Source organism: Eptesicus fuscus, chromosome 1 (assembly GCF_027574615.1).
Source record: "Eptesicus fuscus isolate TK198812 chromosome 1, DD_ASM_mEF_20220401, whole genome shotgun sequence".
Classification (NCBI taxonomy): domain Eukaryota; kingdom Metazoa; phylum Chordata; class Mammalia; order Chiroptera; family Vespertilionidae; genus Eptesicus; species Eptesicus fuscus.
In genome coordinates this window covers 108786663-108851316 of record NC_072473.1, presented here as the reverse complement: position 1 = coordinate 108851316, position 64654 = coordinate 108786663, and the positions used below count along the sequence as shown (strand labels likewise).

Sequence of the window (64654 nt, the reverse complement as noted above, 5' to 3'; positions counted from 1 at the left end):
CAGGTAAAATAGGACAGTGGCCTGGGACATACCAAGTGTTTCATAAACATTAGTTGCTACTTCAAAATTGAATGTTTTGAGATGTTAGGTGCACAGCTAGTAAGAGGCAGAGATTTAAACCAAAATCTGTCTGATTCCTGCTACAGTATCATGAAGAAGCTGAACTGTTTCTCCTTCTGATTCACCTAAGCTCTTTAGTTTCTGGTTAAGTAATGTTTTAGCTGGTTGTCAAACTCAACAAGAAATCTAGCTAACAGCTAAAGCTCATGTACTTTTCTAATAAGAATGTTCCTGCCCTAACTGGTTTGGCTCAGTGGATAGATTGTCGGCCTGTGGACTGAAAGGTCCCAGGTTCGATTCCGGTCAAGGGCATGTACCTTGGTTGCAGGCACATCCCCAGTAAGGGATGTGTAGGAGGCAGCTGATCGATGTTTCTCTGTCATTGATGTTTCTAACTCTCTATCCCTCTCCCTTCATCTCTGTAAAAAAAACCCCAATTATATATATATATATATATATATATATATATATATATATATATATTTAAAGCATGTTCCTCAGACCTTCCTTAACCTGATTTTTGGGCATACAACTCTAATAATTTTATTTGTTTAACCAGTTTTCAACATAATATAGTCCCTTTATAAGACGGGGGAAGGGAGATGCTGACAAGAAAGCAGTAATTTTCAGAACTGTCTGTCAAAGGTAGAAAAAGATATTAAAATGAAAAAAGTTGTAGCCTCTTGGGGCCATTTTTTTCATTTAGTATAGGAGCAAATGGTCATAAATGTCACACCTCAGTAACCCCTAAGGGCTATACTTTCATTACAACCCTGTATACTAAGGGATGCTCATAAGGAAAGGAAAATGAAATTTGCTTGATTATAAGAGATAGGGAAGCTTGGGATCTGTCTTAGGAATGTTACTATACAAAGGAATGTTGGTGATTAAAGAAGAGGTAGTGACCTGGAAAATTCATATGTATTGAACCCATCATGTTTTCTTGTACTGTGAATGCTTAGAATATTATATGTGTACCATACCTATAAAGATAGGTAGGTACCCATTTTAATTCCATGTATAAAGGATTTGTAGATAATCTGGCTACTGCTCTAATTAATTAGCTTGGGAAGCTAATCATTTAATGTCCTTTCCTACATTTGAGATTCTAGAAACACACTGAGCATCCTTTGTGGGCCAGGTACTGGGGAAGACAGGAAAGGTGGTTTCATGAAGATTTCATTCTATTTGGGCAAAGGGATAGTAAACAAGATAATTTCAAATAGTGGCAGGCTGTGCAGAACCTAAAACAGCAATGTAACAGGATGGGGGTAGGAGGAGTAGGCACCATATGTTTGGTGGATAGGGAAGGTCTTGCTTGAGCTTCAACTGAATGGAAAAGAAAGCAGCCACATGAAGGGCTAGGTGTAGACAATTCCTTGTAGTAGGAATAGCAAATACAAAAGGTGCTGAGATGGTGACTGTTAACCTAAAAATAAAAGGCAGTTCAAAGTGAGAAACAACAAGTATTTATTTGAGATCAAAGAATAGCTATTTGGGAAGCACTGATGCAGGCAGAAACCCAAATAATGTTCCAATTAGGATACAAAGACAGTGGATGTTTATGAGAAAGGGAAGAGGAACAATTCTATCAAGAGACAACATTAACATAGTGATGTTAATTCTAAACAATGTTTCAAATTTTGAGTCTGGTAGCATTGGCCCGATAGTCATATCTGCTTTCTGCTTATTTTTGCAAACAGTTCTTTGGGACACAAGGTTGCTTTATGCCCAGTCCAAAGGTTATTTTTCCCTGTTTTAACATTCCAAAGGTTTGAGGATAAGACATGCAAGGCAGTTCCTCTGGGATGGCAGCTCCAGCTCCGTTTTAAAGTGGCTTCTTTTATTACTTTTTGACATGACAAGTCATCTGAGATGTTGGAAGGAGAGAAGGAAGGCCAATTTGTCTGCAGTTAAGGAAAGTGGTAGGACTTGAGATTGGAGAGGAAGGCCAGGGCCAGACCATGGTCAACCTGGTAGGCATTAACAAGGAGTATGGATTTTTTACATTCCACGATGGGAAGACACAGAGACTTTTAATGTAGGGAGTGAGGAGATTGAGCACGTTCAGGGTGATATGACCATAGACTCATGCTAAGTGAAATAAGCCAGATGGTAAAAGTCAAGAACCATATGATTTCACTCATATGTGGGGTATAAAACTGAAAGCAACAATGAACAAACACAAATAAAAACTCATAGACAACAGTATGGTGATTACCAGAGGGAAAGGCAGGGTAGTAAAGGGTAAAGGGGGCCAAATATATGATGACTGAAGGAGACTTCACTTTGGGTGGTGGGCACACAATGCAATGTACAGATGATATATATAATTTTACTAACCAATGTCACCCCAATAAATTCAATAAAAATTAAAAATAAACAATTTATGAAAATAAATTTAATAAAATTGAAATAAAAATAAAGTAAGGAGTGAAAAGATTTTCTTTGCATTTTTAAAGACATAAGTACCTCTAAGCCGTTCTGCAAGTAGGTGCAGGGGTTCAGGAATAAAATTGACAATACCAATAGTAACCACTATTTGAAATACTTTTAATGTGTGTCAGACACTGTGCTAAGTGCTTTATATACATTATTTTTATTCACAGCACGTTTCACAGAAGAGACCATTTTAGAGGTTCAGTGGTCAAATTAGTGGAGGGAAGGCTACCATGATAAATTGGCCAGCATTTCTTTGGATTATTGCGGTAGCCTCTCACCAGATCTCTAGTTCTGCCCCCCTTCTCCCTGACACACTCACAGTCTTAACACAGCAGCCAAAGTGATCCTAACTAAAACATTAGTCAGAATGAATCACTCTTTGGCTCAAATCCTTCCTGTGGCTCCCATATTTGGAATGAAAACCAAAGTCCTTACAATGGCAAATAATGTACTCTTTCCCACCTCAATGCCTCAAGCACCTTGGCTGCCACTGTACCGCAAGCATGCTGAGCAAGCTCCAGAATCACTCCCCTTCTGTGTGCCATCACCTTAGTGAGAGCACTGGGACTGCTTCTGGAGCCTCCCAACTGCTCTCCTGCTTCCCCTCTTGGCCCCACACTGCAGTTAAGGATTTTGTTGTTTTTGTTTTAAGTTTTGTATTGTTGACACTATAATCTTTTTCTTTTCTCTTTTTGCATGATTACCTTAGAAAAATATATTTCAGATTATATCACTTGCCTGCCTAACACTTGAAAACTCAATCTGTCCTTTGGCCCATTTGTAAACTAGCTCACCTGTCTAACTTCATTTATCCTTCTCTACCTTGCTCACTTCAAGCACACTGCTGTTCTTTCAGTGCCTCAAACCTGCCAACCATCTCACCTTTGCCTTAGGGTCTCTGTAATTGCTGTTCTGTCTGCCTATCACTCCATCCCCCCAGGTTCCCGTGGCTGGCTCACATATCACCCTGGTGAACCTTTCCCTGATCTCCCTCTCTTAACTGCCTCAAAGTCACTCCCCATTACATTACCTCTATTTTAGTTTCCTCATGGTTTTTAGCACTGTCAAGTGATCAAGCAGTCCCTAAATGACAACTACTACAGCTGCTAGGTTGGATTTGTCATAGATTATGCTGGGAAGGAAACAGCCCAAGTGAATACAGATAGTTTATTACTCCGTATAAGCAAGATCCTGATGTCAGCTTCCCTCATCCTCAGTCCCACAGGATGACCCCAAACCAGAAAGGACAGATGACACAAGTGGTGGGTTGTCCTGTTGGGAAGGAACTGGTTCCGTATTCCAGCTAAATGATTTTATATTTGAAGTGGGGAGGCAAGGTTGAAAGTCTTGTGCCTTACCGGCACCAGGGAGGCAGGTGAGAAACTGATCCATGGCAGCCCCTACAAGATTGGGAGGTGGATGGCAAATGGAAGTTCCTCACAAGGCTGCTTATCTTGCCATGTTCCTGGGAAGGTCACAGGGCATTCCTCTGAAACTTGGGTCAGACTGCAGTTGACCTTGTCTGTGTAGCCTGTGTGGAGATGTCCATGGCAGAGCTGTTCCCTTACAAGCACCTGACAAATTGGTCTTTTCCTTTATTTATCCCCTTATTGCCTTTTCCTTTATTTCTCCCCTAGTAAACCACCAGCTCCATGAGTGCAAGACCTTGCCAGTTTTGTTTACTGCTATATTCCCAGCACCTACAAGAGTGTCTGGCAAATTATAGTGCTCAATAACCATTTGTTGGATAGACGATAAAAAGTTAAAAAGCAAATAAAATATTTTGAAATTATATCTGAATTACTTACAATTAGAAGCAAAACGTATGTTTTTCAGGTTGAGCAAAGAAACCCTTATTAATAATAGCCAATATTTATTGCTTTATTACCATATATAATGTAACTACTAAGCACGTTCCAATTTTTATGATAACCCCAGTGAAGTTTATTTTTTTAATCATCCCAATTTTACACATGAGAGAAATCAGGGCAAGAGAGGCTGCATAATTTGCCCAGAATCACAGAAGTGGCAGGTGAAGAATTTGAACCCAGGAAATCTTATTCCAGAACCTGCCCTCTTATTTCATTGCCACTTAACCTTTAGTTCCCAGCTTTTGTGTGGAAACTAATACACTGATAGCATAGAGGAAAATATTAAGCTCTTTGAAGGTAATAATTCCAAATGACTTGTACATTAAACAACTTTTGAGGTCACAGATAATTGTTAAGAATGTAAACTGTCTTGCTCTGGCATTAGGAAGCATTTTCAAAGATAATTACAAAATTCCTTCAATGCGATGTTCAAATTTTTCTGCTGGCTTATTTTTATGATCCTGTGGGCAGCTGCAGACAAAATATCTTTCTGGCATGAAGGATTGTATGTGCTCTTTGCCATTTTAAAATGTGAATTTTATAGATACTTCAAACCACTTGAAAGAGTAATGATTTTTTAATGGTTTTTCATAATTATTTGTAACTTCAAGCACTAACTGATAAAAACTGCCAAATTAAGTTTCAAGTTTTCTCTTTACACAACATGGGTATACTTCATAATGAGCTTTCTCATTATGATTTATGACTGAAGTGACTTTCAAACATGGTAGTTTTTCAGTAGAACTTCTTTCCTAACATTTTTTCTATTTTCCATTATGACAATAGTTGAGGGCTCTGAACATAGATTAGAGGCTCAGTTATATTGTGCATGGCTTTCTCTGGAACACTTTCCTCACATCTTCCCATAACTCCTGTGTCATGCCTCCACCCTTTTTCAAGTGCTTCCCTATTTCCTGACACCACAAGATATTACAGGTTCACCTTGTATTTGCCCTGCTCTGGTCTATAAACAACCATGACTCCAAGAAGCCCTGGTTCCTGTACTTAAGAATGGAATTAGAAACCAGGATCTAGGAGCTATGTGTGCTTATTATTGGGGTATTTGCTGCTATGTCCTTCCAGTGGATAGAGCAGTGATGGCAACCTTTTGAGCTTGGTGTGTCAAACTTCGCCAAAAAACAGCATAACTCGGGTAGTGTGTCACTTTGAGGAAAAAACATTATTTCGCAAATGTTTCATCCTCAGGAGCAGCACATGTTTCATCCTCGGCATGCGGCCGCCTCAGCGGCTGCGTGTCATCAGAAATGGCTACGCGTGTCAGTGCTGACACGCGTGTCATAGGTTCACCATCACTGGGATAGAGCGAGGAAATATAATCAACCCATGTTCATACACACCTATATCTATTTCTGTATCTGTCTATCTGCATACATATGAAAATGAACATACTGATTTTCCACTTTATACCACAAGATTCTTACTAGCCGTCCCCTTTCCTTTATTTTAAAACCTTTTTGTTGGATAGCAAGAATGTGGCTCTATTATTTTTTCACCCTAGTATCATAAAGTAGTTACATATGCCTATAACAGATTTACTAACTAGAGTCTAGTATTTGCTGACAGATCTTTTTGTCATAAGCCTTATTAGTTATTTTCATATCCATCCCTTTCAGAGTGATTGTGTTATTCATCTGTAATGCAGTTTGAATTATTTGTTAGTTTGTATTCCATTTAGACTCCTGGCTTCCATTTCCTGGTTGGAATTAATTAGTTATGCTGAAACATACTAAGAGTCAGAGCTATATAAAAAAGTCTGCTCTAAGATATTTTGTTCCCTCTAAACTGTTTCCACTACCCCTACTTTATACTCCTTTTCCCACCTAGCTTATGAATGTCATCTTCCATTTTAGTTAATTAGTTTTAACAGTAATTTTATTTATTTTCCATTTAAAATATATTTTCATTGTTGACTAGAGGCCCAGTGCACGAAATTTGTGCACTTGGTGTGTGTGTAGGGGGTGTTCCCTCAGGCCGGCCTGCACCCTCTTGCAGTCTGGGAACCCTCAGGGGATGTCCAACTGATGGACATCCTTAGCGCTGCTGCGGAGGCTGGAGAGGCTCCCGCCACCGCTGCTGCACTCGCCAGCTGTGAGCCCCGCTTCTGGCGCACTGACCACCAGGGGGCAGCTCCTGCATTGAGCGTCTGCCCCCTGGTGGTCAGTGCGCATCATAGCGACCGGTCGTGCTGCTGTTCGGTTGATTTGCATATTAGCCTTTTATTACATAGGATAGTATTACAGATATCTCCCATTTTCCTCCTTCTCCCCCTCTTCCTCATCTTCCTTGTTTCTTTTAAAATATATTTTTATTGATTTCAGAGAGGAAGAGGGAGAGAGCAATAGAAACATCAATGATGAGAGAGAATCATTGATCGGCTGCCTCCTGCACACCCCCTACTGGGGATCTAGCCCAAAATCCAGGCATGTGCCCTGACTGGGAATTGAACCTGGGACCCTTCGGTCCCCAGGCTTCCTTGTTTTTAATGGCAGCTACATCTTTATTGAGTGCATACTATAGATAGGCACTGTGCACACATTGCTTTATTCCTAGTTCACAACAACCCCTTGAGGTAGGTACTATGACTGCCTCCATTTCCTTAGATGAGGGAGCTGAGCCCCAGAAAGTATAGAGAACTTGTCCAAGGTGACAATCTGGAACATAACCAGTATTCAAACCGGGATTTGATGACAGGGTCAGTGTTCAAACCACCCCTTTCTTAAAATTGTTTGGTTCCTCCTCAGTCTGGCTGTTCCTGAAGCCCGGCCCTTCCAAGTCACCTTTCTGAATACATTCTGTTGGCTGTTGGAACCCTTATTCTAGGTATTCAGATGCCATTAAACAAACTCAACAAGGGGCCACCTGGCCTTTGGTTGGAGCCCAGGGAAAGATGTCACCTTCAGTTGATTTTGCCCTTCCCAGTATAAAAATATATTTACATGTGATACTTGTAAATTCGGAGACATAAATTTTTTTTAGAATATATTTTTATTGATTTTTACAAGAGAGGATAAAAGAGGGATAGAGAGTTAGAAACATCGATGAAAGAGAAACATCAATCAGCTGCCTCCTGCACGACCCCTACTAGGGATCGAGCCCGCAAACAAGGTACATACCCTTGACTGGAATCGAACCCAGGACCCTTCATTCCACAGGCCGACGCTCTACCCACTGAGCCAAACTAATTAGGGCGAGACATAAATTCTTTAGAAGGTCACAGAGCCATCAAGAAAACAATTGTCTGGGATCACATAGATTGAAAGGAGCAACCACATTCATCATTGTTGCTGTTCAATTCAGGAGACAATTATAGGACCTCTCTGGGACTCAGACTCTGTGCTAGGTGCTTGGGGGATAAAATGAATGAAAATTGTCCTTGCCCTCCAGGCCTTAAGATCTAGTAAGGGAGAGTGGTCTAGTATACAAATGATTCTAATGCAAGGCAAGGCTTCCCTCAGTGCTAGAAGAGGAAGGCACAACTAATGCAATGGGAATTCAGTGAAGAAACTCAGAAAAGGGAGGAGAAGGTAGGGTACATTCTAGGAGAAGCTTCAAAGAGAATCATCATTTAAAATGGGACTTTGGATAATAGAAAGGTTGAACAGGTAGATATAGAGGAAGGAAGGCTAGGGGGAAAGTTTCAGCTGAAAGGTCAGCTTAAGAAAAGGCATAGGTAAAGAAAAAATTGCAGGCAGTTTGGGAAATGGTGAGTAGTCTATTTTGGGTGTGGCAGAGAAGATGTAGAGGGGAGTGATTATAGAAAAGCCAGACAGGTAGATAGGGGTCATTTTAAGGGTCTTTGTATCAGTTAAGATGTTCTAGGCTTCCAATCAGTTTTCCCAGTTCAAACTGGCTTAAACAATGAGGAGGTTTATCAACTATGTAATAGGAAAGTCTAGAGGTAGCACAGGCCTGACCAGTTTGATCCTCTGCTCCATTATGATGCTAAGGACCCACATGGTTCTATCTCACTACTATGTTGTTTGTAGTGACAGTTTCATCCTAAGGCCGGTCTTCCTTGTGGTCAGGTGAGGGTTGCCAATAGTCATCCGGTTTCCTTGAGAAAGGCTTTCTGTGTAAACTCTCTCTTAAACGTGGTGAAAATCTCTCTAAGTCTTTTTTTTTTAATTTCTTTATTGATTAAGGTGTCACATATTTGTCCTCATCCCCCCATTCCCATCCCACACCCCTCCCCACGGATGCCCCCACCCCCCTGTTGTCCTTAACCATTGGTTAGGCTTGTATGCATGCACACAAGTCCTTTGGTTGATCTCTCCCTCCTACCCCCACCTTCCCCTACCCTCCTTCTGAGGCCTGACAGTCCGATTGATGCCTCCTTGTTTCTGGGTCTGTTCTTGTTCATCAGTCTATGTTGTTCATCATTTCCCCTAGATGAGTGAGATCATGTGTTACTAGAAATATACTTATAAGAACCGAATGTGAGACAAGCAATAATAGTTATGCTGACAGGCAAATGAATCAGTCTGTAGTGAGTTTGTTTCTGGACCAACAGTTCTTTTGAGACCCAATTTCAATGTCCACCAGTTCCTTATATGTACATGTTGGCACTGACTTTTCAGCTCTGGATGGTGGACAAATGGTGGTAATGCAGGTCTGACTCCCTCTGGTTTGGTCTCGCCCAGACCCAGGGGCACGGCTTCACCCGGACTCAAGGGCATGTGGCCTCACCCAGACCCAGGTGCGCGCGGCCTCACCTGGACCCAGGACCCAGCCTCACCTGGATCCTGGGGCGCACGGCCTCACCCGGACCCGGGATCCAACTTCACCTGGACCCAGGAGCGCACGGCCTCACCCGGACCCGGGATCCAGCTTCACCCGGACCCAGGGGCGCGTGGCCTCACCCGGACCCAGTGGCGCGCGGCCTCTCCTGGACCCAGGGGCGTGCGGCCTCTCCCAGACCCAGGGGGGGCGGCCTCACCCGGACCCGGGACCCAGCCTCACCTGGATCCCGGGGCGCACGGCCTCACCCGGACCCGGGATCCAGCTTCACCCAGACCCAGGGGCGCGTGGCCTCTCCAGGACCCAGGGGCGCACTGTCTCACCCGGGCCCGGGACCCAGCCTCACCCGGATCCAGGGGCACATGGAAAAAAATTTAGGTTTAATAAATAAAAAATATTCCTGTTTCATTGAATCGAAGATGCTATCAATTGTTTGTCTACAAGACAAACAACCTGTTTCTTCAACAAATAAATTACAAGGAAAAAAGACATGAAGGAGGAACCTATAGATTAAAAGAGACCTAAAGGAATATCAACCAGTAGTGATGTATGGACCTCATTTGTATCCCAATTCAAATAAACTTGAAAACGCACACATTTTTGACACCTCTGAGACAACTAGAAATTTGAACACTGGCTTGAATATATATTGATATCAAGGAATTATTGTGGTTTTTAAAATGTGGTATAATATTTTGTGGTCATGTTTTTTAAAGCCCTATATTTTAGTAATACATACTAAATTATTTACATATAAAAATGGCTGATTTTTGGGATTTGTTCCAAAATAATACAGGGATGGGTGGAATTAGGTAGGGATATGGTACAAAATTCGCTGTGCGAGCTGATAATTATTGAAGCCAAGTGGTATATTCTGCCTTTTATATGTTTTAAATTTCCCTTAATAAAAAGTTTTTTAAGAAAGATTGAAAAACAAGATCAGGATAAGTCTAATTGATAAGGTGACATTTGCTATGGAATGCTCAGCATGTAGAGGGTGCCACCACCATCTGTCATTCAAAATATTAAAAATCATATTGTCTAGGGGTTGTGATGGCCAAAAATTGCATTAAAAGGGGCCAAAATTCTTTTCTCTCTTTTTTTAAAAATATTTTTTATTGAGTTTTTACAGAGAGGAAGGGAGAGAGATAGAGAGCTAGAAACATCGATGAGAGAGAAATATCGATCAGCTGCCTCCTGCACACCCCCGACTGGGGATGTGCCCGCAACCAAGGTACATGCCCTTGACCGGAATCGAACCCGGGACCCTTCAGTCCGAAGGCTGACGCTCTATCCACTGAGCCAAACCGGCTTTGGCCAAAATTCTTTTCTAATCCTCCCATTAAGAGGTAGAGCAAATTCTCTTCCGCTTGAATCCAGTCTGGCTTTAGGGACTTGCTTGACCAATAGGCTGCAGCAGAAGGGACATTCCAAGACTTTCGAGGCTAATTCATAAGTCTTATAGCTTTGTTGGCTCTCTTGGAAGACTCTGGAAGTCCTAAGCTACGATATGAGAAGTTTGACCACCCAGAGTCCATCATTCTGGTGGCTCTGCTCCAATAAACAGGCCCAGTTAACTCATTCTTCTATCCATCCCCACCAAGGCTCCCAACTTGAATGTAGCCCACGTGGACCTTCCAGACCAGTCCATCTGCTAAATGAAATAGAAGAATCACCCAGATGAACCCTGCCTGAATCCCTGACCCACAAAATCATGAGCTACAATTAATGGTTGATACTTTAGGACACTACGTTTTTCAGGCAGCAATAGGAGGCCAGAACAGAGGTATATATACTACATGTGAGAACTTTTTAAAAAATCTTTATTGTTCAGATTATTACAGTTGTTCCTCTTTCCCCCCCCCCATAGCTCCCCTCCACCTAGTTCCCACCCCACCCCATGCCCTTACTCCCCCCCCCACTGTCCTCATCCATAGGTGTATGATTTTTGTCCAGTCTCTTCCCACACCCCCACACCCCCTTCCCCCCAAAGCAGGAGGTACAGGGCACGCCAAGGCCAGATGATGCTTATTTGAAAGATTTTAGGAAAGTCTGAAGCATGAGCCAAGACAGGCCATTCCTATGGAAAGCCACTGGAATCACCTTAGGTGGGCCCTCAGTTTGGTGGGGTATGGTCTTAGGGAATCACCAGGATGAGACAAACAGTGGTAGCCAGTTTGATAGAGACTCAGGTATGTTTCACACCTGCTGGTTCTGTGGGGGAGGACTCAACAAAGGGCTCTGCCAGCACTTCTGGGAGAAAGCTGCCCCCTTAGCTCTCATGTTGGTGCCAGATACTTCAGTTCCTCCCCATATGTCCCTGGTGTCTTTTGAGCTGCTATCACAGCTTTGGAACTCAGAAAGAGTAAGTCCATATGTAGGAACTTTGAGAGGAACTGCCTGGGACTCCAGCAGCCTCTGAGTCATTCAGCCTCAATTCCCACTGGTTTTTACAACCAGAAGTTATGGGGATTTCTCTTCCTGGCACTGGAACCCTGAACAGAGAGGGGACACCTTCTATCCTCAGGGGATACCTTCACAGTCAAGATATCCCTCCTGATTTTTATCTGCCACATGTAGGTGTGGAATTAGCCCATTCTGTGTCTCTGACCCTCCTACCAGTCCCCATGCAGCTACTTCTTTAAATCTCTGGTTGTAGGACTTCTATTCAGCTAGATTTCAGATGGTTCTGAATGATGGTTGTTCTATAGTTAGGTTGTATTTATGATGTAGTTGTGGGAGGATGCAATTACAGCATTTACCTATGCCACCATCTTGCCCAGAAGCCTTTTCTTGTTCTTTGAACGCTCCTTTTTTCCCCCTTGTTGATGAGTGTATGTTATCTTAAGTCTCTGAGAATATTGTTGGTTTATCTAAAGTTATTTTTGCTGTATGCATTATTTACCTTATCATTTAAGTTTCTTTTTTGTTTATCTATTTTTAAAAAATCATCTTTATTATTGAAAGTATTACAGATGTCCCCCTTCCCCCCTCTCATTGATCCCCTCTATGCCGCACACCCCCAGGCCTACCACATTATTGTCTGTGTCCATGGCTTATAGATATATGCATATAAAATCTTGGTTTAATCTATTCCTGCCCCCATCCCCCTGCTCCCCTTTTCTCTGAGATTTGTCAGTCTGTTCCATGCTTCCATGTCTCTGGATCATTTGTTGTAATCTTAGAGGCTTTTTACTAATGTCTTGGCCAGAGCCAGAACTAGGGTAAAGCAAAGAGGACACCCAAATGCTGACTGAAAGCTCTGTGGCATGGGTGGGGCCTGTCTACTGGCTTCACTCTAGAATGATTGGAGCAGGACAGAGACATTTCATTATGGCCTCTCCTCATGTAGAGTATCCTAATTTGGGTTCCCTCAAAAGTAGAAACTGAGAAAAGGATTTGAAAGCAGGTAGTTTATTCAGAAGTTGATCTCGGGAATTTGGAGTGAGGGAGCTGAGAGAGCAACACAGGAAAAGAAGAAAAGCCAATATAAAAGTGAATTATTGAAGTTACTCCTGTGGGTCTTCCTTAGAATCATGCAGAGAACACACAGAATTGACCAGTGAAGAACAGGAAGCTAGAGGATTGCAACACCAGTTCCCATCTCCCCATTGGTTCAGGGTTAACCCTAGGGTGTTAAAATTGACCATATGTACAGGCAGTTCTCAAAAGCAAGCCAGGTAGGCTCTTACAGTGTCTTATTCCATTCAGGCTGATATAACAAAATACCACAGACTGAGTGGTTTTTCAACAGCAGAAATTTATTTCTCACAGTTCTGGAGGCTAGAAGTCCAAGATAATGGCGCCAGCAGATTTGGTATCTGGTGATGACTCATTTCCTGGCTTCATAAAGGCACTAGTCCTATTCATGATGGCCCTACCCTCTTTACTTAATTACCTCCATAAGGCCCCACTTTCTAATACTATCACCTTAGGGGTTAAGTTTCAACATATGAATTTGAAGTGAGGGTGACAGAAATGTTTAGACCATAGCATACAGCATCAGGTACGGCCTTGAAACTGAAAGCAGAAAGAGACCTAATGTTCCCTGAAGGACAAAAGCTGCCAGCATGAGGTCAGTCTGCTTTTGTACAAAAGGGTTCACTTATATAGCTGACATTAGAGGGGGCCCAAGGGGAACAGACAAGAGGCATCAGAGGTGTCTACTACATGGAGAAAAATTCAATCTCTTGCCTGGGAGATATAAACCAGGTTTCTGGGAGCTCAGAGTTATTCATTTAAACTTTCAGTTAATTGTTCTGGTTTTGAGTTTGGCAAATAACTCCCATCCTCAGCTGGGTTGTATTACCATCAACAGAGCTATAATTCATCCTACCCCATACTAATGCCTGCTTTAACCCTTTTGAGCCCAGACACTCCCATGCCGGGCAGCCTCTACACATGCATGTCCTCTCATGGCCAGCTGAAGTTTGCTGAGGTTTGCATCTTGTGGGTGGCAGCAGAGGGTGGGCATCGAGAAGGCACCCTTTCGGCTTTTCCCTTCTTAATCCCCCCTGTCCAGGTATCCAGTGCATCAGAATGCAGAGGTTTAAAGACACTTGGGGTATATCACCCTTGGGTTGGGGTGGTTGAACCTTCTCCCCAACACTCAGCCTGGGCAAGCCCTGGCCTTTAACTCCCTGACTTGCCCTGTGCTATCTCCCCTGCCATCCATCATTTGGAGCTACCTAGAAGTCAAAGGTCACGGGGACATCTGCATTTTGGGGGGGGCAAGAAACGCTGGGCACCTGTGGGGTGTCCTGGCTCTCTTCCAAGGACCATGTAGATGCCCTGTGGTTAAACCTTAGTCTGTTTTAATCTCTTATTCGCTGTGATGTGCCAGGAGGCTCCTCCTCTGTGCCCCTCCCCCTCTCCCAATAAAACTCAGAAGATTCTTAGCAGCATATCACAATGCTGGCGGGTGGTTGAAGAATGCAGCTAGCTTCCAGAATTAATGTACAACTATTTGAATCTGGTGTACAAGTATCTATGTGAATCTGTGCTTTTAATTCTTTTTGTGTCCATACCCAGAAGTGGCATTGCTGGATCATATGGTAATTCTATGCTTAATTTTTTGAGGAACTGCATGTGGTTTTCCACAGCAGCTGTACCATTTTATAAGAAATGCACAAAGGCTCCAATTTCTCCATGTCCTTGCCAACACTTATTTTCTGTTGTGTGTTTTTTTTCAGAGTAGCCATCCTAATGGGTGTGACATAAATTTATTTTTAAGTATAATTTGATTACACTATGGTAAACACAAAACCATTTTTACTTGCCATAATTAAAGGAAACTAAAAATAAACACATAGTACTAAAGCTTTTTAAAGTTTTCCTCTGCGGTCTAACCATCCTCTCATATACCACCAGTAGTGCTCATACACTAATGCACTAGGAGTACAACAGTATCAGGTTCTCTGTTCCCTTCACCAGCTGTGTCCTTCCTCAGAGCTTAATAGCACATCAGACCTATGCTACAAGAAGTGATAAATTGCCTGACTGGTGGTGCTCAGTGGTTGAGCATCGACCTATGAACCAAGAGATCACTGTTCAATTCCCAGTCAGGGCACATGCCCCAGTTGTGTGCTCGGTCCCCAGTGGGGGGTGTACAGGAGGCAGCTGATCAATGACTCTTATCATTGATGTTCCTGTCTCTCTCTCTCTCTCTCTCTCTCTCTCTCTCTCTCTCTCTCTCTCTCCCTCTCTCCCTCCCTCCCTCCCTCTCCCTTCCTCTTGGAAGTCAATAAAAATATTTAGTTTTTAAAAGAAATGAAAAAAAAGAAGTGATAAATCAATACTGGCAAGAAGGAGTGCCCCACTTACTGATTGCTATATAACAGCCACCCCAATACTTAGTCTCTTAAAACAACAACAATTATTTATTGTGCTGAGGAATTTGTGATTTGGCAGGGATGACTTGTGATATATGGGGACTCAGCTGGGATGACCTCACCCACTGGAGACTGGAACAGTTAGAAGCTGCCTGACATCTTTCCTTAATGGAGTCTTAGGGCCTCTCCATGGAATCTCTCCATGGTTGTTCCAGCACAACTCTCTCAGAGTAGCTGGGCTCCTACTTGGAAGCTCAAGGCTCCAAGAGACCCAGGTAGAAGCTGCAAGGTCACTTCTGGCACATGGGGTAGCAAGTCACTTAGGCCAGTCCAGATCTGAAGGGAGAACACAGAGATCCCATAGGCCCGTGGGAGGAATGTCAAAAACTGTAGCTACCTTTAATCCACCAAAAGGGACTTACTTGTCTTTCAGGTGCTCCACTCTGAAGAATGTGAGTATCTTAGGTAAATAGAAAATCTTAATTTCAATTTGAGCAGCAGTGGCAGTATGAAGCCATGATTTTGGGGAGAGAGAGAGATAAATAGGAAAATGGGAGGGTGATGGGATGAGGAGAGGTAGATAGGAAAATGGGAGGGTTATGGGATGAAGGTGTGTGTGTGTGTTTCTTCTTCTGTTTACCCCTGTGAGTCTGACTTTCACAAGCTAAGGGCTGAAAACAATCATCAAGCAGCAGTTTGCCATACCTGTTGGACTTGTGGTTTATTTATGGCTGTCTTTGAATTCTTTCTGGTCCTGAACTGGGCCTATGTGCCTTTCTAGTCTTTGTGGGTGTAACAGTGCTATTTTACATATCCATGGTGTAAAATACATGGAGGCAATATCTGAATATGGTGACAAGCTGGACTGCGGCTTTGATGACTCATGCTACACAGCATGTGGGAGCCAGATGCAGTCAAGCAGGCAAGACTTTCCGGAACTCTAGAAGGTGCATGTTCAGTTCTAAATGATAGAGCATAGAATTGCAATATAGTGCTGTTTTGACTTTATAAATATTCTGTCCTATATTAGGAGCCACTTCAACTTGGCTGTGACAACAGCTCCTTTGGTGCTCTCTAGATGAGTAGGTGACAATATATTTTATCATGGGATACTTTTGAGAGTAAAAGAGGCTGCTACTGATAATTTACACAATAAAATAGACCTAAACTTTGGATTTGGATATCTTTATTCCTGAGCCATTTCCTCAATCAGCTCCATCAACAAACTTGTGTTGGGCATCCCCTATGCTGTGTGAGGCACTCAGGGGTAGGCTCCATGCAGGAGGTGGTGAAGGGGAGCCTAGTTCTTGCCCTCATGCAAAATTATATATTATAGGAGGCACACCTGAAAAAATTCACATCTATTATGATCAAGTGCATGGACATGGGTGTTGTAGGAGTTCAAAGGAGGTTCAGCGTGGTTGGAGGCTGTCCTCCATAGAAGGAAGCACTTGGAATGGGTCTTAAAGTTGCAGTGGGTTGGGGCAGGGAGAGGGCAGCTTAGGTAGGAGCTCTTACATGTCTTCACGTCAGCTAACATGTTCAGGTCAGTGACACATTCACTCTGTATGCAAGTAGATGTCTGGGCAGCACATAGGCAAAGAACAGAAAAATGAAGCAGGCCAGTGAAGGCTGAATCAACAAATCAAGAAGGGTGGGGGAGCACCAGAAGATCTGTGCCTGGAGCACTTCCCAGGAGTACTTTATTTTCCTTCAAAGTTGAGTTTTATCTCAGGGACCTTGATTTAGGTATGACATCCTCTTTATGAGAGTATTTAAAAAATGGAGCAAGTAAAATCCCAGCCATTCAAGCCTTACCATACTCACTTTTTCCAACCTAACCAGTCTCAAATCTAGATTTCTGGGAAAGATCATGTGATTCCTCTGCTCAAGAATTTCCAAAGACTCCTCCTTGTTTATAATATAAACTTTCTCTGGTACTTGGCCTAGAATATAAAGTCTTGCATGATCTAGCAGGGAGCCCTGCTTCAGTTGCAAATTACAAAAGCACAAATCAATCTAGAATGTAAACTCCTTGAAAGCCGGGTCATTGTCTCTTTTGTCCATAGTTCTATTTCCAGACCCTAAAATGGCGCCTGCCATCAGGACACTCAGTAAGTATTTGTTAAATGACTAAATGAAGCCAGCTTAAATAAAAAGGGACCATACATGCTCTGGTAACTGAGAGAGACAGGAATGTAACTGGCCTCAGAACCTCCTTGGTCCAGGGACTCAAACATCAGTCTTCTATACTAGTATATGTCTGTATTTCTATCTCTAGCTCTACTACTATCTCTATCTCTAGCTCTATGTCACCCTCCCTCCCTCCTATGTGTTACTGTGTGCATGCTGTTCTCATTCTCTCCTGCTGAAGCTGGTTTTCCCCCAGGTGAAGGACATGGTAGAGCAAGTGAGTGAGGGCAAAGCCACATATGGCTCCAGGCTTAAACTGCAGAGAAAGAAAGAGTGTCTCCATTAATGATTTTTAAAAATTCCCAGGGAAGTACTCTCATTGGTTAGGCTAGGGTCACATGAGCTTTCTCTATCACAATCAATGCGAGAAGGGGCTTGGGAGACCATTGCCCTGACCTGGGTCATGTGCCTGGTGGGAGGCTCAAGCAGTTTACTGTGACTGGGCTGAGGAGAAGCTGTTCACCAAAGGAAGGAGCTGTTATCAGAAGTTGAGGTCCCTAGTACAGGCAGGAAAAACAAATAAAAAACCAAATGTCTAGAGATGAGTACATAAATACTCCCTCAGAATGAGACAGGGGTGGGAGTCTTGGGACAGCCCATAGGGCCCTGCAACAAACTTGAAATTGTTTTGAGGTCTCAATTTTATTTTATTTTTTTGTATCTGTGCTTATCTATAATAATAAAAGCATAATATGCTAATTAGACCGGACAGCCAAACGACCTTCTGCATGTCATTCTGGACATCCTTCTGGAGGAAGCTGCAGCGGCAGGGGCCGAGGCAGACGAGGTTAGGGGCAATCAGGCAGGCAGGCAAGCAGTTAGGGGTGATCAGGCAGGCAGGCAGAGGTGGTTACGGGCAATCAGGCAGGCAGGTGAGAGGTTAGGGGCCAGTGGTCCCGGATTGTGAGAGGGATGTCCAACTGCCAGTTTAGGCCTGATCCCTGAGGGGTCCCGGATTGTGAGAGGGTGCAGGCTGGGCTGAGGGACCCCCGCCCCCCCCCCCCACAGATTTTGTGCACTGGGCCTTTGGTAGGATAATAAAAGGCTAATATGCAAATCGACCAAACTGCGGAACGACCAGTTGCTATTATGCGCACTGACCACCAGGGGGCAGATGCTCAATACAGGAGCTGCCTCCTGGTGGTCAGTGCACTCCCACAGTGGGAGCACTGCTCAGCCAGAAGCCAGGCTCACGGCAGTGGTGGGAGCCTCTCCTGCCTCTGTGGCAGCACTAAGGATGTCTGACTGCCAGCAGTCGGACATCCCCCAAGGGTTCCTAGACTGCAAGAGGGCACAGGCCGAGCTGAGGGACACCCCCCCACCCCCAGTGTACAAATTTTGTGTACCAGGCCTCTAGTTTTAATAGAAAAACAATGCTTTAAAGAACTCACTATTGAATCAAATCTGTACTCTAGGAAGTTGTGCTATTAACTCTTTGCACTCGCTTGCTTTTTTCTCGATTCCTTTATTCTATTCGGGATTTAATTTTTTAAATACCCTAGATTTTACAAAGCATGGCAGTAGAATAAAAAATTGGAGTTTCTTTTCATACAAACTTATTTATTTGGATTTTTTTATATTTCAAATTATTGATACATTCAAAGAGTATAAAAAGAGCTGCTACCGATGCTAACCGTGTCGAGTCACACTCGACATCTGAGTGCAAAAGGTTAAGTATTCTGTGATTTTTTGCACCTCTTGGAACACTGTCTTGTACCCTCAAGAGTCTGTATAGCCCACACTGAGAAGCCATACTTGACCTTAATGATTTCCTCCAGACCTATCTCCTGACTGCACTGGTGTCATGCCACATTTGTTTTCCCCTGACTGGAATATCCTTCCTTGCCCTCTCACCTTCTGGCCCTGCCCACTTCAAGGTGCTCATCAAATCCCACATTCTTTATAGCATCTTCCTGGGTTACTCCCTCTGTCCTTTACACACAGTGCATTATAGTGGAAAGGGCTCATAAGATCCAGGTTCTAGTTCTACCTTTGTCACCAATTCTCTGCACGAAAGTTATTTCCTCTCTCTGTAACTCAGTTTCCTCTTCTGTAAAATGAGGGGTTGCATTGACCCTGTTGATTAGCAAAGGACAGCTTTCAGCTCCTTCTGCCCCAGCCTGGGTGCTTCCCATCCCCTAATCCCATTTTAGCAATCTCCCAACTAGGAAGAGTGCTCTCTGTACTAGCCAAATTCTAGGACACTCTAATAGTTCAGAAATTCAGGGTCTGGAGCTTTTTTTTTTAATGGTAAATATAAAGAGTTTAAGGTCAGTGCTTATATTAAGGATCTCTCTCTCTCCCTCTCTCTTTCTGTGCCCCCCTTTCTCTCTTAGGAAGAGGACTTTTCTACACTCTTCCTCTTTCCCTATTCTTTGTCTAGCAGGGAGCAGAGTGAAGCCTAGGGGAAAGGAGGACACTAGATAATTCAACTGAGCCTAGGATATTCTCTTTGTAGTCCTATCTGGCTCAGAAGAAGGTCAAAACCCCAGCTGATCCCTAGTCTGTATCCAGTAGCAAAGGAAAAGATTCCTGTGTTCAAGGCTGCTCTGGCTTAGTATCACCTTAACCCTCCACCCCCTATTCTCTCCTGTCTTCACCTCTTCTTATTTTGTGCCCATAAGTGAGAAGCACAAAGCTAGGCACCCAGAAAATGTGTTCTGATTGATAGAATGTGGCAGAGAAAAATGCTTATGAATGACTTAAAGAGGAGCACACAACTCACAAAAGGACAAGTTTGGTTTTATGATTATTCTTTTGTTGTTGTTGTTAATACTCACCTGAGGATATTTTTCCATTGATTTTTAGAAAGAGTGGAAGGGAGGGTGAGAGTCACACAGAGAGAAACATCAATGTGAGAGAGACATATTGATTGGTTGCCTCCTGCATGTGCCCCAACTGGGGCAGGGATCCAGCCTGCAACCTGAGGTATGTACCCTTGACCAAAATTGAACCTGTGAGCCTTCAGAATTCGGGCCACTGCTCTATCCATTGAGCTAAACTGGCTAGGGATGATTATTCATTCTTAAGCAGAACAAGGAAGGGCATGGCATCAGGAAATTGGAAAAATGTTCTTAAAGTATATTTTTGCCTCAAAACATCAGCTTCTGCTTTCAGAAATAGGATGGACATATTTTGAAGCACTGTCAAGTGGTATGGAATTGCTACATAGTGCAAATAATTCTCTGGGGGGAAAAGTTTACCCAGAGTGCTTCTAAAAGGATGGGAAGGAACCTAGGTCTTTTTTTAAAAATCATTATTGTTGAAAGTATTATATAGGTCCCCCTCCCCATTAACCTCTTCCATCCTGATCCCGCCCCCCCCAACCAGGTCCTTACCACCCCATTGTCCATGACCACGGGTTATGCATATATGCATACAAGTTCATTGGTTCCTAGCTCTTCTTTTAATGTGGTGTCTGTTCAATTTAGTGCAACCAAGAAATGTTCAAAGCCTTGGTAGGTGTCTTGTCAGGCTGTGGGCCTGATATGCTTCCAAATGGTATGCCTTTCTTAACAGAACATGGAAAGCCTAAATTCTGGTGTCACATGTGTTCTCCATCACCAGGATAGTCATGAAGCTCAGTAGAATTGGTGGGAAAATGCAGTGGGTTTTATCTCCAACTTTAGAAAGTTAGCTAAGTGGAACTAGATTTTTGGTAAGTTGTTTTCCTGACTCAGGCATGTCCCAAACTGGCTACCTTGTCTTGAGGCCCTGGGCAAGCATCCAAATCCTGCTGCCCTGAATTGCTCCTAGAGGAAAAGGAGCCTGTTTCAACTCTCTGCACTTCTTAAAGTGTTACTTTGATTGGACAGCAGATAGCAAGCAGTCTGTTTAGAAATATTACTATTATTAACTCTGTCATGGTTATATTTTTAAATTATACTTTCTCTTTCCTTTGCCAAGAGCAAATGATAACACACATTTGCACTGCGGAGCCAACCAAAACTGTGTAGGGTTTGCCCAGACAGGTTTGAAAATGTATTCTATGCCCACTGCTGCCCAAACAGGAAGTCTTTCCATACCTCCCCATCTCCAGGTCAGGGGCCCATGCCTTTTTATTAAAAACAACTCTTTAAAAAAATAAAATAAGCTTTATTATCACTATAAAAGAAGTACATTTTGTTGTTTATACAAGTATTACTTGGAAAATACATAAAAAGTATAAGAAGAAAACCAGATATCATCTATAATACCAGAACACAGAAATAACTTCTATTAAATTTTGCTATATTTCTTCTTAGCCTTTTTAAAATATATTGATACAAAACTATGGATGCAAAATGTTCCCAATATACTTATATTACATATTCAGGAACATATTGCAAAAATAATTTTGTACCTTACTTTTATCACTTTATCATATCACAATCCACAAATAACCATTATAAGATTTTTGGTCTATTCCCTCCAGCCTTTTATCTGTATATTGATACAAAACCATGCATGCAAAATGCTCCCAATATATTTATACTGCATATTAGGAACACATCACAAAAATAGTTTAGCATCTTTCTTTGATAGACTTTTGGTATATTTCCTCCTAGCCGTCATTCCATATTATTGATACAAAACTATGAATGCAAAATGTTCCCAATACATTTATATTACATATTAGGAACACATCGCAAAAATAGTTTAGCATCTTTCTTTGATCACTTAATATTCCACAAGTCAGAGATAACCACTTTTGAAGTTTTGGTATATTTCCTCCCAGCCTTTCATCTCTACATTGAAAGAAAGCCACATACAGAATGTTCCCTATATACTTAGATTGCTTGATGGGAACATTTTGTGTAAAAATTTGTGCATTTTTTTATCACCAAATATTTCATCAGGAGCACATTCTCATGTCACTTATTAGAGGTACCATATTTTATTTACCCAATCCTTTGTTGTTGGTCATTCAGGATGTCCCTAATCTCCATCCTTTAAAAATACTGAAAAGAACATTTTTATGTATTCTTTTTCTGTGATTTTTTTTCATGTCATTTTTATGTTTTTTTCTTGACCACTTAAATGCCCTCAACATATTAAAGATGACCCTGTGTCTACAATACTTTTAGCTAATGTTTTTTCAGTTGTTGTTTGCTTGAGCACAAATTCTTTGTTTTAACATTCTAGCATGAATATAAAATCTTATGCCTTATATAAGTTTCAATTCATTAAAAGAAAATTTAAAACAATAGTGAAGAACACAAAGGCTGACCCCTCACCTCCCATTAAACTATTAAAATACAACTCATGTACCCCTCCTCTTCCCAAGGCAACCATTTTCTTCCTTCCTCAGGGCCTACTTTTCTTCTGATCTTGTCATTTGATTGGTCTTGTAATTACTTACCAGTTGTACTGCTATGAAGATAAGTAGCTCCCAGACCTTTCAGTTATCAATCTGTCACAAGTGCAGAGTGGTATCTCGTGACATGATGATCCCCGAGATGTCTGAGGTCTGTGCATCCTTGCCCCCTAATTTCCATGTCGTCTATGACCCCTAAACACTTTTTAGAGGATTATATTTAACAATGTTACAAAAAAAACATGGCAAAACAAAAACACATGGAAAAGTCAAGAAAAAGTTCAGCTTGAATCCCACCACCTTAAGCAACAAGTATGTTTGTTGCATGGTCTTTCCAGTTTCTGTTCCTATACAGACCCACTTTTTAAACATGGTGTCCATGTGATTTTATGTCCTTGATTTTTAAAATTTTATATATAAGCATTTTCTAGGTTTTTTATAAAGTCTTTATAAATATTATTTGTAATGGCTGAAAAAGGTTATATTGAATAAGTTAACCTCTATGGTTAAACATTCATTTGGTTGAAACTATATAAAGTACCAAATATGGGCCAGAGATTTAAAATGAACTTAAATCATACGTTTTTGGGAGAGGGCTTGTGCATATCTACTTGTGCACAGCTGGGTAATTTACAGTCACTATTTATTCATCCTGGGGCCAATCTTGGGCCTTGCCCATGAACTGTGTTCAGTGTGTAGGCCAAAGTTCATAAAACTAATCAGTTTCACCTCAAATTTTTATAACTAAACTAATTCACCTCCATTTCCTGCTCTAACCACTACTGTCCAGGCCCTCCAGCATGAGGTCTGAAGGAAAAGGCCTCAAACTAGCCTTGAACAAATCCTCTCTCTCCAGAAGCCCTAGTTATCTTGTCTGTAGTTGGGTGTGTTTTTTTGACTGCTTTATTCTATTTATCTTTTGAGGTTGTTGCCAGTAGAAAATATGAAAGCATTTGGAATAATATGTAAAAGGAATATGCAAAAACAACATATTGGAATTATTATGATTTTGATTATTGTGGTTTTTGTGGCCAGGCCTTTAAAAGGTCTGGTCTTGGGATAAGGGGAGGAGGTAGGAGTAGGGATGGGAACCAGGTGAGGAAGCTGCCTAGGGAGAATCACACTTCAAAACAATGAAGCCCTATGGATCAGTTGGTTGAGCATTGTCCTGTGCAAGGAAAGGTTGCCTGTTGATTCCAGGTCGGGTCACATATGATTGCAGACTGAAGGCAACCAATGATGTTTCTCTCTCTCCCCCTATCTCTAAGCATGTCCTTGGGTGAATATTAAAAAAAACAATTATCAGGCCTCTCAGTACTGTGGATCTCAGCTCCCAGTGCAACCTCCCAAACTCCCACCACTAGTCAGATTATAGAACTCACTGGTATAAGGGGAGTGCTCCAGTGCCTGAGCTACTAAGAGTAATGGAAGTCTTCTCAGAGCTCCTCCATAATGGCTCAATTTACAATCCCCACAGGGGTCTAAGCCTTTTTGAAGAAGCCAAGGAGATCAATTGTGGAGCGGGAGAAGAAGGCAAAGGTGGCAGATAGGTGAAATATTAGGAAAGACTAGCAGATTTTTGTTCATTTACTGAGTAGTAAGTAACTAATGGGTGGAGATGAGAGAGATGTAGGATGGCTGGGAGATACACATTTGCTATAACTGGTGTATATATACTCTGTTTTTCAGTTAAGAGCAATGTAATCATTCTAAATACAAATGCATATGTAATGTTCTAGGGTTGAGGCTGCTACACTGCAGGCCAGTGGGAAAATAGAGCTCTAAAAATGTATGCCAACTTGGATATATCCCCTGACTCAAGTCTTTATTTCCTATCAATAATCTTTCATTGATCTTCAAAAAGATCAATGGAACCTATTTTTATTTTCATGTTGCACAGTCTCTTGGGAAAGCTGCCTAGAAGTTAACGTCCACCTGTGTAGGATCAGGTACTCTCCAAGTGTTGCCCTGAGCTCTATAGTCCAGGATGGGGGTGGGAGGGTACGGACAGGACAAATCCAGCCCCCTGCTGCCCAGTCTGCCTTGATAAGTAAGGTGTTTTAAACAATCCGCAAAATAATTTGCACTGCAGAGTCCTTATTAGGTCTTTTTAATTGGACAGTTGCCCATATGAATGGAAATCAAAAGCAGCATACAATCATTCAATCTCCTAGCACTGGAGTATGTCCAACTGTTCTCCTGTTTTGTTTGGGTTCCACTTCAGTCCTTGTCTGTATGTGCACATACATTTTTACAGAGTTGCAACCACTGCCTTTTTTTGTGCCCTGGTTATTGGCATCTAGTTTCCCAAGTAACATTGACACACATCTGTTCCAATCAATTGCCGTTCCCATCATGACTGACTCATTTGGCGGGAAAAACAAGTTTATATGCCAATTGGAACAAAGAAGCAAGGGTATGGGAGAGCAGCAGGGAGAAAGAAGTGGTGGGAGAGGGTTATTTCAACTTACAGATCATAAAACATTTTCCAATAACATTTTTAAAGGATGTATAATATTACACTGAATGATTGATTATATTTTACCCCATGCTGTGGGACTCTTAGTTGGCTTTCAATGCCTAGTGAGTTAAAATGCATATAAATTACAGACTTTGAGAGATGATTATATTTTCTTGAAACAGGAGTCTTCTGTGTCCAGATCCGGTTCAAGAGTGTTGATATACTGTTCCTTTGTTGGGAAAAAAAGTCAGTACTGCTACCTGGAGATGCTGGATGCCTTAAAAATATTCCTGTGATTAATTAAAAAAAAAAAAAAAAACTACGTTCAGTTTTAACTTATAAAAGCAATCTGTATATCTTGTCCCATAATTTACAGAAATGTCATTTTAAATTTAGAGTTAGACTAAGCTCTTCCTAGTTTAAGGGCCACACCTGTCTAATAAACTTAACACAATGCCCTTAGCTTCCTCACTAACAAATAACATGTGTTGGGGGAAAAATGAGAAAACAATGGAAAGGTGCCTCCTTGCAGGTGGTAACAATGGATCAACTAATCAACTATGTAAATTGGCTCCCTTTATACAAGTCTCTCACACATTATGATGCACATTTAGCAATGTTGAAAAACAATTTTAAAGAATACCTTAGAGGGTTGTTAAGGAGAATTTATAGTCTGGAACGAATTGCCATCTTTTTAATTGACACAGAAATGTTTGGCTGAAATATTGCTTTATTCACATTTTTGTCCTTGGAGGAAAATCTAAGCACACTGCAACTTTGATCGTGTGAATAATGGTGCAAGCTGACTATTTTAAGTCAGGAAAGGGCTGCGCGCAAAGGGCTGTTTGGACGACCTCAAACTCAGTGCCTTTAGGGGGCCCTGGGTAAAGGGCCGCTGCGCTTCTGGGAGGCAACGCCCCCTAGTCAGGATCACTTACTCCTCGCCCTCTGCCCCTTGCGGTCCCCAACCCGCCTGGTCTCTCACCTGTGTCCTGCAGGCGCCCACTGGAGGGAGCCGGATGGCGCGGGCCTGGTCTTCTCGGAGGGCTGGGAGCCACCGAGCCTTCTTCTGGCTCAAGGGGACCGTACAGAGCGGGGAGAAAGGGAGAAGGGAAGTTGGTGAGAGGCAGAGGCTGGAGGGCAGCCTCGAGGTGCCGCCCACTCCCAAGTGCAGAGACCGGCGGGGGCGGGAACCTGTTTGCCTGCAAGGCCTGGGGATTGTGGGCCTGCGGGAACTTGGGGCTGCCCGCGCGGGCAGGAGCCCACTCTAGGGCTTCGCAGCCTAGGCATCGCGGCTGTGGCGGGGAAGGAGGGGCGGGGGGCGGGGGCGGAGGCTGCGGGGGGCGGGGGCGGAGGCTGAGGAAAGCCAGGCTCGGCCAAGGTCGCTGGGTCGCGCGCGGCCCCTGGGAGCCCGAGGGTCCTCGGCGGCCAGAAGGGCCCCAAACAGCCCTGCGACTGCCCCTGGCGCAAGGGAGTCTGGGAAAGCAGGCGTTTCAGGCGGCTGATCCCAACTTCCACCCAGCTGGCGGAGGGGGGGGGGGCGCGGGGGCTGCAACCCCCGCTTCTCCAGACCAGAACCCTTCTGCCCCACCCCCGCTCCCGGCCTCGGGGAGGATCGGTTCTAGGCAACCCATCCAGACCAGAGTGGGTTTCGTGTTTTGTTTATTTTAAGAGAACATAAAGCGTGGAAATGTTCCACACCTCCCTTTGTCTTTGCCAACAGTCCCTCACCTCTCGATTCGCCAGGTCAAAAATAAATATCTAAGTGATTTTCACAGGCAAAGGGAGCCTTCAGCCAGAGAATGAGCACTCTCTTTCCTAGGCCGGTTGTCAAGCTCCTAGCCTACTGAGAACCCCAGTGAGGAGCGGAGGTGGGAGGTCGACAGACGTGCAGCACTAATTAGCAACAATGCCCAGAGTTGTGCAGGTACCGAAGGGCCCCTGAATGGACAGCTGAGTTACTGCCACTTTCTCCAGAACTGTCAAGTCAGTGCCTTGCCAGTGGAGAATCCCTTCTGTGAGCCCCCCCCCCCCCCCGGGGGCGACCAAAGTGGCCTTGGAACACGCTTTCAGAGTGAAATTCCAGGACAAGTTTTGGGGGACAGGGCAAGGTGCAGCTAGAAATGCGAAGCCTTATTAAGGAGCCATCCCACGTGTCCCCGCTCTCCCTGCAGACCTCAGATCGGGCAGGTCGGCCACTTGCCACGCCGTCTGGGACTCACCAGGCCACCAAGGACCCGCGCCTCGAGCTGAAAGGCAACTCCCCGCAGCACAGCTAGGGAGGAGGAAGAGCATGGGGCCAGAAACTTTCATCTTTCCTGGACTCCAAAATCCTTTCCATGCGCACGACGTGAGGCCTTTTACCAGGAGCTGCAGAACGGGGACTGCTTGCAGTGGGTCACCCCCTCCTGTCCCCCCTTAATCTTTTTCTAACCCCCACCCCCATTTAGTTGTTGGGGTCTGAGGTAATCTCTTTTCGTTTTTGTCGTGTGGATGGCATTCTAAGTGATCAGGAAGGGAATTTTTTTCGACCGCTTAAATTTTCCTTGGGCAGGGTAAGGTGTGCTAAAACGAAGTACCTTTCATTTACACTCATTTGCATATTGAAAGGCAGGCAAACGTTTGATGGAGGACAAACTCCCTAACCCGCGCTGCACTAGGACTTACCTGGTGGGTGGGCTCTTGTGGGATTCCCAGCCTTACCCGGGCAGCAGAAACAATACTCCAGAATACGGATCACCCACTGCAGTACTGTTCCCGCTGCTAGGGCACAGCTGAGTGCTGGCACCACGTCCCTTCTGGGAACACCCCCCCACACACACCTCGCCCCAAATCCCCACAGAGTAGTGGCGTCCACCCCCAATCTGGTGTTGCCTCGTGGGAGGGGAAGGGCGAGGAGAAAAGACAGAGACATAAGCCACCGCCCCCCCCCCCCCCCATCTGCTGCAGAGCTGGCCTTGGGAGCTGATGCCTTGCAGGAGCACACGTCCAGCAGAACCCCACCTTCTAACTTTCCCTCGAGGGGGTATAGCAGCGCCTCACGTTTTGAACCATTGTAAAGAACTTCAAAACATGAATTGCTGCTGTATCCCCTAGGAGTCCACGAAGGGGGATCGCTCTGGGGTGCCTGCAGGCAGAGAAACACAGGGTGGTGATAGGGAAAAAGCCCCAACCCGCCCTGCCCACTGTCGAGGAATGCAGCAAAACTTGTGACAAAGACACTTCCTTCCAAATAGATGTATTTTTTAGAACTTCACCATTAGATTTCCAGGACTGGCAGGTGGAGTGAAGGGTGTGACTCTCAATTTATTTTCCCAGAGGATGAATCTTGGAAAAGTATATAGGTGAAAAGCCGAGGGGTAGGAAATAAGAATTAGGGTGGTAAAATAATCTTACCTCTGAAAGCAATAATAATAAAATAAATTGAGGCAGTTTGACAACATCTGGATTACTCTTTTCAGCTTCAAAGTCTTGGTGAAACTTCTTCCTGCTGCACATTAGAAATCCTAAGTCTCATTGAATGTCCCCATTTAAAAAAACAAACACAAAAACTTTTCATTTATTGACTTAAAGGAGATCACCAAAACGTCTCTGGCAGCTTCAGCTGATTCTAACATATATGATATCTGGGAAGTATATATCCCTCCATCCAAGCGTCAGAAGTCCTCTTTTATCTGCCATTGCTTCATTCTTACAGCAAACACCCTGCTTTGAATTGTTTTAAAAGGTGTAAAAGAATGAGAGATAACTCCTCAAATGAAATACCTGGCTCTTTACTTGTGAAACTAGTCACTCAAATTTACCTATAAGTAATTTGTATTTTCTAATGTCACCTATCAAAACATCAATCAAACCACTTAAATACTTCATGTCAAATCCCTTCTTTCTTTCTCAAGCAGCTCTACAGAAACTCTTTCCTGTCCTGAAATGGCCGCACTGTGCATATTCCTTAATGATTAACTCATTAGATACCACTTTTTCCTTTTTAAAATGGACACACATTAGCAATAAGTTACATGCATCCCCCCCCAATGTTTAAACAAAATAGTCAATTAAGCACAGAAGAAACTACCCTCAATCACAAACCTGAAAGTTAAAACAAGACCAGCACAAAACTCTAATGGTTTTGAAAGTTAAAAAACATTTCAGTACAAATCTGCTTAGTGTTTTGGTTCATTTAAAAATTATGTTGGTTTTTCAAAACCAATATAATGATGTTGTGTCCTATTTCTTAGTTAATATGATGTGCAGAGTATTTAATGAGGCTAAGTACAAAATTCATCACACCATACTGAGATCCAGTGTTGCCAAATACACTATTTATGCCATGGTAAACAAAGTTATTAATAATAATAACCCCACTCCCTAAATTGAGACATACAATTAAGTGTCTCTAAATTCCATCTTGTTTGGCTATGCTATTTACAACTTTTACATAGACTTTTGGGATTAACGGAGGAAAACGTCCTTGGTTGCCCTTAAAAAGAAAAAGAAAACATGTTTAGCAAATGTACAGTTATACTTTAAAACTCCACAACCTTCTCCCATTTAAATATTTAAGTTCCACACAAATATGTGAACCATTACATCAGATATTAAAGTCATCCCTAATTTAACATATCCTTGGATGACTACTTAGAAAAACAAAAGTTCATTAGAAATAGCAATGGTGTCAAAGGCGAAGTTCCCTTCCAGATTGCTCTGCAAACTGCTCTCTGGAATCGAATGCATTTGTACTCTTCACGTAACCCCTTTCTTCTCTCTCAGTGACAGTACAACGACTTACATTTGTAAAAAGCCACCTCACAATCCTATTCTACGGATTTCCCCTTTTACTTAAATTTACTTACGAAAAGAGATTACAAAGAGGCATCTTGTCACTTTAGGAGAGGGTCAACCACTGATACAATAGACAAAGAATCAATACTTTTGAGTTGCCCAAAGCCCCACCCTCCTTCTGAACTGAACTGTGTTTGGCCAAATCTTGTGAGCGCCAAAGAATACAGCTAGTCCTCCGTTCATACTTTACAACGTTTTATCTTAATTTTGCAGATGCTTTCTTCCCCACATCCCTAGGCGAATTCGTGCGAAACTTTCCCAATGTTAAGTTTCCTTTAGGGAAAACTAAACAAACTTGAAAGTTTTAATTGGGTAAAGACAATGCAAAATTAATCGCACATTCATTTCCAAGAGATATTTCATTGCTTGCAAAGAAGAGCAATAGAAAGTCCACTTAACAGTCTGTCATAACCAGTCTCACCCGACCCTGTCGAAGCTGAAAATCGGTCACTGCCCCTTACTCAATTTTCTCTCTCCACCCCTCAATGCTAGCTTTTTTCCCAGCCAATTTCCTAAGAATTTTCCTGGCCGCCCTCGTATGTGCTAAACACTTTCAGGGTCTGTTTCATCTGCACCCCGGTCCCCAAATGTGCTTTACAACCCCCAAGCAACACAAAACTTTTTCATCATTGTCACCAGATTTCCCCCTCCTCCCCCCATTCTACCGTAATCCACGTTACTGAGGGGGGTGGCGCAAACCAACAAGTCCTTTTTTTAAAAAAAAAAATCGCTTGTCACCTCTCCATCCACTCGAAAATGGCGCCGAAATCGAAGAACTTCTTAAATTTCATTGTCAGCTTTTTGCAAAGGTTTCTGGGATTTTCCTGCGAAGTTGTTTGCAGCTTCTGAGAGCTAGCGAACGAGCAAGCAAGAAAGCAAGGGAGGGGGAGGAAGGAAAGGGGAGGCACAGAGAGCGGGATCTTGGGCTCGAGAGGGGAGCAGGGCAGGGACATAGGAGGCGGCAAGGTCGCGGGCGCGAGGGGTCCGGCACCAGCAGCAGGGACCCAAAGCCCGGAGCGGACGGCCAGGAGTCGGGGTGGCGGCGCTGAGGGGCGCACTCTCGGGCTGGCTTCAGCAGAAGCTCGGAGAGCAGCTCGGCGGAGGCGGAACGGAGCGAGGGGCTGGAGCTGTGCGCAGGCTGGGAGGCGAGCGGGGCAGCCTGCGGAGAGGCTCTGGGAGCGGCCCTAGAAAAAGCCGGCTCCGGGGGCGTGGCCACGCTGTGCTGGCGCCCCCCCCCCCCGCCCGCCCCCGCCCCGTCCGCCTTGCAGAGGGGGAGACGGAAGAGGGGAGGAAGGGAAGAGAGGGAGCTGTAGGGAAAGGGGGTTGTGTAGGCGTTCGACGCCACCGCCTCGGCCTGCAGCCGGGAAGGACCCAGAAGGCGAGAAGGGTACTGGGCGCGCAAAATAGCCGATCCAGAGTCGAATAGCGGGGACTCAGGGAGAAAGAAGAGAGAATGGAAAATGGCAAAAGCAAGGGCACAAGGTAGCGCAGCGCTCACCCAGAAACCCACACGAGGCAAGCCACCTCGCGCCCACGGGTCGGCCACTTGAGCTGCCCGGAGGGCTTAAGGTGGCTGAGCAAAGACCCTAGCTCTGTGCTTCCCGGGGGGGTGTGCCTAAATGGTTTCGGGAGGACCCAGGGGCCCCCCGGACCGCGTGAGTGCAGCGCTCTCCCCAAGCTTTTGAGTTCAGACTTGTCGGGACTCCCCTATCCCCGCTGCTCTGCCAAGTCCTCAGGGACAGAGGCCCCTGGGACCACGGGGATCCCGGATCCTTGTACGTGCTTGCCGTCTGTCTGCTTTGGGGGTCACAGCACAAAGGCCGGGAACAATTGACTATACAAGTCCCAGTCCAAGAACGGAAACTGGTTTTAAGAATGAAGTGGGGAAACAGGAGGGAAAGGAGCCCTTAGTCTGGACGCTAGAGGCTGTTAGGGCCCTAGAATTCATTTTCTTAGGTGTGAGAATGCTTTTGATGGCAAGTAGAAGATTGTCCTTATATTTAGAAGATGCATACTGAAGTGTATAGAGGTGAAATGTCACGATGTCTCCAGTTTTCAAATGATGCAGCTAACACGCACACATTCTGAGGGGTGAGGGAAGCAAGTGTTGCAATACTTTACAGTTGCATCCAGCTTGGGGGCGGGGGTAAACGGACATTCCTTGTACTGTTCTTTCAACTTTCTTGTATATTTCCTGTATATTTGCAAAATGTCATCATAAAAATAGCGCCCGAACACTAAGGAAATGAGCATGGCTGCATTCTCTCTCCCTATCCCGGGTGGGACAAATCTTCAAGCAACTAGGGCTCAAATCCAGTGGGTGCTGGTCAGGAAGAGCAATGGGTAGTGCTGACCTGCAGCGGCCACAGTCCTGGGCATGGGATGCAGGCCAGGAGTGGCCCGGGGTCCCAGGTGCATAGCGCTGCCTAGGCATTGCCCAGTGGCCCTGGGAGGGGGTTGCCCTGGCGGTTCCCAGCTACCCAGGGCCTGACTTAGCTGGCTCAAGGGTGCTGGTCGCCTGCACCGTGGACCAGTGAGGACAGCGGTGGGCCACAGGGAGTTGAGCTGCGCGCCTGACTCAGCCACCACGACCAGTGTCCCCTGCTCTCCCTGTGGGAGGTCGAGGCTTTCTTGTCCTGCGCCCTGCGCAGGGGGTACTGGAGAATCATGCTCGGGCGCTGGGGGGGCGGGGGGGAGGGGAGAAATCAGGTGCCAAAAGAAAATAACCCCCCCCCTCTCTCTCTCAGTATAAAAAACAAAACCAAGTATTTCCCTTGCTCAGCGCTCCATTTTCTTGGACTACTTAACTTTTATTGTGCTATTTCTATAGACCTGATGTAAAAATCTTAATTTCTTTGCAAAGGGGATTTGCAGACCCTAGGCATTGCAACTGTTGTGTGGCCTTTCTCGGGCTTCCGCGTCATTTTTTTGTTTTTAGAGGTGGGTGATGGGGGGAGGGACAGTAGAGTCTTCCAGGATCTGCAAAGCTGGTTTTTAAAATTACCAAAAAGTTTACAGAACAAGAATCTGATTTTCAGGAAAGGTTTTTAAAACTTGCATGGCTTGGGTGGACGCTAAAACTTATTCGTAAACTACAGTTTCCCTATTAGTCTTCAAAACTCGTCATGGACAGGCTGAAAGTTTGCCGTGCTGTGAGTCGTGACTGAACAAGCTTCTAAATCCTCAGATAGATTATTTATAAAGCTCCAGTGTCCTAGGGGTGAAAGACTTTTCTGGGCTTTTAAGGCTCGGCTTCGTGAGTAAATTTGCTTGGTTTGATCTAACTGCATGTAAGCATTCATTTCCCTATCTGGATTAGCAGAAGGGCAGAAGATTCCAGCACTATAAGATAAAAGTCGGTTCTGTGGCACGTTCTCTAAAGAAAAATTGAAACAGCTTTCTTTATTAAACTCTTTTTGCTACATCAGCAAATTAGAGAGCCAGTTGAATATTGATGAATTCTTTGAGGATGAGTAATATGGCTACAGGCCTCAGAAAGTGAGGGAGGGCAGGCTTAAGTATTTACTCAAGTGAACAATCTTGAAATATTTTTCAACTACGATGTCTCAAGGATGTTTTTTTTTTTTTAGGTTTTCTTAGTATCTCTGAAACAAACTCTGATTCTGAAAATGGCTTCTTATTTTAATAAGGCCTTTCCCAACTTGACAAAGCTCTCGCAGGACTTAGATTGCCCTAAGTACTTAGAAAGTCATTCTAGAACAGGTCATAGCTCACCAGCAGGATATAAGAGAAGCACTCCAATTGGTAGTCAGGCAATTTCTCAGTGGGCAGTAAGGAACCCGAAAGCAAAGGAAATGGACACCATTTATTGTTTTTTTCTCATTTCTGAAGTACTGTTTCAAAGTGGGTATTTAAAGTAAAATAGCATATATTTTTCCCTGTTTTGCTCATGAAACATTAAAAAATTACCTTAATGAGAAATAATTATAGTCAGTCAACGAAGAAGAATAGCAATAGCTTTGAAGGATCTGAAGGCTCAGCTGGAAAAAAAAATAGCTCTAGATCTGAGAGTCAGCAAGGAAGTTATGCATAACAAGAAATAATTTTTTGAAAGTGTTTTTGGAAAAGCAATTGTGAATGAATCTCTGGAAACAGATACTAGGGAAATGAATTGAATTGAAGATTCTTTTTTAAATTGCAAAGGAAATTTCCAGAACTAAGCATTTTTCTTTTAAATTGAAATGCCTTTTATGATTATGTTTTTCATGAAGACCTTGAGTTAAGGAAACAAGACTTTCCTTATGTTGTAAATATCCAGAAGTCTTCAGAGAGATAAACTCAGGATAGAGTTACAGATTTAACAGAAAGAAAACAACTGGAATCATGTTATGAAGCTTCTACTGTTATTTGTAAAGGCTTTTTTTTTCAGGGTTCAAGAAAAGGCTAGTAGTGAGCAGTAATTCAACAGAAAAGATAGTGCCCTTTGATAATTTTTATTTTACTTTATGAAATTAGCTGTGATAAAAATAATTCTTTGAAAAACTTGAGACTTTGGGGAAAAGGTCAAATCTTAACTTTTCCCACCTCCCATGATCTCTCCAGGAAAAGCAGAATTAATTAGTAAATTTTTCCTTTCTGCCAATGAGGAGCTTAGTAAGTCCTTGATGGCTGTTGCTTTTGATTTTGAGGTCTCTTTTCTCTCCTGAAAGACGCAGATCACTGCCTTCAATGGTGCTTGGATTTCTTCTTTAAACATGACATGTTTTTCTTGTTTGGTGTGTGCTGTTATTGTCTTAATTATTTCTGGATTTTTGCCCATTAAATCAAAGACAGTGTCAGATGACAGAAATGATCAGATCTTTTCACAAAGGAAGGCCACTCTAAGCTGTGCTGGCCCTACAGTGTCACCGTCCTATAAGCAAGCATGACTCACTGTCCTTTGCAGAGTGTAAACTGACAGAACAGATGGTAATCATAGGGGCATGGAGACGGAAAAGCCATCTCCTGTGTACAAGAACAGGAGCTAAAGTGTAGTCCTAGGTTAGATTTGGTCACTTGCTTTTACCATAAACATTATGATTACCAGTTTCTAACCTTAATATTTTGAGCACTTTCCTGGAGCCTTACCTGAGAAGAGAGAAACCCAGTACAGATCAATGTCAACATGTCAAATATAATCATGTTCAGGAGTCTGAAGTGCATTTGGATAGTTGGTTGTTCCATTTATATCAAACATTTTTTAAAGCCCCAAAGTGACCCGCATCAAGGAGGTTCTGTAAAAAGCACAGAGCCCTGCCAAGTCTGAATTACATCACTTTTAGTATCTTGCTGCATAAAAAGAAAATGCTCCTGGGGGCAAATAATATCTTGCTGGGTAGCAAGAGGAGGAGAGAATAGGAAATTGAAGGACACTAAGGGTACTACCTTTGTTTAAAACCAAGATGTGTTTTTCAAACCATGAAACACTTTGTTGAAATAGGGAAGGAGGAAAAGTCAGTATGTATAAATGGAGCATTTACATTAACACTATTAACACTATTAACACTGAACTATCCAGATCTCACTCACAGCTTTCCTTCTTGTCCCCAAACACAACTGCATTTAAAAAAAAAAGACTTAATAGGTAGAGTTTCTAGGACTGGTGGAAAAATGTTTCTTTTACCTCTTGTCTCTTAAAATAATTCTTAGTCTTAAAATCAGGTGGGATTTTGCAATAGCTAAAGACCAGAACAGCCCCATCCATTGGCAGGAAATGGAGATCTGGACCCAGTTTTCAACATTTACATTTGCCCTAAATTCAGGGCTCAGCAGCTTCTTTAGTTAAAATCCTCAACTTGCCGAAACCGGTTTGGCTCAGTGGATAGAGCGTAGGCCTGCGGACTCAAGGGTCCCAGGTTCGATTCCGGTCAAGGGCATGTACCTTGGTTCGATTCCGGTCAAGGGCATGTACCTTGGTTGCGGGCACATCCCCAGTAGGGGAGTGTGCAAGAGGCAGCTGATTGATGTTTCTAACTCTCTATCCCTCTCTCTTCCTCTCTGTAAAAAATCAATAAAATATATTTAAAAAAAAAATCCTCAACTTGCCACCACTACGTCATCAAGGTAATTTTTTCAGGCTCCTCACTCATCTCCCAGATGAGTTTTACCCTTTTCCCAGTGGTCCCTGAGTTCTGTTCTCTAAACACAATTCTGATCATATTAATCCTTGTCACAAAAATCACAACTAAGAGGGGAGATGAGGACAAATATGTGATACCTTAATCAATAAAGAAATTTAAAAAAATAAAAAAATAAAATGATTATTCACCAATTTCTATACCATCTCATGAGATATGAATAGTGAAAACAATTTTTCAAAACCCTTATCATGGGGGCAGATTTTTAAAATATCAGTTTTTAGCAAAATATGAATAGAGCTGTATCTAGAAGAACATTCAGGATTGGAAGCAGCTCTTGAGTTTTCTTCCTCAAGTCACCATTTTTGGATGATATCTCGAAAGAGTTGAGAAATCCTAGACAAAGTTCCATGGTGAGTTTAGACCCCCTGAGAAAGTTTCTTATACTCTGTTACAATCACAGAAAAATTTATGGCATTATTATTTATTCGTTCACCCCCTTACCACTCATCCTAGATTTTAAAACAAAATAAAAAATCAACTACTAAAAAAAAAAATCACAAGAGCTGAAGTCTTGAATTTGGCCTTCAAGGCCTTCTCCAACCTGACTCTAATCTGCTTCTGCAGTTTTAAGTCCTTCCCTCCAGCCACACCTTCTTCATGGCTCTAGGCCAGTGATGGGCAACCTTTTGAGCTTGGTGTGTCAAACTTCGCCAAAAAACTGAGCATAACTCGGGTAGTGTGTCACTTTGAGGAAAAAACATTATTTCGAAATATTTCATCCTCAGGAGCAGCAAATGTTTCATTCTCGGCTTGCGGCCGCCTTAGTGGCCGCGTGTCATCAGAAATGGCTACGCGTGTCAGTACTGACACGCGTGTCATAGGTTCGCCATCACTGCTAGGCAGAGATGTTTGTTTCTCCTATTTCCTTAGTCATTCTCAGCACAAATCAACCTACTCCTCAAAGCCTTCTCAGATAACCTCAGAGTTGGAATTAATGACCTCTGTCCTGCCCTATCAGAGCACTTTGTTATAGCTCTTCCTAGCAGACAGTAAGATTCCAGAGGTAGGGACATGTATGCACAATAACTTGCATAGGTTGGTGACTAAATACATTTCTGTCAAATAAATGCATATCTGAGAAGGGAAAAGACCAAATAGGGGGAGTTAAAAGTTGTGTTGGTGAAAAGACTATGACCAAGATGCTCAACAGTTGACTTAGGTGCCCTCTGATACTCATGGTGACAAGGTTATCTAACCCAGAGTGACACAGTGGCTTAACAAGTTGGCATGGGACAGACATTTGCAACAACATCCCCTATAATAATATGGAATTAATTTACTTTTAACTTAGCTTCTCAGTGCTATAAACCCTCTCCTGAAAAACTATCAACACATTTTATACTTTTAAGTTTCAAGCCAGTCCTTGAAAGGAAGATGGAATTTGGATGGAACGGGGAAAACTGTGCTCAAAGGGCCTGAGATAAAGAGGAACTGAAAGGAGATAGAGTTAGCTGTAAAAAGGCTAGATGTTCAGGAATTAGTTGGAGATTGAGTTGAACAAAAACGTTCCACCCACTCCAGGACAAATAGATTATGGGAGGTATGGGAATAGGCAGAGGAGTTTTGACTTTAGTTGCAGGATGGTTTGGAGACTTTAAAGGTCCTTGAGTAGGGGCATGATGTAATGGAAATAATATTTGCAAGAGATTCTCTTGGCTTACATGGTAACTCTCTGAACTATGAGCTGCAGTAAACCTATGAAAAATCTGAATAATTAGAATATCCTATTCTCCATGCCACACAGGAATGAGTTTTCTTACTAGGGAAGAGAAAGGGTGGAAAAATACTACTTATTGTATGCCTAGATTGTGTCAGGTGATGTGCCAGATTTTTCCCCAGCAGCTATTTTCTCTCTCCCTCTCCCTCTTTCTCTCCCTTTCCCTCTTACTCTCCCTCCCTCCCTCTGGCTCTCACACTTATACCTACAAACACCAAAATACCCCCCCACCATTAGGACTTGATTGGACTTTAAAGTTAATCAATTTCATGTTAAATTGCACATTAAAATGTTTTAAAATACTAGTAAATATCAGGCAAAAAATTCATCAAAAGAATCCAGAAACATTATGTGCTGATTTGATGAATGAATCCACACCTTCTGGACTGAAGCTAATTGTTTTTTGGGTGGTGGCAGGGCTTCAAAATGGAGAATGTTATTTTTCATGGGCAACTTTAAAAAATTGTCATTAAATATTTTTGCAAAGTTAAAACAACATTGAAAATAACTTGGGCAACTTAAAAATTCCCCATAGTTGCTGTAATCCAAATATCATGACATATTTAGAGCTTAAGTGCATCTGAATATAAGCAGAAGAGTGTGATTTCTCCACCTTAGCAGAGCAAAAATTAAGCAGATGAAAAATGAAATGAAAAAGAGAATTAATTTGTAGTTTGGATCATAAAAAAGGCAGATTTTTGTAGATGTTATTTTATTTTGATTGCAGACTGTAAATTATTACAGGGAGTTGTGTAGAAATGACATTGAGGCTTACTTTTGGGTCAATTTGTTCCTAGCTTGACCCGCCCTTGGTAGTGGGAAGGGCTGGGATTTTTCTAACCTCAAAGAAACCAGTCTCCCTGCTGCTTTAGGACTTGTGTCTTCTCCCCCAACATTGACTTTTTTTTAGTACTTTGTCATGTCAATACAGCTTAGAAAACAGAATAAATATTCTATGGCATTAGATGGAAAATAAACTTTTCTTTTAAAGATGCGTCCACATTTAAGTTGCAGACTTACAACCCAAAGAATTCTTGATAGAAAGAAATAGGTATTTGGCTAAAAGTCAAAACTTCTGAAGTAACTTTAAAAGGTGAATAATTTACATTAGCATGGTGTTTATATAAAAGGGTGTGTGTGACAAAGTTAAAATAACACTGGAACTAACTTGGTCAATTTAAATATTCCTCTTAGTAACTGCAGAACATAAGTGCCTCCAACTGGTACATTTCTAGACAGCTGGTGGGGATTTTTAAAAGGTACCTTTACGTTTGAAAAACTGGTATTAGCCTTTACTTCCCTGATTGAGAGCAATTCTCTCTTGCCTCTCAGAGAACATCTACAAATGAATGCTGACAAAGCTATGTATGGAAGAACAAGACTGTCACCTCACTTCCATAAAGCTGTTTATGAACCCTCCTACAAATCCCACCACCCGCTCAGTCTCAGTTAGCCCCTCTGAGCTACTGTTGTATTATGAGTTGGATAGGAACAAAGCAAAAAATGAAAGTAGTAAGTGATGGGGAGCATTGTGTTAATATTCATATATAAATCAATAAGCAAAGCCCCCTGACTGCTTTCCTTAGAAGTTGGATAATAATGGCATATGTATAATATATATATATTCATATACATATATGTATGCACACACATATACATGACACAGATTCCCCTACCTTACACTCCCGCTTTGAATTACATTAGAATAGTGTTACTTGATCTGAATTACACTACATTAGAGGACTATTGAAAGAGTTTATATTGTCACTAATATGGGTAACATTAGAAACAAAATTAGAACCTCTACCCAGTATCATCATCTATACTATTTAACTTTTATACTTTCCCCTTTGGTTTTGAATGTCTGCATCAATGTTCTCTTATAAAAATAAATGGAAGCTTCTTCTGAAATGCTTTCCACCAATCATTTAGTCCTGTAACTTGCAGCTTATAGAACTTGTTTTCCCTGGAGAAGGAAAATAGAACTGAGGCAAAGGTATGGCAGTGACATATTATGTATTTTTCTACCTAGTATATGCCCTGTCATTAATTGTATTAACATAAATGAATTGAAAAAGGTTGTAGAGTTTGTAAAGTTTGACAGTATGATCAGGTTGAAGGTCCCCACTATGATGATCCTCATCTCCTAGTATTATTTATTTTCTTAAAAAATATATTTTCTCCGAAACTGGTTTGGCTCAGTGGATAGAACGTCGGCCTTCGGACTGAAAGGTCCCGGGTTTGATTCTGGTCAAGGGCATGTACATTGGTTGCGGGCACATCCCTGGTGGGGGGTGTGCAGGAGGCAGCTGGTTGATGTTTCTCTCTCATCGATGTTTCTAGCTCTCTATGCCTCTCTCTTCCTCTCTGTAAAAAATCAATAAAATATATATATTTTAAAAAATATATATTTTCATTGATTTCAGAGAGGAAGGGCGAGGGACAGAGAGATAGAAACATCAATGATGAGAATCATTGATCAGCTGCCTCCTGCACGCCTAACTGGGGCATGTGCCCTTGACCAGAATCAAACCTGGGACCCTCAAGTCCACAGGCTGGTGCTGTATCCACTGAGCCAAACCAGCCAGGGATCATCTCTTAATATTTCCATCCTTGTGTAATTCCTTCCCCTTGTTTGTGGTCCGGACCTAGTGACTCACTTCTTACAAATAGAATATAGCAGAAATGATGAGATGTCATTTCTGCGGTTGGGTTACAAAAAGCCTGTGGCTTCTAACTTGGATTCTGCCTTCCCTTCCCTTCCCTTCCCTTCCCTTCCCTTCCCTTCCCTTCCCTTCCCTTCCCTTCCCTTCCCTTCCTTCCCTTCCCTTCCCTTCCCTTCCCTTCCCTTCCCTTCCCTTCCTTCCCTTCCCTTCTCTTCCCTTCCCTTCCCTTCCCTTCCCCTCCTCCCTCCCCCTCTCTCTTTCTCTCTGTCATCATCATCATCATCATCATCATCATCTTTCGTGTCATGAAGATACTCAGACAACCTGTGAAGAGGCCTACAGAGAGGCTTTGAGGCCTCCTGCCAAGAGCCCCTTGAGTGAGTGTGGAAGTGGATTCTCCAACTTCAGTTGAGTGTTGAGATGACTGCAGCCACACCCACAGCTTGACTGCACCTCCTGAGAGACCTTGAGGCACCCAGCTAAGTGGTACAGAAACTATGAGATAATAAATGGTTGTTACTTTAGGGCAGTGGTTGGTAAACCACGGCTCGAGAGCCACATGCGGCTCTTTGGCCCCTTGAGTGTGGCTCTTCCACAAAATACCACATACCCTAATTAAGTTAATAACAATGTACCTACCTATATAGTTTAAGTTTAAAAAATTTGGCTCTCAAAAGAAATTTCAATCGTTGTACTGTTGATATTTGGCTCTGTTGACTAATGAGTTTGCCGACCACTGCTTTAGGGTAATTAGTTTTCAGCAGTAGATAACTAATACAGAAGGTCTTACCCTATATAATAAAGAGGTAATATGCAAATGGACCATCACACCCTTGCACAAAATGGCTGCCCCCATGTGGTCACAAGATGGCTGCCACAAGATGGCCGGCAGGGGAGGGCAGTTGTGGGTGATCAGGCCAGCAGGGGAGGGCAGTTGGGGGTGACCAGGCCGTCAGGGGAAGGCAGTTGGGGGTGACCGGGCCTGCAGGGGAAAGAGGGCAGTTGGGGGGGGGGGACCAGACCTGCAGGGGAGGGCAGTTGGGGAGGACCAGGCCTGCAGGGGAGGGCAGTTGGGGGTGATTAGGCTGGCAGGGGAGGGCAGTTTAGGGCGACCAGGTGGCACGGGAATGGTTAGGGGGTGATCAGACTGGCAGGCAGAAGCGGTTAGGGGCAATCAGGCAGCCAGGCATGCGAGTAGTTAGGAGCCAGCAGTCCTGGATTGTGAGAGGGATCAGGCCTAAACCAGCAGTTGGACATCCCCCAAGGGGTCCCATATTGGAGAGGGTGCAGGCTGTGCTGAAGGACACCCCACCCAGTGCACGAATTTCATGCACCAGGCCTCTAGTAATTGTATAACCAACATAAGTTTATAAGCTGAAATCTGACTCAATCATTAATTTTCTCCTGAAAACATTGTAGAATATCACAAGATTGAAAGCCCCCCCACCCCGCCTTTCTCTCTCTCTCTCTCTCTCTCCCCTCTCCTCTTTCACTCTCTCTCTTTTTGGAATAAACAACTATAATTACAATTTAAACAGGATATCATTGAGATCAATCATAAGGATTAACACTAATTTGTATTAAAGAAAAAAGAATAAAAATAAAGGATGTGTCTGAGAAAGTTAGCCTTCCCTTTATAATAAACACTTATCCTTTGATAATGTATTTTTTATAAACATGGTGATGTGTCTGTGTATGCGAGTGCATGCCTGTATATGTGTGTGTGTGTACAGTACTGTGTTTAGTTTAATGTGTGACTAGTCTTTCCTTATTGGTAGAGGAATGGAGGAATGAGGATAGTTACATACATCTCCAAAATGGTCTACTGTTTAAAATTGGGAATAAAAGACTTGTGCCCTGAATGTTTACATATATTCTTCACATAGTTTTTTTTCTTTTTAAAAATTTTATTTTTTCAGCTACAGTTAACATTTAATATTATCTTATACTATTAGTTTCAGATGTATAGCATAGTGGTTAGATAATTATATAATTTATAAAGTGACTTCCTCCCCAATATTTCCAGCACCCACCTGGCACCATACATATTTATTACAATATTATTAACTATATTCCCTTTGCTGAACTTTAGGCTTTATATTTTACTGGGAGGAATACTAAAGAATTTGTGGACATATATTTTAAAACTAAATGAGATATAAAGAAAATTGGTTTCTTTTTTCTAATAATTGGCATTTAAAAGCATTTTGAGTCCTTCCATTGTAAGGTATTATGGATTTGTATAGGTAAAAGACTCTGCTCTCTAGAATATTCTAATCCTAGTTGGGAAAGTTAGGCATATATGTAAATATGATATATTCCCAGAGTACTTGTGATTTGCTTTTTCAAATGAACATTGCCTCAATATTGTTCCAATTTATTAACCCTAATTAGAAAATGTTAAAAATCTTGTCTCTTCATTAAAAAAAAAAAAAAAGCTATGACATTCCTGAATATTTATTAGTTGAACTGCTTGGGGTAAACTCAGAAATTCTATAATTTAAGTAATTAATATCTGTATTATGCAAAATGTATAAAGTATAGAAGAGAAACAAAGCATTTTAAATATACCTTATGAACTCTTTGAGTCTTAGAAGAAATAACCATTTTTAAAAAATTATCCTAGTTAGCCAAAACCGGTTTGGCTCAGTGGATAAAGCGTCGGCCTGCGGACTGAAAGGTCCCAGGTTCGGTTCCAGTCAAGGGCATGTACCTTGGTTGTGGGCACATCCCCAGTAGGGGGTGTGCAGGAAGCAACTGATCCGTGTTTCTGGCTCTTTGTCCCTCTCCCTTCCTCTCTGTAAAAATCAATAAAATATATTTTTTTAAAAAAGTATCCTAGTTAGCTAATAGCTAATGTAAAAGAAATACACATTTTGCTTTAAACATTCACTTGTACTTTAAAGACATTAAAGAAAAAAATGTCTTAAAAAAAAAAAGAAATACAGATGCCAAGTGAGAGTTCTGAATACAGAGTTAATTATCCAGACTGCCAGTTTATAGATCTTTATGTAAACTGCTGTCCTTTTTGTAGCTCTGAACTTAATTAAGATTTCCTCCTAATAAGCATTAATAAACTTAATTAGCATTTCCTCCTAATAAGACCCTTCCTTTTTAAATAGAGAGGAAATATAATGTAGCAGAAAGATGGTGGGTTTGGGATTAAATTTGGGCTCAAATCTTTGTTATATATTGCCTATGTGGCCTTGGGCCAGCTATTTAATCTCTGAATCTATTTCTTCATCTATCTCTGATGTTTATTGTGAAGATTAAATGGAAATCATAGGAAGGGCTGCCCAGTGCCTTTTAGATATTCAGTAAATGTTAGTTACCTTAAATTTACTCATTTCCCTTCAGGAATGAAGAGAAAGGCAGTCAGAAAATGTTTCCTTGAGATTTATTTAAACCAGGGGTGGGGAACGTCCTGCCCAAGGGCCCTATAAGGCCCGAGAAATCATTTGTTCTGGTCCTGCCAAGGCATTAGGAGTTAATTAAATGTTTGACCAAATGTAGTAGGCTAATTTCTAAGTTGACAATTTTGTATGGCCCAAAAATGATGTTATAAATATCCAAATGGCCCTTGGTAGAAAAAAAAGGTTTCCTATCCCTGATTTAAACTGAGAACCAATAAAGATCAGCTGTATCTAGTGGGAATAATGTGCAAAGGTATATAGTGAAGACAAGCTTGACAGTTAAGAACAAATCAAAGGCTTTGTGTTTGGCGCAAAGTGGGGATAACATTGGAGAAGTAGGTTGGAGCCAGATCTTAAGGCCCCTCAAGGTTATGGCAAGCATTTATTTCTATTTAATTCTGAATGTAGTGGAAACCATTAGAGAGTTTAAATTTGTGAAGGCTGTAACTCTGATTTTCCAAATTTTGAGACAATACGCTGTAGTTAATCCTCGAGGAGGGATTTATTTTTCCTTACTTTTTCTTCAAATTTTAAATTCTTATTGTTTAAAGTATTACGTGTCTCCTTTCCCCCCTATTGAGCTCTCCCCAGCCACCCACCCCTCAGCACATGCCCTCATCCCCCTAGTGTCTGTATCCATTTGTTATGCTTATATGCATGCATACAAGTCCTTTGGTTGATCTCTCACCACCTCCCTTCACCCTCCCCTACCTTCCCTCTGAAGTTTGACGGTCTGTTCAATGCTTCTCTGTCTTTGGATCTATTTTTTAAAATAAATCTTTATTGTTCAGATTATTACAATTGCTTCTCCTTTTTTCCCCCCATATCTCCCCACCTCCCGGTTCTTACCCCACCTCTGCCCTTACCTCCCTACCGCTGTCCATATCCATAGGTGTATGATTTTTATCCAGTCTCTTCCCGTACTCCCCACACAGACACCTCTTTCCCCCTGAGAATTATCAATCCACTCCCAATCTATGACTCTGATTCTATTATGTTCACCAGTTTATTATGTTCCTCAGATTTTAATTCACTTGACTTTTAGATTCATTTGTTGATAGATATGTATTTGTTGTTCATAATTTTTATCTTTACTTTTTTCTTATTTTTCCTCTTTTTAAAGAATACCTTTCAGCATTTCATATAATACTGGTTTGGTGTTGATGAACTCCTTTAGCTTTTTCTTATCTGTGAAGCTCTTTATCTGACCTTCAATTCTGAATGATAACTTTGCTGGGTAGAGTAGTCTTGGTTGTAGGTTCTTGTTATTCATCACTTTGAATATTTCTCGCCACTCCCATCTGGCCTGCATAGTTTCTGTTGAGAAATCAGCTGATAATCTTATGGGTGCTCCCTTTTAGGTAACTAACTGTTTTTCTCTTGCTGCTTGTAAAATTCTCTCTTTGTCTTTTGCCCTTGGCATTTTAATTATGATGTGTCTTGGTGTGGTCCTCTTTGGATTCCTTTTGTTTGGGGTTCTGTGTGCTTCCTGGACTTGTAAGTCTATTTCTTTCACCAGGTGGGGGAAGTTTTCAGTCATTATTTCTTCAAATAGGTTTTCAGTATCTTGTTCTCTCTCTTCTTCTGGCACCCCCATAATTCTGATGTTGGTACGCTTGAAATTGTCCCAGAGGCTTCTTACACTATCTTCAACTTTCTGAATTCTCTTCTCTTCTTGCTTCTCTGGAGGAGTGTCCTTTGCCTCTTTGTATTCCAAATCTTTGAGTTGATTCTTGCATTCCTCTAGTCTGCTATTGGGTCTCTGTATAATATTTTTTATTTCAGTCAGTGTATGTTTAATTTCTAGGTCCTTTTTCATATCCTCGAGGGTCTCATTAAATTTATCGGCCTTTTCTATGAAATTCTTGAAAAACCTTATAACCGTGGTTTTGAACTCTATGTCCATTCATTTGTTCTCCTCCATTTCTTTCATTTGGGATCTGTTTCTTTGCCTCCTCATTTCGCTGCTTCCCTTAGTTGGTTGGGTAGCTTTGTGTACTAGGTGTCCTATTGGTTCAACGGGTCAGCCTCCCAGTTACCTGAGGTGGACACTCTTGGTGCACCCCTTTGTGGACTGTGTGTACAGCCTTGTTGTAGTTAAGTCTTGATTGTTGTTGGTGTCACTGGGAGGAATTGACCACCAGGCCAATTGGCTGTGAGGATCTGCTGTGTCTATAATGGAAGAATTGCTGTGCTGGAGACATGTTTATGGGGCAGGACTTGTTCCAGTAGGGCTTTGGTGCTCACTGAGTCTGCCTCTTGAATGTGTCCCTTATGAGAGTGGTTGAAATCTGGTGTCGTCTCACATTGACCACTAGATACACTAGTGTCTGGATCTCCAATGGGGTGCAGGTCAGCTACTGTCTGAGGCCCCCCAGCAGGAGCTACAGCAAGAACTACAGTTTTCTCCTCTTTGCTTGGGCGGTTTTGGAGCAGTCAGACTGGAGTTGCAGTTTATTTGGTTAAGCTGCCACAGAACAGGCCATTTATATGCAAAAGCCCCTGTGTGGAGCCTGGGTGGGTTTGTAGAATGTACGGGGCAGGGTCTCAGGGCGGGGCAGGGTCTCAGGGCAGGGCGGGGTCTCAGGGCGTCACTAGGCTAGGGCGTGGCAAGCGGCGATGGCTGCCGTCAGCCGTCTTCTGCCTTTCTTCGTTTCCAAGTCCCTGCATCCCGTGCTCCAGCACAGTAAACAATGATTGCTGGGCACACCTCTGCAAAAAAGTCACTCTCACTTTTCAACCTGATGGCCGAGAGTCCAGCTTCTCCCTGTAGGCGTCTGGGTCCCCTGCGTGTCCCCAGAAACTGGATTTCAGAGTGATTGGGAGCTTGTCTCCCTTCGGGTTGAAGAAAAGCCATGCGCCCAGTCGCCGGCCACCAACCCAATTTGCGCGCCTCCGTACCTCAGCTTTTCAGCGTTTGTGCTCCTTTCTCTTCTTAGTTGTAAATTTTCCACTCAGCCAGCTTTCCCGTGGTTCTGGGTGGTAGACGTTTTTATAGTTTTGAAATTGTTGTGCGAGGTGGCAGTTTAGTTGTTTAACTTTGCCACCATCTTGGTTCCTCCTCCTCTGGATCTATTTTTGTTCCTCAGTTTATGTTGTTCATTATATTCCACAAATGAGTGAGATCATGTGATATTTATCTTTCTCTGACTGGCTTATTTTGCTTAGCATAATGCTTTTCAGGTCCATCCATGCTATTGCAAATGTTAAGAGTTCCTTCATTTTTATAGCAGCGTAGTATCTCATTGTGTAAATGTACCACAGTTTTCTAATCCACTCATCTGCTGATGGGCACACAGGCTGTTTCTAAGTCTTAGCTATTGTAATTGTGCTGCAATGAACATAGGGGTGCATATATCCTTTCTGATTGGTGTTTCTGATTACTTGGGATATATTCCTAGAAGTGGGATTACTGGGTCAAATGGGAGTTCCATTTTGAATTTTTTGAGGAAACTCCATACTGTTTTCCACAGTGACTGCACCAATCTGCATTCCCACCAGCAGTGTACAAGGGTTCCTTTTTCTCCGCATCCTCTCCAGCATTTGTTGTTTGTTGATTTGTTGATGATAGCCATTCTGACAGGTGTGAGATGGTACCTCATTGTTGTTTTGATTTACAGCTCTCGGATGATTAGTGATTTTGAGCATTTTTTAATGTGTCTTTTGGCCTTCTGTATGTCCTATTTTGAAAAGTGTCTATTTAGGTCCTTTGCCCATTTTTTTTTTGATTGGATTGTTTATATTCCTTTTGTTAAGTTCTATGAGTTCCCTATACATTTTGGAGATTAAACCCTTATCAGAGATAACATTGGCAAATATGTTCTCCCATGCAGTGGGTTTTCTTGTTGTTCTGTTGATGGTTTCTTTTGCTGTGCAGAAACTTTTTATTTTGATGTAGTCCCATTTTTTTTTCTCCTTGGTTTCCATTGTCCTAGGAGCTGTATTGGTGAAGACATTGCTACAACATATATCTGATATTTTGCTCTCTATGGATTCTTCTCAGATTTTTATGGTTTACTGTCTTACATTTAAGTCATTTATCCATTTTGAGTTTACTTTTTATAGTTACATGCATCTCTAAAATGGTCTACTGGTTAAAATTGGGAATAAAAGATTTTTGCCCTGAACATTTACATATATTCTTTACAGTTTTTAAAAAATTCTTTATTGTTGAAAGTATTACATATGTCCCCTTCCCCCCCCCCATTGTCCTCTCTCAGCCCACCCTGTCCCCTAGCCCAGGCCTTCACCCCCCTATTGTCTGTGTCCATTTGTTATGCTTATATGCATACAAGTTCTTTGGTTGATCTCTTACCATCTCCCCCTCCCAACCTCTCCTGCCTTCCCTCTGAGGCTTGAAGGTCTGTTCAATGCTTGTTTGCTGTTTTTAGTTTACAGGAATAAAATTTAAGTGTTCCTTTGAGTCTCCTTTTATGAGTGACTCTTTTGATGGCAGGAAAGCACTTCTTATTGTTATCGCAAATATGATTAAAACTCTGTGGTAGGCTTTTATAAATCATGTCACCTTAAAATGGAATGAACATTACTATGACAACGGAGGAAAATACTCTTTTAGAGTGGCATTTCAAAGGTAAATAAATTAGCCAATTCAAAATGCCCTTTTTCTTAAGGCATTTTTATATTCCCATATTTTAAATGGTTCCTATGTTTATGAACTCCCAGGTCCTTTATCAGTAACAGTCAGTCAGTCAAATGGTTTGAGCACCTACTGAGTACCTTTACCAAGTTCTATGTAAGAGAAAGGCAAAACAATGAAACAAACAAGCAAATGAAGAAGAGAGGGTTTCCAGTGATCAAGAGGCATACAATCAAGTGGAAAAGATCAAATATGCAACTGAAATGGTTGAAGTACACTGATACTAAGTGATAATTTTTCCAAATTAATAAGTGCAGAGTGCTCCTGAAATTTATAAAAGTATGTCCAATCATACTGAGATGTATTCCCAAGAAAAATATGATTCTTGATCATAGTATTGCTTTGCATCTTTGTTCTTGCTGATTTCATTGCCTAGAATGCTCTTGCCGTCTATTTTCACCTGATGAAAATTTATCTCTCATTTATGGTCTAGTTTAAAGTCTTCCAATTCTATGATACCTAGGTTTACTCTATCTTGACTTATTGGTTGCAGTGGAAAATACAGTCCACCCAGCTCTCCATCCTAGAATTCCATGAGTCATATTTCTCCTTTCACCTCTTGGTCACTTCTTTTCTGTCTGTCCCCTTTGGTGTCTCTTTTTCTTTTCTTAACTGTGCCTTAAAGATTTAGCATCAGGGAATTCTGATTCTGTGGCCCTAATTGCCTTATTCATGTGATCTCAATGCTTTATTTCCCAGTAATTATCCATTACACCCCTTACTCAAGATCCAGCTCAAGTAAGCTCTATTTCTTGAGCTAATTCCTGGACATATCCACTTGGATGTCACTATCATCTCACACTCAACATGTCTAACATAAACTCATCTTCACCTCTACACTCTAATTTTCTTACTTACATACAGAGCTTATCATGTATTCTTAGCTTCTCGGGCTCTAAACAGTGATGTCTTTTTATTCAACCTCTTATTTTTCACATATATCCAGTTAGACAGATCAGGACTTAGCTCAAGTCCTGTCCTCTCTGCTCCTGGGCTTGGAGTTTTCTACACTCCAAATTTTCCTGCACTACTCAATTTATCTCTTAATCATTAAATGGGGCTTATGTAGATATTTAACTGTTTTCTGGGCTAAAATAAAGTCCTATTGTTCTTTACTTAAAATGGTTCTCATTTTCATCTCTTCCTACACTTCAACTCCTTCCCCTGTCTGCTCTCCTCATCTCCTCTCACATATTTTAGAGCAATAACCCCCTAGGTGTCTTCCCATCAACAGAGTACATTTCTCCACCCTGTCCTCAGTGTTTATGCTCACCAAGAATACTCCTCTTTTTTCTGTGAGACAAATCTTCTCTATCTTTTAAGAGTGGGGTCATTGCCCACTTCTACCAGGAAACCTTCCTGGATCTTCCAACCCAACTGGAAGTTTCTGTATGCTGGGAGGGAGTGTTTAATATAGGGGGAGGGAAAGTGAATTTTGAGGCTAGACAAACATGGGTTGGAATCCTAGTGATGGTATTAATTATCTGGCCTCAATTTCTCTGAGCCTTAGTTTCTTTATCTATAAAAGTGAATAAATAATTATAGAGTTGTTGTATTAAATGAGATTATGTATATAATGTATCTGGAACTTGATTAATACTATTACCACGTAGGTCTTGAGTCTCCTCCAAGCCTGATACATTATACAACTTCAGGGGGTATCTTCATAAATATTGCCCTTTGCAGTTATTAAGTGCATAACTTGCATATGGTACCCCAGGTCTAATGTGTCTAGTATTGTTTGCTAAGTTATTTATATGTATTCTAGTGTTTAGTAATCTGTAAGCTTCTGAAGACAGGATGGGGCAGGGAAGTGCTCGTTCTCTTGTACATAGTCTTGTATACAGCTACTTCCTTAGCCCCAACTCTCACCATCAACTTCCCCCTCCCACTGCAGTTTCTCTGATGGCCATAGCCCAGACCCTCATGTCTTTGTATAGTCCTATTCTCTGAGCTGGAGTAACCTCTAGGTCCATAGACTTCTTGTCTCCTCTTGATTAGACTGCATTAGTCTTGTTCCCCAATGCAAGCTCAACATTTAACATAATGCCTGGTACATAGGACAAATTCAATAAACATTTGTTGAATGAATACATTGTTTTCAGGGATTATTACCTGATTTTCCTCAAAAAGGAACAGAAAAAAATTAAATGAACAGCTATGTTTCTTCAATAACATGACTACAATGGACTGAATGTTTGTGTCCTCTCCAAAATTCATGTGTTGAAATCTTCACCCCCAATGGTATTAGTAAGTGGGGGGGCCTTTGGGAGGTGATTAGGTCATGAGGATGGGGCCCTCATGAATGGGATTAGTATCCTTATGGAAGGATCCCTAGTGAGTTCTCTAGATACCTTTCCACAATCAGAAGATAGCAGTCTGAAACCTGGAAGATGGCCTTTACTAGAACCTGACTGTACTGGTACCCTAATCTAGAATTTCCAACTCCCAGAGCCATAAGTAAATTTCTGTTTTTTATAAGCTACTCAGTCTATGGTACTTTGTTATAGCACCCCAAATGGACTAAGACAATGATTGAATTTCTAATGTCTACTCATCCACTGAAGCACTTTGTGTGTATATCATCATGTACATTGTGATAACATTGTCTGATTCTTTTTTTTAAATTGTTTAATTACAAATAGTAGTAGTATGTCTCCGTTTTCCCCCCCATTGATCTTTCCCTGGCCTCCCCTAACCCCTGGCACATGCCCTCACCCCACCCCTCCAGTGTCTTGCATCCATTGGTTATTCTTATATGCATGCATACAAGTCCTTCGGTTGATCTCTTACCCCCCCCCCCCCCAGCCTTCCTGCTGTAATTTGACAGTCTGTTCGATGCTTCTCTGCCTCTGTATCTCTTTTTGTTCATCAGGTTATAATGTTCTTTATTATCCATAAATGAGTGAGATCATGTGGTACTTTTCTTTCACTGATTTCACTTAGCATAATGCTCTCCAGTTCCATCCATGCTGCTGCAAATGGTAATAATTCCTTCTTTTTTATAGCAGCATAGTATCCCATTGTGCAGATGTACCATAGTTTTCTAATTCATTCATCTGCTGATGGGCATTTAGGCTGTTTCCAAATCTTAGCTATTGCAAATTGTGCTGCTATGAACATAGGGGTGCATATATCCTTTCTGATTGGTGTTTCTGTTTTGTTGGGATATATTCCTAGAAGTGGTATTACTGGGTAAAATGGGAGTTCCATTTTTAAATTTTTGAGGAAATGCCATACTGTTTTCCACAGTGGCTGCACCAGTCTGCATTCCCACCAACAGTGAAGGAGGGTTCCTTTTTCTCTGCATCCTCTCCAGCACTTGTTTGTTGATTTGTTGATGATAGCCATTCTGACAGGTGTGAGGTAGTACCTCATTGTTGTTTTGATTTGCATCTCTTGGATTATTAGTGACTTTGAGCATGTTTTCATGTCTCTTGGCTTTCTGAATGTCTTCTTTCAAAAAGTGTCTATTTAGATCCTTTGCCCATTTTTTGATTGGATTGTTTATCTTCCTTTTATTAAGTTGTATTAATTCCCTGTAAATGTTGGAGATTAAACCCTTATTGGAGATAACATTGGCAAATATGTTCTCCCATGCAGTGGGCTTTCTTGTTATTTTGTTGATGGTTTCTTTTGCTGTGCAGAAGCTTTTTATTTTGATGTAGTCCCATTTGTTTATTTTCTCCTTAGTCTCTCTTGCCCTAGTATCTGTTTCTGTAAAGATATTGCTACGGCATATGTCTGCAATTTTGCTGCCTATGGAGTCTTGTATGATTTTTATGGTTTCCCATCTTACATTTAAGTTCTTTATCCATTTTGAGTTTATTTTTGTGTATGGTGTAAGTTGGTGGTCTAGTTTCATTTTTTTTGCAAGTATCTGTACAGTTTTCCCAACACCATTTATTGAAGAGACTGTCTTGTCTCCATTATATGCTCTTGCCTCCTTTGTCAAATATTAATTGAGCATATTGGCTTGGGTCAATTTCTGGGTTCTCTGTTCTGTTCCATTGGTCTATATGTCTATTCTTGTGCCAGTATCAGGCAGTTTTGAGAACAGTGGCTTAGTGTTCTCAAAATGCCATACTGTTTTCCACAGTGGCTGCACCAGTCTGCATTCCCACCAACAGTGAAGGAGGGTTCCTTTTTCTCCGCATCCTCTCCAGCACTTGTTTGTTGATTTGTTGATGATAGCCATTCTGACAGGTGTGAGGTAGTATAGCTTGATGTCTGGTATTGTGATCCCTCCAACGTTGTTCTTCTTTCTCAGGATAGCTGTGGCTATTTGGGGTCTTTTTAAATTCCAGATGAATTTTTGTAGAGTTTGTTCTAGATCTTTGAAATATGCCATTGGTATTTTAAAAGGTATTGCATTGAATCTATAGATTGCTCTAGGTAGTATAGACATTTTAATGATGTTGATTCTACCAATCCATGAACATGGTATGTTCTTCCATTTGTTTATGTCTTCCTCTATCTCTTTTTTCAATGTCCTGTAATTTTCTGAGTACAGGTCTTTTATGTCCTTAGTTAAGTTTATTCCTAGGTATCTTAATTTTTTTGGTGCAATGGTAAATGGGATTGTTTTTTGTTTTTGTTTTTCATTTCTCTTTCTGTGAGTTCACTATTGGCATATAAAAAGGCCATAGATTTCTGGGTGTTAATTTTGTATCCTGCTAAATTGCCAAATTCATTTATTAGGTGGTAGTAGTTTTTTGATGGAGTCTTTCGGGTTTTCTATGTATAGTATCATGTCATCTGCAAATAAGGACAGTTTTACTTCTTTTCCAATTTGGATGCCTTTTATTTCTTCTTCTTGTCTGATCACTATGGCTAGTATTTCTAATACTAACTAGTATGTCGAACAGGAGTGGTGAAAGTGGGCATCCTTGTCTTGTTCCTGTTCTTAGGGGAAATGAGTTTAGTTTTTGCTCATTGAGTATGATGTTGGCTATAGGTTTGTCATATAGGGCTTTTATTATGTTGAGGTATGATCCCTCTATTCCCACTTTGCTGTGAGTTTTTATCAAGAAAGGGTGTTGGATTTTGTCAAGTGCTTTTTCTGCATAAATTGATATGATTATGTGATATTTGTCTCTTAGTTTGTTTATGTGATGTATCACACTTATTTTTATTTTATTTATTTTATTTTTTTAATTTCTTTATTGATTCTGGTATCACATAATTGTCCTCATCCCCCCATTCCCATATCAAACCCCTCCCCACGTATGCCCCCAACCCACTGTTGTATCACATTTATTGATTTGCGGATATTGTACCATCCTTGCATCCCCGGAATAAATCCCACTTGGTCATGGTGTATGATCTTTCTGATGTACTGCTGAATCCGATTAGCTAGAATTTTAGCATCTATGTTCATCAAGCATATTGGCCTGTAGTTCTCTTTTTTTGTGGTATCTTTATCTGGTTTTGGGCTTAAGGTAATGCTGGCTTCATAGAAAGAGCTTGGAAGTGTGCCTCCCTCTTGAATTTTTTGGAATAGTCTGAGGAGGATAGGTTTAAGTTCTTTGAATGCTTGGTGGTACTCCCCTGTAAAGCCGTCTGGACAAGGGCTTTTGTTTGCTGGAAGATTTTTGATCCCTGTTTCGATTTCTTTGGTAGTTATTGGCCTATTCAGGGTTTTTGATTCTTCTTGGTTGAGTTTTTGGAACTTGTATTTTTCTAAGAATATGTCCATTTCATCTAGGTTGTACATTTTGTTGGAATAGAGTTGTTCATAGTATTTTTTCATAATTGTTTGTATTTCTGTGGGTAGGTTGTTATTTCACCTGTCTGATTCTTAATAAGGGTGTTTGCCTTGGGCAAGTTTCTTAATCATTTTGTGCCTTAGTTCCTTATTTGTAAAATTGATATAATAAGAGTACTATCAGTGTTGTGAGGATCAAATGAGATGCTTCTACTATCTGGAATGTTTTCTCTCAGATCATCCCAGGCTGGCTCCTTCTTCACATTCAAGACTCATTTCAAATGACAGCACTTCAGAGGTCTTTCCTAACTGCTTCAACCTATTTTGTAGTTTCTCTCATATTACTGTGTTTTAAGCTCTTCATGACATTTGTTGGTCTCTAAATTTCTGTTTATTTGTTTACTTAATATCTCTGAGCCTTAGTTTATATTCACTGCCATATCCTCAGTGCCTAGTATGGCAAGTGGAATGTAATAACACTCAATGCATATTGTTGAAAGGTTTTATTTACCCTTTCCCCTCCCAGTCTTTGAAAAAAAACTAATGGATTGCCAAACTTGGGTGAAAATATCCTGATGACAAAAGTCAGGCACAAAACTCTTTTCAAAGTATTATCACTCTGTGACTAAAATATAAGATCCAGCCCTTGGCCTCAGGAGCTTACAATCTAGTTGGTGGGGTGTGACTTGAACGATTCTTAGAACCATTAGTGACTTATAAACCACTAGTGCAGCCTATGCCTTCCATGGATAAAAAGTGATACAGCCATAGATCTAAGAAGATATGTAGCTAAGAACTAATTTGTTTTTTCTTTATTGTTGAAAGTATTACAGATGTCCCCTTTGTTTGTTTTTCCCCCATTGACCCCTTCCCCCCGACACCTGCCCCTCCCAGGCCTTCATCACTCTATTGTCTGTGTCCATATATGTATATAAGTTACCCGATTAATCACTCCCCACCTCCTATCCTGCCTTCCATCTGAAATCTGAAATTTGTCAGTCTGTTCAATGCTTCTATGTCTCTGGATCTTTTTTATCAGTTAATTTTGTTCATTAGATTCCACTTATGAGTGAGATCATGTGATGCTTATCTTTCTCTGGCTGGGTTATTTCACTTAGCATAATAGTCTCCAGGTCCCTCCATGCTGTTGAAAATGATAAGAGCTCTTTCTTTTCTTTTTTTTTTTTACAGCTGCATAGTATTCCATTGTGTAAGTGTACCACAGTTTCCTAATCCACTCATTTGCTGATGGTCACTTGGGTTGTTTCCAAATCTTAGCTATTTACAATGAACATAGGAGTGCATATATTCTTTCTGATTGGTGTTTCTGGTTTCTAAGAACCAATTTGAATGCTGCAGAGTATGAGTGAAATGAAGATACAGAGGGAGGGATTCACCTTGGGGACCTTAAAGGAGAGATAAGATATCCTAGAAAAAAAAGAGACCAGGCACTAATATTTGAAAAGCACATAGAACAATGTCTCATCCGTAGTAAATATATCCTCCTATATAATAAAGAGGTAATATGCATATTGACCATCATGCCCTCACAAGATGGCTGCCTACGACCCAGGCCGGCAGGGGCGTTAGTGAGGGATGACCAAACGACTGAACATCAGGCTGCGTGGGGTGACCAAGCCTGTGGGAGGATGGGGGCATGAGGGGAGACAAGGCCAACAGGGGAGCAAGTTGTGGGTGACAAGGCTGGCAGGGGGGGCAGTAAGAGGCAACCAGGCTGGTGGGGGGGCAGTTAGGGGTAACCAGGCTGGCATGGGGGGTGCAGTTGGGGGTGACCAGGCCAGCAGGGGGGGGGCAGTTGGGAGCAATTAGGCTGGCAGGGGGGGGCAGTGAGGGGCAACGAGGCCAGCAGGGGGGCAGTTAGGGGCAACCAGGCCAGCAGGGGGGGGCAGTAAGGGGTGACCAGGCTGGCAGGGTGCGGGCAGTTAGGAGTGACCAGGCCAGCAAGGAAGGGGCAGTTGGGGGCAACCTGGCTGTCAGGCAGAGGAGGTTAGGGGGCGATCAGGCCGGCAGGGGGGGCAGTTAGGGATGACCAGGCAGGCAGGCAGGTGAGCGATTAGGAAGCAGCGGTCCAGGATTGTGAGAGGGATGTCCGACTGCTGGTTTAGGACCAATCGGGTCTAAACTGGCAGTCGGACATCCCCGAGGGGTCTCAGATTGGAGAGGGTGCAGGCTGGGCTCAGGAGACCCCTCCATGCATGAATTTTGTGCACTGGGCCTCTAGTATGTATATATTTTATTATCCATAGTATACATATTTATTAATTAAAGTCCCCTACTCATAGTTTTATGCCATCAGAACTTTATTTTTGCTTTTAAAAAAGATATAAAAAATAAAAATACTTTATTCAAAAAGTTAACACAGGCTGCCCTTTTCAAAAGCCCTCATAAGAGAGCCACAAGAACCCGCCTGTTATTAGTAAATATCACATACTAATTTTATTTATTTTTAAAAGACTTTCACAGATTTGTAGATAAAGAAGAAGGAAGAGGGAGAGAGAGAAACATCAATGTCTGAGCGCAGCATCACCTGGCTGCCTCCTGCACAGCCCCCACTGGGGATCTGGCTTGCAATCCGGGCATGTGCCTTGACTGGAAATCGAACTGGTAACCTTTCAGTGCATGGGACAATGCCCAACCAACTGAGCCACACTGGCCAGGGCTATATACTAATTTTAGAAAGAGCATCAATGGGAGACCCCAAACTGAGATCACATGGACTCAAGTAGATTGTCTGAACAGAGATCAATCCTCAGATATATCCACAAAGAAAAATGACTGCACAGAATGACCCTTCTGGGCCTCTGCTTCATGATGTGGAGCCTGGGAACACTCTCCTTCATTGAAGACACAAGGTGGACAATCGCAGTTGGGCCTCTGGCTGGACTGTGACAAGGCGAACACCTCGTAGCCTGTCTCACCATCTTGGGTTCTGGTTTGTATCTCACTGGCTTCTTTCATGCAGTAGGGAGTAGTGAGCCATGGGGAGTACTGGGGAGCAGTGCATGACACTGGAAATGTGTATTTATATGAGGTAGACTTTGAAGCACAATGTATCTCAGTGCTGTACATAACCATATCCTGAGAGATAGCTTTGGCTCTGATGCCACATTCGGTAACGCGGTAGGTAAACTTGTAGATATGTGACTGAACATGATTGACAGGGCAACCCTGGCCCAAGTGTAACTCATGAAAGTGTACATATACATTGCTGTTCAACATGAAGGGATGTACCGTAACCATGAACCAGTCTATAGAACAGAATACAGTGATTGGAATTTGCCCGAAACAGGTAAAAAACAAAGAGGTGAGGATGACCATCCCTCCTATCAACTCGAAGACTTTCATGCCTGTAGCTGATCACGTAATGATTCTCAGGAAACAGGAAGCTGTCTGGTGAGGATTTCTAGAGCACACAAAAACACAAAAGACAAATCATTTTATTTCCTATCTAAAGTTCAAATATGATCACTTTCTTAACAAAAGGCCATTCCTAAAGCATTAAAAAAGGTAAGAGAATAGAACTTACATGTTCTCACCAAAAAAATAAAATAAAATAATAAAAATAAAAAAGGTAAATATGTGATGTGTTAATTAACTTGCTGGGGAATCCTTTCACAATGTGTAAGTATGTCAAATCATCACATTGTATACTTTAAATATCTTACAATTTTATTTGTCAATAAAACTGAAAAAAGGGAAAAAAGAAAAACATTCTTGTGAAAGAGAACTGAATTTTTAATTGATTTTTTATTGATTAAGGTATTACATATGTGCCCATATCCCCCATTCCTCCCCCACCCCACTCCTGCACATGCCCTCACCCCCTGAGAACTGAATTTTAATTTCAGTGTTGGAACTCACGTTTATGGATGACTACAATAGCTTCTTTAAGTGACTTTATCATGCCGTTTTGGGATAAAGTACATATCCCTCATTTGTAGAATGAGAGTCCATACTGATCAGGAGTGGCATCCTTTTGTGTATAACCCTAGCTAAAAAAAGAAATAAAAATGTTTTCATGCCAAACATTAAATAAGGAGACAGGAGATATAGTTTAATTCAAACTGACAACACTTGTCTTCTCATATGCTGTAATAACGAATCCCTCCCTACTGCTTTTTTTTTTTGTTAGCAACAAATTTAATTAAATAAAACCTAAGAAGAAATTATGTTTTATTCCTGGCAACCAAGTATTAAAATTTTGACGAGAGGCTCCCACAAGCTAATCAAATGAAGGCTTCAAAAACTCTAGCAGTAGCATCATAAGTCATTATGACCAATAGATTCCCTGGTATATCAATTGGGATAACTTCTAAAACAGTAAAATTTTGGAAGCAAAAATACTCCTTCTGAATTTTATATTTTGATCCATATTATACATGAAAATTATTTAAATGTCCTATATTAAAGAAAGAGAGTCTTAGGTTTGTGTTTTATACATTGGTTGACAAGTTATTTTCTAAAATATCCTTTATAGCCATGGTTGGTACCTCATTGAATCACATGCTTTGCTTTACATTCTTCTTTTATTTTCACTAGCTTTTCTTTTCTTTTTTTTTAAATATGAAGCTCTGTGGCTACTTCCTAGTCTTATTGTCTTTTACTTCTTAAGGAGTGACTAGCAGAGTAGTGTGAAGAAAAACAACTAATGCTAAGAACAAGTATCCAAAAGACAACATCAGAACGAGATGACAAATGAAGAAGGAAAGAAGAGGAATATTATAAAATATTGTCCAACATAGCTTTCATTTTAAAAGTGAAAAGGACATAAATAGAAAAGTGCCTAAATTTTCAAAGAAATTGCGTGTGTGTGTGCGTGTGCGTGTGTGTGTGTGTGTGTGTAAGGCTTTACTTTTGTTCCCTACTGAGTTAAGTAACCCCTGCATAAATGAATTCATTCTTTGACTAAAATTTTTTTTTTTTTTTATTATTTTTTTAAATTTCTTTATTGATTAAGGTGTCACATATTTGTCCTCATCCCCCCATTCCCAACCCACCCCTCTCCCCACGCATGCCCCAATCCCCTGTTGAACTTAACCGTTGGATAGGCTTATATGCATGCATACAGGTCCTTTGGTTGAACTCTCCCCCTCCCCCCACCCTCCCCCTACCCTCCTGTATCCTCCCTCTGAGGCCCGATAGTCCGATCGATGCCTCCTTGCTTCTGGTTCTGTTCTTGTTCCTCAGTCTATGTTGTTCATCATTTCCTCTAGATGAACGAGATCAAATGTCACTAGATATATACTAATAAGAACTGAATGTGAGACGAGCAATAATATTTATGCTGACAGGCAAATGAATCAATCTGTAGCGAGCTTCCCCCTGGACCAACAGTTCTTTTGAGACCCAATTTCGATGTCCAGTAGTTCCTTATGTGTACATGTCAGCACTGACCCCTCAGCTCTGGATGGTGGACAAATGGTGGTAATGGAGGTCTGACTCCCTCTGGTTTGGTCTCGGCCGATCCCAGGGGCACGGCGTCACCTGGACTAAGGGGCACGTGGCCTCACCCATACCCAAGGGGCGCGTGGTCTCACCCGGGCCTGGGACCCAGCCTCACCCGGATGGATCCAGTGGCGCACGGCCTCACCCGGACCCAGGATCTGGCTTCACCCGTACCCAAGGACACTTGGCCTCTCCCAGACCCAGGGGCACGTGGCCTCACCCGGGCTTAGTTGCACAAGGCCTCACCTGGATCCAGGGACGCATGGTCTCTCCCGGACCCAGGGACGCTTGGCCTCTCCCAGACCCAGGGCCACTTGGGCTCACCCGGGCCTAGGTGCACGAGGCCTCATCCGGATCCATGGACGCATGGTCTCACCCAGACCCAGGGACGCTTGGCCTCTCCCAGACCCAGGGGCACGTGGCCTCACCCGGGCCTAGGTTCACGAGGCCTCACTCGGATCCAGGGACACATGGTCACACCCAGACCCAGGAACGTTTGGCCACTCCCAGACCCAGGGCCACTTGGGCTCACCCGGGCCTAGGTGCACGAGGCCTCATTTGGATCCAGGGACACATGGTCTCACCCGGACCCAGGGACGCTTGGCCTCTCCCAGACCCAGGGCCTCTTGGGCTCACCCGGGCCTAGGTGCACGAGGCCTCATCCGGATCCAGGGACGCATGGTCTCACCCGTCTTTGACTAAAATTTATTGAGTGCCTACTATGTGCATATCACTGTATTGAAAAGCATCCCAAAACTCTTCTTTCTTCCCCTTTTCCCCAGTTGCAAAAATGCAGCTCTTTCTCTTTATTTGATATGGATGAATTTCCTGCATTCTTTAATGGAAACCATGGCATGAGAGCCCACTAAAAAGGAGCACTGGCCTGGATGAAATGTTTTGTTTCTAAGTCAGGCACTAAATTTGATTGGTACATATTGGTCTCACTATCTCTCACTCTCTCAATAACGACCCATCATTTTCTCTGAGGTGTTGGGGTGTAAAGAGAAGTCTAAGGGGTCTACCAGGCTCCTTCCTTTCATTTTTGTTCATTCTGAAATGTCTTTCCTGAGACTGCTTTTTTGTTTTACACAAAGCAAAAACAGAAGCAGCAGCAACACACAAAAACCTGATCTTCTTACCCCTCCAAAAAACAAAGCAAACAATTTAAGACATTAAGAACATAATAAACCAAGTAAATTACGATGCCAGTTGGTCCTGGATGATGACTCAGCAGTTTAATAAACATGATCCAGAATGAGGCATGATATTTGCTGAGGTTCCTTTTGGAAGCTGAGATAATCACTCCATCACCACTGTACTATTGTCTTGGTTTAAAGAAGACCACCTTGTCCTAAGCATGCTTTAGAAGTGGCTTTCTTTTCCTCCCTCTACTTCCTCTGTCCTTAACATCATCTCACAGCCTGTGCATATTTGCCCTGAACAAAAACCTCCCCTTTAAATAGTTAGTGCAATAGGCCAGAGAAACAATCCTTCCATTTCTTTTTATTTTTAAAAATTTCTTTATTGATTAAGGTATCACATATTTGTCCTCATCCCCCCATTCCCATCCCACACCCCTTCCCACACATGCCCCACCCCGCTGTTGTCCTTAACCACTGGTTAAGCTCATATGCTTGCACACAAGTCCTTTGGTTGATCTCTCCCCTTTACCCCCACCCTCCTCTACCCTCCCTCTGAGGCCTGACAGTTCATTTTCTTTGTTCAAACCCCCAAACCGAGACCCAAGCTTAAGGCTGTGTTTTTGGCCAGGAAGTTATGCCACCCATTTTCTTTCACTCCCTCAAACATCTTTCCTATCCTCCTGCCTCTCAAGGACAATTCAAATCATTATAAAAAGCCCAGATTCTCTGATAAAGAAGACAGTTGTCCTCCAGCCAATCATTTTAGACTACGTTACTAATGAGCTTGCTAACGCTTAGCTCAATGCCACACTTCAGGAGTTGCTCCTTTTTGCTGAGTACAGGTCATCAGAACTTGGCAGCCTCCTTCCCCTTCAGCCTGCAATTACCAGGGAAGGGCAGTGTGTGTGTGTGTGTGTGTGTGTGTGTGTGTGTGTGTGTGTGTATTCATAAAATAAGCTGGGTTTTCTAACTTCTATCAGAGATGTGCTGAAAGAATGGTATATTGGACAGAGGAAGGAGATAGTGGGTCTCTGATGACTGGGGACAGAATAAAAAGAAGGCTGAGGGGCTAGAGAGGGAAATGAGCTCCTAAAAAGTGAGTTGTGCAGGGGTGCCAAACTGAAGGTATTTTTAGCCAAGGTTGGAGCTGTGCATACATAACATCCCAGGAACTGTGGACAGAATTCTATTTAAAATTTCCAGAAATCTTCAGAGGTATGGGGAGTTGAGGACTAGGGAAGAAATGAAGCAGAAAAAGGAGTGCTAACTTTGGACTACTGTCCAGTTTTTGGAAGAGGTGGCTGGGCTGTCAGAAAGCGTGTCTCAGGGTTTGAATTACCATAGCCCCATTTGGACCAGATTGCAAATTATGCCTGTGACATTCCAGAAGCAATGAACTTAGATGCATTTGTATAGCCAAGTAGGGCTCAGCTATTGGTACATACCGTCCTGAACTGAGCTATAGAGAGGCCAGCACAACTGGAGCTGCTAATGACACCTGGATACAAAATGTTTGCTTTCCTAGCAGCTACAGAGTACAGTAGCTTTCTGTTTTTTCTAAATGTGGTTTATGCATATACATTTTTCCATTAGTTCCTCTAACAGAGCTTTCCTCCTCCCCCCTCCTTTTTTTTTTTTAAAGAACTCCTTAATAAGCCTAATTCTTAATAAATACTTTACTTTTCTTTTAAAAAAAGAGAAACATTTCATTCTTGGAATATGAACTCTTTTTTTCCCCAGTGAACATATGAAAAGATGTTTATTTTTATTGGTCATCAGGGAAACACAAATTAAACCACAGGGTGATACCACTGATTACTCACTGGAATGGCTGAAATAAAAAAAAGGAGGAATATATCAAGTTGATGGGAATGTAAAATTGGAGCCCTCATATATTATTGATGACAGTGTTGGAAAAAAAATATATTATACTTGCACATATATGAAAGTATGTATCTATGTTTTATATACATAACCAATATAAAAGCACATATCTATAAAATAAAATATTTGCACAAAAATCATAGCAACATTATTTTTAATAAATCAAAACTGGAAACTATGCACATTCCCCAAAGCAGTGGAATGGATAGATAAATTGTTGCATATTTAAAAAAAGAATAGAAGACCACAGCAGTAAGAATGAATGCATCACTATTACATGCAACAATATGAATAAATCTCAAAAATATAATGTTGGATTAAAGAATCCAGACACAAAATAATGCACAATGTAAAAGTTCATATTCATAAAGTTCAAAAGCAGGCAATGCTAACTTGTGGTTTTAGAAGTAATGGTAGATATTTTGGGGAATGTGAACTCTATTTCTTAATTTCTTACACAAAAGAGGTTAGATATTGGTTTAAACACAGAGCATTTTTCATCTCAGGGGAAAAAATCCCCTCTCTTTAAAAGAGACAAAAGCTATAGTCCAAATTTGTTTTGTGATGTTGGTTAGTGAATTGAGAAGTGTAACACAAATCTCCTTAAAAGCAGATAGGATTTCTGCCTCACCATCTCATCTGATGTCATCAGAGACACATATTAATTCTTTGCATGGGGAATGAGGAGGGGAATAAGCTAAACATTTCCACATCTGGTTTTGGAATGGTTTGGAAAAAGAATTCACTCCATAGGTTCCTGGAAGCTTTTGGGGTTGACAGTTATTTATTTTTAAAATTCAGTGTACTCATGACAGCAGAGTTATCATTTGTATGTTGCTTTCCCAGAATCTTGTTGTCAAAACAAAAGGAAACAGAGGGGAAAAGGAAAGTCCAAGGCAACATGCAATTATCTCAGGGAAATATAACTGTCAGGGTTTTGATTTGTAGCAATTTTTGTTTGCTCTCTTGCAGCTGATTTGAAGAAAAATTAATCTCAGTTGGAATAAAGATTCTTTTAAAAAACAAGACCGGAAAAAAGAATTTTAACACTTTGTGAACTCTTTAGTTTAGAAATTCAAATAGCCACATTCTGATTTTTCTCTGCCAACTATCTCAAGGTTTAGGAGCCTTTTAAATAATACTTTCAACAATAAAGATAAAAACAAAAAAGAATATCTTTTACCCCCCAAAAATAAATAAAAGCGAGGTTCTGTTTCAACCCCACTTTTAAAGAATTGGTTCACTGCTCTCAAAGAAAGTGAGGATTGTGATTATACTAATGATGTCAAAGGTACATTAAAATGAGTCAAAAATTGAAATAACGGCTTTTGTAGATTGTATATTAATTGTAAAGAATCTGGTTCAGTTTTCTAGCCTTGTGAAGCATAGTGTGAAAAGTAACTGTACATTATTATTTTTTTATATTTTATTGAGTTTTTACAGAGAGGAAGAGAGAGGGATAGAGAGTTAGAAACATCTATGAGAGAGAATCATCGATCAGCTGCCTCTTGCACACCCCCTACTAGGGATGTGCCTGCAACCAAGGCACATTCCCCTGACCGGAATCGAACCTGGGACCTTTCAGTCCGCAGACCGACGCTCTATCCACTGAGCCAAACCGGTTTTGGCTAACTGTACATTATTCACCATTTTATGTGGAAGAAGAATTATGAACTGCTAATATTAAACAATGTCCATTTTCTCAACAAAGTAAAACACCTTGACTCAACCTAGAAAAAAACTTCATTAAAATTAAACGAAAAAGTAGTCATTAAAATGTTTATGTAATTAAAACTGTGGAAATTGGAAGATATAGAAAAGATAAAAGGAGAAAATAAATTTGCAACCTCAAAATAGCCATTGTTACTTTGTTGGTTTACACACTTCTACTTTTTTTTTGTGATGTGGGGTGGGAGAAGTATATATAATATTCCAAAGTCATTTCTGAAAAAAAAAAAAAAAAAACAACACACACCAAGGTTTCTTTGAAAGCTGTTTTTAATTTTTGACATTGAATTTGAAAGCAATCAAAGTATTATTTTTGTTTGGGCCATCTGGTTTTGTTCTTATAATCTGCTAAGCTATCAAGCATAGTTTAAATGTCATGGTTC

General features: G+C 41.8%; 1 protein-coding gene and 3 non-coding genes across 4 annotated transcripts; all 4 read right to left on the bottom strand.

The window, feature by feature from the left end:
• Positions 1-21721: 21721 nt before the first annotated feature.
• On the bottom strand, positions 21722-21798 carry MIR450 (microRNA mir-450). The gene has a single exon (NR_129205.2). It is a non-coding gene; the product is annotated as a microRNA mir-450 (primary transcript).
• A 5807-nt stretch (positions 21799-27605) lies between these two features.
• Positions 27606-27688, bottom strand: MIR503 (microRNA mir-503). Its single transcript, NR_129204.2, has one exon. It is a non-coding gene; the product is annotated as a microRNA mir-503 (primary transcript).
• Positions 27689-27928: 240 nt separating this feature from the next.
• On the bottom strand, positions 27929-28008 carry MIR424 (microRNA mir-424). The gene has a single exon (NR_129203.2). It is a non-coding gene; the product is annotated as a microRNA mir-424 (primary transcript).
• A 28806-nt stretch (positions 28009-56814) lies between these two features.
• PLAC1 (placenta enriched 1) lies at positions 56815-57417 on the bottom strand. Its single transcript, XM_008156945.3, has one exon. The coding sequence runs from the start codon at positions 57415-57417 to the stop codon at positions 56815-56817; it is 603 nt and encodes a 200-aa protein (XP_008155167.1).
• Between the last annotated feature and the right edge of the window lie 7237 nt (positions 57418-64654).

Coding starts and splice junctions, on each gene's coding strand:
- PLAC1 (XM_008156945.3), bottom strand. CDS start 57,417: ATGAAAGTCTTCGAGTTGATAGGAGGGATGGTCATCCTCACCTCTTTG.